Source organism: Helianthus annuus, chromosome 1 (assembly GCF_002127325.2).
Source record: "Helianthus annuus cultivar XRQ/B chromosome 1, HanXRQr2.0-SUNRISE, whole genome shotgun sequence".
Classification (NCBI taxonomy): domain Eukaryota; kingdom Viridiplantae; phylum Streptophyta; class Magnoliopsida; order Asterales; family Asteraceae; genus Helianthus; species Helianthus annuus.
In genome coordinates this window covers 70,198,941-70,251,413 of record NC_035433.2, presented here as the reverse complement: position 1 = coordinate 70,251,413, position 52,473 = coordinate 70,198,941, and the positions used below count along the sequence as shown (strand labels likewise).

Sequence of the window (52,473 nt, the reverse complement as noted above, 5' to 3'; positions counted from 1 at the left end):
TTTTCGAACCCGATACGGCCACTACGAATTTGTTGTCATGCCTTTTGGTTTGACCAACGCACCCGCGGTCTTTATGGATCTGATGAATCGCGTGTGTAAACCGTTCTTAGACCGTTTCGTCATCGTATTTATCGACGATGTCCTGATCTATTCCAGATCGAGGGCCGAACATGCGCAGCATTTGCGATTGGTTCTCGAGTTGCTTCAGGGAAACCAACTCTACGCCAAGTTCTCCAAGTGTGAGTTCTGGTTGGAGGAGGTTCAATTTCTGGGTCATATTGTGAATAGTCGGGGTATACACGTTGATCCTGCAAAGATTGAGGCAGTCAAGGGATGGGTTACGCCAAAGAATCCGTCAGAAGTTCGCTCTTTTCTCGGATTAGCCGGTTACTACCGGCGATTCATCGAAGGGTTCTCAAAGATTGCTGTACCGCTTACCTCCCTTACTCATAAAGACAAGCCTTTTGTGTGGGGAACCGCGCAGGAGACTGCTTTCCAAACCCTCAAACACATGCTGTGCCATGCACCAGTTCTTACACTGCCGGACGGAAGCGATGACTTCGTTGTCTATTGTGATGCTTCAAACCTTGGACTTGGCTGTGTTCTCATGCAACGAGACAAGGTTATAGCCTACGCATCTCGACAGCTCAAAATCCACGAGAAGAACTATACAACCCATGACCTTGAGCTAGGCGCAGTTGTCTTTGCCTTAAAGATTTGGCGACACTACCTGTATGGTACAAGGTGTACGATCTTCACCGATCACAAGAGCCTACAACATATCTTTAACCAGAGAGAACTCAATATGCGTCAACGCCGATGGGTAGAACTTCTCAACGATTACGACTGTGAGATCCGTTATCACCCAGGCAAGGCGAATGTAGTTGCAGACGCCCTCAGCAGAAAGAATTACGTGATAAGTGTTCAAAACATCCAGGCTCAGTATAACCTCGAAGCTCTCATCCGCGAAGCACAACACGCTTGCTTTAACGAGCGTACGTTGAAGAAAGAACGAATCTATCACGATGGAACTCAGCTCGTGAGCAAAGCCAACGGGATATTCTATTATCTGGACCGAATCTGGGTTCCGAGGAGGACAGATTTGCGAAAGATTATCATGAACGAAGCCCACAAATCCCGATATTCCATTCATCCCGGTGCGGACAAAATGTACCAGGACCTTCGCTACAAGTACTGGTGGCCTGGGATGAAAAGGGATATTGCTCTATATGTTGGTAGCTGTTTAACTTGTGCAAGAGTCAAGGCTGAACACCAAAGACCTTCAGGCTTACTCGAACAACCGCCGATACCCGTATGGAAGTGGGAAAGCATAGCTATGGATTTCATAACTAAGCTTCCGACCACGCCATCAGGTCACGACAGTATTTGGGTTATAGTCGACCGTCTGACCAAATCAGCCCACTTTCTGCCAATACGAGAAGACTATAAGGTGGCCAAGTTAGCCCAAATCTACACCGACGAGATCATTAAGAATCATGGTACGCCTCGAGACATCATTTCTGATCGCGATGCTCGGTTTACATCGAGATTGTGGGAAACTTTTCAAACAGCTCTTGGTACGACGCTGAATTTGAGTACCGCATTCCACCCGCAAACCGACGGGCAGACTGAAAGAACGATTCGTACTATTGAAGACATGCTCCGTGCGTGTGTTATCGATTTTGGTGGTAGTTGGAGCAAACACCTACCGTTGGTCGAATTTTCGTACAATAATAGCTATCACTCCAGCATCGAAATGGCACCTTTCGAAGCCTTGTATGGTAGGAGATGTCGCTCGCCTATTGTATGGCACGAGGTCGGTCATTCACAATTGACTGGGCCCGAGATTCTGCAAGAAACGACTGACAAGATCCACCAGATAAGGGAAAACTTGGTGAAGGCCCGGGACAGACAAAAGATGTACGCCGATAAACGACGCAAGCCCCGCGAATTTGCAGTTGGCGACTACGTACTCCTAAAGGTATCACCTTGGAAGGGAGTAGTCCGATTCGGCAAAAGAGGGAAACTTGCGCCTCGATTTGTTGGACCTTTTAAGATTCTGGAAAGGATCGGTAAAGTTGCCTACAAACTCGAATTACCGGAGGAACTCAGCAATGTCCACCCGACTTTCCATATTTCAAACCTTCGAAAATGCGTAGCCGACCACGACGCAATAATACCACTCGACGATCTTCAGGTCAATGAGACGCTACACTTCGTGGAAAAGCCTGTCGAAATCATGGACCGACAGACCAAGCAACTCAGACGCTCTCGCATTCCTATTGTAAAAGTGCGATGGGAAGGCAAACGAGGCGCGGAGTTCACTTGGGAACTCGAAAGTGACATGAAGGCCAAGTACCCGCAGTTATTCAGATAGATCTGAAGCATCAAATTGGTAAAATCACACGGCGATGTACGGTTCTCGGCCTAATTTCGGGACGAAATTCCCTAAAGGAGGGGAGACTGTAACACCCCGTGTTTTCCCAGAAGTCAAAGTCAAAGTCAAGAGTTGACTGTTATTGGAATTAAAGATCAATAAAGATTAATTTCATTTTAGTTTCATTTTGACTTTCATATTATTTGGAGTAAGTGTTGTATAATCAAACTAATCGGCCGATAATCGAACTGTGAATCAACGACCGACTGTGAATGATAGGAAGTAACAATGCAATAAAGCTAGTCAATCAATAATCAAGCTAATCAAATCAATCATCGAACTCAAGTGTGGATAATTTTAATGCTTTTATACGTGTGTGTGTGCCTTACGTGTTACTTGTGCATGCTTACTTTATGTTAAAGTGTGTGGTGAATCAATCAAAATCAATCAAGAATCGAAGGATAATCAAACTCAATCGAAACCGACTTTGAAAATAGGTTGTAAGGATGCTTGTATGTTAGATATAGTAGTTGGGACTGAAAGTAATTTGAATAGAAACTCTATCCTACTCTACTCCTCAATCTATCGAAATCGAAATATCAAAAATCGTCGCGAAACACTCAAAACCAGGCAAGCCGATCGGACAGGGCAACCTGATCGAACAGGCTAGCCGATCGAACAGGCTGTTCGATCGGGCAGCCGCTCGATCAGGGATGCTGTTCGATCAGCTAACCCTTTCCACTTTTGGAAGCCTATAAATAGGGCTGTCCTTGTCAAGCTTTCCACTTTTGGAAAAGCTCTGACCGACCAGCCTTCTATTCTCGCCATTTCTCAGATTTCTCTCAAACCGGTAAGTATTTCGCTCTAATCCTTGTACGTTTTTGTTCATTAATCGATTCTCCATCTTTCTATCTTTCAAAACTTGGATTTCAACCGCGAAATCACCAAGATCTAGGTGTTCTTGGATGATGTCATCATGGTGTTCTTCAAGAACACTAAGTTTTGACATCATTCCACCATGAATAGCTTAGATCTAACCGATTTCCACATAAATAACCTAAAATCTACCAAAGATCTTAACATTTCACGGTGGAAAAGGATTGGAAGAAGGGTTTTCATCTATCTTTCAACTCTTTTACACTCAAAACGGTGAAAACGAGACTTGAACCGATTTATAAATCAATCTAAACAAACACATGGTTCAAGATTCGGGTTCTACCGAGAGATATACCGATTTCGGGTTAAACGTTAAACTTAGGTTCCAAACCGTCTCTGACCGAGTTTGGGTGATTCCTGCTCGAGTCAGTGGGCTAAGTGGGGACTTCAGTTTTGTGGTTCAACTCGTAGTCAAACTATCTCCAAATCACACCAAGTAACGGGAATAACCAAGTGTTAAGAGATAGGCTAACCAGGTCAGAATGCTGGCCGAACGGTTAGGCTGTCCGATCGGACAGCCCAACCGATCGAGCAACACCAGCCGATCGACCGGGCTAACCGATCGACTAGCACTTAAGACCCACCAACTCACAAAAGTGTAGTATTGACGAGGTACTGTTCGATCGACTACGCCACTCGATTGAACATTACTGCTCGAATCATGAGATACTATACTTCAACACTTAACCTTTTCGAAACATTGGAATGTCACCCGATCGAGCATGCCACCCGATCGAGTGACACTTTGCCAAGCCTCAGCTGCTAACCGATCGGTTGGACCAACCGATCGAACAGACCGTTCGATCGGCCAACTTGAAAGGTAATGCTGCAAAAACTTCAAGAATACAAACCATCATACACAAACACATCCTTCACATCAAAGGAAGAAACAATCCACTTGAAAGAACCAGCCGATCGAGCCAGCCGGCCGATCGAACGGGACGTTCGAACGGACCTTAACCCAATCGAACAGCCCACTCGATCGAACAGCCGTCCGATCGAATGGTCTATCCGATCCAGTTTCCACTGTTTACTTTTCCGCATTACTCATTGTATTGTTATCGAACTATTCAGGCTAACCTATTCTCAGTTCTCCTTTCAATCCACAACCAACCACTGTGAGTATACTCGATCCCTTTTTGCTTTCAGCACTTTTGGGTGTTACATACGTAATCTATCAAATCCACAAACGACACAAACTATTTGAACGCTAACCTACTTGCATGTATTACTTGACTAAATGATTGCTGTTTATTATGTTTACACGTGGAGTGCTATCTGCCTGCTTTAGCAACGTAGTACTATAGTTTGGACTCAGCACCCGTTCACACGGGGGTTGCTAAGGACAATTACTTGCATGGATTACGGTGGTAATCATGTATTGCGAACTGTCTCGGACAGTCAACTCGAAGTCATTGGTATCGATGGTCCCATGTTGATAATTTACATGCATCGTTTGCCCTTGTGTACGTGCTTGGTTATGCGTAAAGTTTTCGAACTTTATATGCTATATCAAACTTGTGTACTCACCTTTACATTATATGTATTGACTTTTATTTTAACGTATGTGACAGGTGTTTAAGCTACTAGCGTGCTAGGGAAGCGAGGCAATAATAAGCTTCTAGGAGCCTGTGACCTTAGGACAGTGTCCACATACCTGCTCCAGGGCCATAATTCTCTGTAGATCTTGTACTGGCACCTGTAGTCAGTAAGATCTACAGTTAGCCGTCTAGAAGTCTTAAAACAACATTTAATTCGGTCTGTAATAATTAAGAATCTGAGTTGTCGGAACAGTTCCCATATTGTTTAGTTGATTTCTATGATAACTTGTTATTATTTGGGACACGGTATGGGACGTGTTATACAACTGAATTGTATGATAGTTGTTGTGGAAACTTCTGAACAATCTGTTTCGCTCAGTGCCGCGCCCCGATGATTCCGCCATCGGTTGGGGTGTGACAAAACTGGTCCATCTTTTCACCACAATCACCCTATAAAATGTCATTCAAAAGTTCAGCAGAATCCACAGTACCCAACAAACACCCTTAGAAAAGCCTAAAGTCTTTTTGAACATATGACATGAAAAGCAAATAAACATGTAAAAAATGGAACTGCTTCACCTTTGATCGATTCTCCTAGGCCTTAGTCTCTCATGAGAGTCATCCGCGACGCGTTCAACATCCGTTGTGGTGGGAATTTTGGCATCATCAATATTCACCTCTTGTGTAGATATATAAGAATTTATCTCCTATTCAGTAGACACTGCCTGCATTTATTACAAAAACATTAGAATTAAAAAAAAACAATCTCTATTACAATTGGACAGTGTAGGATTTTGTTGATTAGATCTTTTTTCAATTCAAGTAGAGAGTATTTTTGTTTGTAAATGACACCCCCTCCCTTTGGGGTCATGGGTTTGAGTTCCGCTATCGACTGTGAAGTAGATTTAAAAAAGAGAAAGATCCCTTTTCATTTTGTCGACCAGTTAAGAAGCGACCAGGGGGTGGATCAGGGCTTGGAATCAACAATCAGAAGAAGATACGAGGCATGTATCTATGAGAAGCAACGGTCCACATCTAATATTTTATAAAATATTAGTGGACCCTAGCAAAAAAAATTTCTAATGTGCATATGGGCCAACCTTAGACCCACGACCACCCCTTATTATTATTATAATAATAATAATAATAATAATAATAATAATAATAATAATAATAATAATAATAATGACAATAACAATAATAATAATAAGATAAGTAATTATGTTCGAACTTAATTACCACATAAATTAAGATAACTCTTAGCTATTATTTGTTTAATATTTCAAATTATAATGTGGAATTCCTATGAATGAAAAGAGAATCACTCGTGACTTTGAAGATGTTGGTTGTCATTCTTTTTATTTTTTTTTAACTACAGCAACAGTTTTGCCAATACCAAACGTGGCGGCTGCAAGTGATTGCTCACCGACCCACCCCTTGAAAACAGAACCAGGACTACCTTCTCCAAGAAATCTATGATTATGAAAGATACTCGGTTGCCGTTTGAAGAACATCATACCTAAACGCCATCATATTTCGTTTGGATGTACTTCTATGGCTCCCAGTGCTAGGTGGTATTGCAAATGTCCCTGTTAATGACATCAAAACAATATCATTTTTTATCTGCCCCAAACCATGTCTATGTTTAAACATGACGCTAACCCTTTTTACCTGAATCAACTGACGTATGAATTATATCAGCTTGGGAACATGTTCAGGGTATATTTGATCATCTTCACTGGTCGATTTATGAGTTAATACAGGAACTTTTTCAATGCACAAAACAACTTTAGCTTGAATATGTCGAATGTAGAAAACCAGAGTATGGGGTATACCAACCATATTTGACGTTCCACTCGAGCAGTTTCTCCCCACACAACAATCATTCATCTAGCCTGCAGTAGAAATAAAGAGTCAACTTAATGATTAAGGGTCAGTGCTATTCCTTTTAAGAGTTATATTGTGTCAAACCCGAGATTTGAAGAGTATAAAAGAAAAAATATAATTTACAAAAAAATATATATATATATGTTCTACCATTCATGTCAGTGTGTATATAGCTAGAGACACCTTTCCCAGCACTATACAGGTATCGAGCCTCTGGCGTTGGTATTGGTTTTGTAAAAACATTGCAATTCCTTGCATGATTGCCAACTTTGGAAACAATTATATGCCTTTTCTGCAAGAATGAATGCATAAAGAAGATTAAACAATCAAGCGTTCACCACTGTGCCATCTTCTTGAAGTCACAACAATCATATAATCTTATACATTGCAAACCATACAGGAAAATGAATTCCTGACTTAGAAAATGCAGTATAACATCACTAAAAGAAAAGGTCAAAGCAAAATGACATAAAATTACCATGGGCGTAGGTCCCTTCCATTAACTCTCACAATATTCTCTCTCAAAGCCAACCCTGTGTAGAGAAACAACCACCATACCGGGAAAGGAAAAGAAAACTAATAATAATCTTGTGATTGGTCCATTTACTTGCATGTACAATAAATCAAGATACATGAGTATCATGATATAAACATATATATTACCTGGTAAAGCTGGAGAAACAAAGAAACAGATATGTAGTTCTATCCTGCACATACAACCCAAACAGAAAGAAAATATAGTTCTTGTTATTATGGCACTTTTAGCAGACACAAAGGTTTTGGTTTTAAAAAGCACAAGGCATTTAAGTCCCAAGGCTGCAATGTTTCAAGTTACATTGTGGACATTACGAACCACTTATCGAAAAACTCCGCTAGAAAAAAATTGACCACAACATTATGGACTGAAAGATTTATTTAAATACCTGTGATGTATACTGACGGGGATTAGAAATCATTGAAACGAATTTGTCTTGAGTTTCATGAGTTGTACGTAAAGTTGATCTGTTTCGTCTAGCATCATTAATCAGAAAACGAATTCAGAAATCATAGAACATAATTAACTAACTCAGCTTTTATATTAACAATCATTTATGTATAAGATCTCGTTTCACCTACATGCTAAGGTCAAAATAAGTTGTTATGGAACACTTTATTTAGAGAGAAATTACATAGGATTTTTTGAGGAGACAAATGTAGTCCCAGCCAAGAACAATTTCCCAGACTCGATGGAGACATCTTTCTTCTTCGATCGGATATATGAGGAAGCAACGACCTGTCAATGTGACCTTACGGTTAGGGAATAAATCGCAATAAACGTTGATCTAAATTAGTAACAGAAATTAAAACTCAACCTGGTTAGCCATTGGAGAGGAAAATGACTTCCACCGTTTTGTAAAACCGTTCGTACTCGCCAGTCTTGTTAACGTACAACAGAATCTCTTCTCCGGCTCCGGCCATTGCTAGGCCCGTTTCCATTACACATCCAGAGTAGAGAAGAACATAATGGTTGTGATAGAAGAGGTTTGGGAGACGTCGTGGGGAGAAATCGATGGAAAGAAAAAACCGCTCATAACCTCCCCTTCTAAGTTTTCTTGAATTAATACGACCAGGATTTCATCTCAACTTGATCCTAGGGTTAATATTCAACAAAAAGCAGTTACAAGTTAACGAGAACATAAGAATATAGAATTATAAAGAAATTACTTTTTGGAGGTTAAATATACGTCAAATAGCATAAATTTACTAACATTTATAACAAAATACGTGAAAATGATATTCATTCTTTAATATGATGGGCATAGAAATTATGTTTTATTATTATTTAAGTCAAACTAGGCCCGCGTTGACATACTAGATCCAATTCTGGCCGAGGTTGACCGCGTTTGACCGACTTCGAGTAATTAGGCGGAATCGAAGAAAGTCGTCTCGGCAGCCTACCTTGTAGCGACTACTCGGAGAGTACTCGGCCTTGGAAACCTTGTTTTACAACCATGCTCTATAGTATTAATTTCTAACATACTGAACAACAGTATATTTTTGAGGTTTTAGGTTTTGGTCAATAAAGTTTTTCACCTTTTGTTTTAACCTGCAAATTGGAAACCCCCTATTCGACCAACGCTACCAGAAAACCATCGCCCGCCGACCACGGCCTGTGATTCCTATTCCAAGGCAACGATTCAAGAATCCCTTAATCCAAACCAAGGAACTATTCATACATTGTTGAATCGAAATAAGGAATCTCAATCTTTGATAATTTTGTCATCATCCAATTGTTCTCGAATAGGCCCATTCAACGATGTAAAATATCCCAATGTGATAAAAGAATCAATAAAAAAGGACCCCCTAATTCCAATTAGGAATTCGTTGGGCCCCTTAGAAACAGGCTTTCCAATTTATCATTTCGATTTATTTTCCCATTTAATAACCCATAATCAGATCTTGGTAACGAACTATTTGCAACTTAACAATTTAAAACAGATTTTTCAAATACTTAAATATTATTACGAAACAAAATGCATTTTATGCCTCTTAAATGCAACTGAAATGGGGGTCGAAGCACCGCGCTTTGGCCGAAGCGCAACGTTTAGGGTTAACGTGTGACACTTTCTGCAACCTCGTACAGAATATAACATCGTATCAATGTCTCATCACCCTTTGTCTGCAGAAAGAACCCTAAACGCCTCGCTTTGGCCAAAGCGGGACGCTTTGGGATACAGAACAAGACCTCGTACCACTGTCACATCATCTTTTGTCTGAAAAGCAAGCCTAAACGCTCCGCTTTAACCAAAGCGGGATGCTTTAAAAGGTGTGAAAATAAGAAGGGATATTCGTGAATATCATGTCATTCCTACGATCGGAGTCTGTTTGAAATTATTCCTACAAATTCCTATTAGAAAAAAGAAAAAAAAGTGTATTTAAACCGCTATTGTTTTAGCGTTGCCTATTAAGAAAAGAGAAAAAGTGTATTTCAACCTCAATTATTTTAGCGTTGCACAATCTATACTATATAATAAAAGAAACCATTTTTGGGACACTTGTCATCATATTAGGCCATGTTTTATAGATAAGTATTATTTTAGTTTAATCTTTTCTAATTAATTATATATAATCCTCCTACTAAATATTATTTAGTTTAATTTCTTATGGATAATTATTATTTAGTTTAATCTCCTTCTCATTTATAATATTATTTATTTAACTAATAGAGTAAATTACGATTTTGGCCACTGTGGTTATATCACTTTTACTCTTTTAGCCCAAAAAAATTTTTAACATCTGAACCCCCAATGTTTTTTTTCTAATCTTTTTGGCCTCTAACGTCTTTTTTCTAACTCTTTTGGCCCCTTTAACATTTAATGGGGGCTCAAATGTTAAAAAAATATTTTTTGGGCTAAAATGGTAAAAGTGATATAACCACAGTGGCCAAAATCGTAATTTACTCTAACTAATATTATTTATCATTTATACATTTACGGAGTTTTAAATAATGGGTTAAATTTATTGAGACTTCTTTAACAAATTTTGCTACAACAAAATAATCTATTTATATCAATCTAAATTTTTATCTATTCTATACTATATAATAAAACATTAATGTTGGACACATGTCGTTCATTGTAGGTATTTATTTTATGATTTTCTCACCTCACTTCCAAACTTATCTTATATTAATTAAATAAATAAATGAATGATGAGCTAATATTAAATTTTATCCTACTTTAAATTTCGAATACCATTCTTCTATTTTTCTAATAACCGAAATTGTAAATTGTTAATTTAAAACATTTTAAATAAAACAAATTATTTATCACGAGAACCAAACTTTGTATTAATATATTAAATACTTTTATTTTCACTATACAAAATTACATTTACTAACTTTTTTATTATTTGGTATATAAAATTACATTTATTTAACTCGTGTAATAAATGAGGTTTTTTAAAGATGTATTATTTTATTATTTGGTAACAATATTACATTTATTCAACCCGTGTAATACATATGGTTTTAAAGATATAAAATTACATTAAATCAACCCGTACAATATGGTTTTTTTATATATGTAACTTTTTATTATTTGATATATAAAATTATATTTATTTAACCCGTGCAATAAAGAAAGTTTTTAAAGATATAATGTTTTATTATTTAGTATATATAAATTTATTTACTTAACCCGTGTAATACACGGGGTTATAATCTAGTTAGTTTTAAAAAAAATCCAAGTTTTAGAACACTCCATTGAGGGATCGAGAAGCATCTGTCGATTTGAAACACAAGAACCGCCTTCACATTTCCATCCCGAAAGTTCTCGAAGATGCCCCAGTCAAGTATATAAATCCGAATACTCCCCCCTTTTCACAAATTGAACTCAGAAAAGAAATCAAGGTAATCGAATTCCTCTTAAGAGACATTCCAGTAATTCAAAATCAAAACTACAATATGTCGATCGTCCCAAGCTTATTCAGTGGCCGACGAAGCAGCATCTTCGACCCCTTTTCACTCGACCTTTGGGACCCATTCAGAGACTTCCCCATTTCATCTTCTTCTGATGTTTCAAGAGAAACTTCAACGTTGGTAAACGCCCGTGTGGATTGGAAGGAAACGCCGGAAGCTCATGTGTTCAAGGCCGATCTTCCTGGGATCAAGAAAGAAGAAGTGAAGGTGGAGGTAGAAGACGGAAACATCTTACAAATCACCGGTGAGAGGAATGTGGAGAAAGAAGATAAGAATGATAAATGGCATCGGGTTGAACGAAGCAGCGGCAAATTCACAAGGAGGTTCAGGTTGCCTGAGAATGCTAAGATGGATCATGTGAAGGCGGCCATGGAAAACGGGGTGCTTACAATTACGGTGCCCAAAGAAGAAGTGAAGAAGCCAGATGTCAAGTCTATTGAAATCTCTGGTTAGAGAATTGTATGAATTTAGGTTGTATATGTTGTGTATATGTGTTGTTTGAAGTGCCTGTGTAATATCCTTTGTGTTTGGTCAGCCCACAAGGTGTTCGACCAAATGCATAACAAAAATGTGTGTGTTTTTGCTTGCTTCTAGATTTTCTTGTTTGTGTTTTGGTACTTGCTTTGATAATGAAAATATAATATAATGCTTGTGAGTATTGAGCTTCCAATTTTCTTGTTTGTGTTTTGGAACTTAACAATATTCTTTTGGGTTTGGTCTGTCTACAAGGTGTTTGATGAAATGACTAGTATAGTTTTAACAGCTTTAAAGATTGATAAAAAGCCCCTTATCATCTGAATTATAATGTAGTCATTGAAATTTAAAATGACAAAATGAAAGCTACCAAGTCCTTCAACGAGTTATACGACGAACCACCAACGCTAGCTGCAACTTTAACCTTTTCTTGAATCTCGATAGCTCTCTGCCTCATTTCTTCCCCTTCTTTATCCACCAAAACTCTCTTGATTACACCCTCAATCTCTCTTCTCTCCACGACGACTTCAAAACCCATTTTCCACACATCAGTTAAGTACCTAGCATTCAACAACTGATCCACATCAAACGGTTGGCACAACATCGGAACCCCTTCAGAAACGCCTTCCATAGTCGAGTTCCAACCACAATGACTCCAAAACCCTCCAACCGCATTATGTGCCAAAACCGACTTCTGAGGTGCCCACTTCACAATCAAACCTCTCCCCTTCATTTCATCCGCCAAACCTTCTGGCAAAAACTCAATCCATTCAAACCCACGAACCGAACCTGGTCGAACCACCCATACGAACGGCTGGTCGCTGTTGACCAGACCACATGCCATTTCAATTGCTACCTTTTCATCTAACTTTGCTAAGCTTCCTAAGCTTACATAAATCACTGATTTGGGTGCTCGTTTATCCAACCAAGAGATACAACTTGTATCCTCTTCAAGAAAGCTAGTGGAGCGAGTTGTGACTATTTTGTGCAGTGGGCCGATTGTGAAAACCGGAGCTTGGTATTGTTGGCGGATCTGGGTGAGTATGGGTTGTTCGAGATATTCGATCGTGTTCCAAATGAAGGCAGAAGGGGGTGTCTTGGCGATGAGCATGGTGAGCAGTTCAAAAGTTTTATGTATTGGGCGCCTCGTAAACGGTAGATCTTTGTATCTGAATGGATTGAGTTCTGGAACCACTTCCTGCAATAAAGAGTCTTGGAAACAGATTCATAACTAATTGTTAGAAATATAAGTGATACGATTTCGTAAGAATTTAAAAGAACTAAAAAACTGTATTGGTAAATAATATCCGAGTAACTGAAAACCAAATTTATTTAAAAGAACTAAAAAACTGTATTGGTAAATAATATCCGAGTAACTGAAAACCAAATTTATTTAAAAGAACTAAAAAACTGTATTGGTAAATAATATCCGAGTAACTGAAAACCAAATTTATTTAAAAGAACTAAAAAACTGTATTGGTAAATAATATCCGAGTAACTTAAAACCAAATTTATTCAATAACTAGTGTTTAACCCCCGTGTTGCGGGGGCAGGGTTCGTAAACCGTGCTAAGTAGTTAGCAAACGACGACTAAAACCGGAAAAAAATCGTAAAACAAAAACATGAATATATACCGCCAATGTAAAACGTAGGCAAAGACAAAGCGAACTTATATCGCGAGCTGGTGTAAAACGTAGAGTAACTCGAATTTATGCTGAGTATCTTTAACTTAAAGAAAATAACCGCAAAACTTTAAGGGCCAGAAGTTTACTATACAAACTTGAGAGACTGAAAATGTAAACCACCTTAAAACACGAAAAGACAAAAAACAATCATACACTATACTATTTCATAAGATGCTACCCAAATTGTTATATCTAACAATAATTACTAACAAACAAAAATGATAAATCAAATAATAAAAATAATCAAATGATGCAATACCTTGTGGAGGAAATCGACCTTCTTGATGGAGTTGAGGTATGATGTTGACAGCCGGGAAGAAAACCGCACTACTGCCACGCAACACGATCGAAGGCAGACCCAGCTCGTCGGCAACTGAGCCCGCGAAAAACGTGAGGTTATCGTGAAAGATAACGATTGATTCCTTATTTAAACTCTCTTTTTGTTCATTTATAAGACCACTCGTAATGGTTAATGCCCGATAAAGCCTTTTCAAAAAGTTGTAATGGTTAATGCCCCCTTAATGTCATTTCATTCATTACTTTCCTTTTTTTCTCTCCTCATTGGGCATTATTCTAGAAATGCCCCAACCTTTTCATGCCCATATAATGCCCCATGAGAATGATATGAGGGCATTATCAAAGCCTTTCATGCCCCTATAATGCCCATTACCAATGGTCTAATCTGAAGTAGGTGGTTGTGGAGATGAGATTTGCAGTTATGGTTAAGTGCTTGGAAGAACTTTGTCATGCCATCCGAGGTGTCGATGTTGGATACGTTGGCGGGCAGAGGGAGGAAGGTTAAATCCGGATGGTTAGAAGAATCGGGCGGATTGAAGTCGGAGTGAGCGATGGTTATTGAGAAGTTTTAGGAGTGAAGGTAAGTAGCAAGTTGAAGCATTGGGGTCATGTGACCTTGCAGTGGACTTGCTACCATCACCAGCCGCGGTCGTCGTCCGCCGTGATCCGCCATCTTTGTCTGTGTATCAGTATCACTAGTTAGGTATCTTTGTTATTAAATAAACCTCACTACTTGTAATTTGACAATGATGGTTGGTTCCAAGAAACTACATATTTTTTTTATATATTTGTTCAAAAGCTAAATGGAATTTGACAACGTTGGTTGGCTCCAAGAAGTTACCCCTTCAAAAGCTAAATATAATAAATTCAGTATTTGTTAAGCGTTGTAAATTAAACAATTATGAATTTATTTCATAATCAAATAATTTGGATGATTGAGTTGAATTTTTTTTATATTGACCCATTCTAACGTGTACCTGTTTTGGTCATAATCCGCTTTGACATGAACCTATTTTGGTCTAAACCCGAACCCCTTTTGATCCTAACCAAAATGATCATTTTTCAAATTAAAACGACCGTAATGGTCATTTAAGACACATCGACTCTCACAATGGACTGTCATGGCCCTGCCAAAGCTTGGCTTTTCTCGCCAAGGGTCTCGAGCTCACCTTTAGTTCAGATACTCCCTGGCATATCTCAAGCGGTCGTAACAGATATCCTATTGGTATTAGTCCCTCAAATGCTTAGCAAAACAGGTGTACTTTTTGCAACTATAATCCATGAACAAAATGCCTGACCCCTACCCCTTTCTATTCCCCATTTACAACCCTCACCCCTACCCCTCTTTCTTCCTCTGTAACTTTACTTTGTTGTATGATTTTCGGCCAAGAAATTAGCTTGTGAGAATCCTCCATTTTGACCATCCAGAAGTAACCCTCGATGTACTAAACCAAATCCTCATTCGGCCAAGAAATTAGCTTGTGAGAATCCTCCAGTTGCAAGCTCCAGCTCAGCGTAAGTAAGCCACCTTGGTGGTTTCCCAAATATCGGTGCCTTATGTAAACAAATCAAGATCCCGACTCTCTTCTTCGGCTAATGATTTATCTTTGTTTAACGAACTATTCGTTACCGGGATAAAAAACGGTGAAGTCCCCGGGTCAGAACTTGAGACTGATGAAGTTCCGGTTCCGGCTTCAGTTGCGGTAATGACCTCAGGACTACTTGTTGGTGTAACGGCGGACCCGCGAACGGATTCAAGAGATTTGTTTCGGTTTTTCGTTTGGTTTTCAGACGGTTTGTTTGATGAAGGTAATGGGCAGTCAGCTTCGAGTTTCTTCTTAGGTGAACCGACTAGATTCAGACGAAGGACATAACGTGCAAGATTTTGAAAGGTTAAGGACACCGCCTGTAAACTTTCTAACCAGGTTTGGCCTAAAGGACATAACGTGCAAGATTTTGAAAGGTTAAGGACACCGCCTGTAAACTTTTGGCCGAAAGGACAGCGCCTGCAATTTGATGTAAACATAAAGGACAAAACTTGTAATTTACTCTAGTTTTTTTTTAACAACAACGAAATTTCATTCAAGGAAAACAAACCAGTGGGGCGCTTGCAAATGAACATACAAAGCCCTACCAACCGTGATCACATCATACAAGCAGATCAACTATATCAAAATACACCTAAAAACGACACCAATTTTCTAGATACAAACATAGATCAACCTAGAGGCTTATTCACCCAACTTTCCCAGCATAAGTCAAGAGTTGTTCCTCCATTTGTTATCCAAGAGACCACCTGGACCTTAATTTCTTCAACAACCTTCTTGGAACACCTTTTTTTAAGAAAAGACCCGTTCGCTTCAATTTTTCCATAGAATTGAGAATGTGGTATAAATAACCGAGAGATATATATTCCGGTCCTTTTGAGATACATTTTCCGGTCTTTACAATGACAAAATGAAAGCTACCAAATCCTTCAACGAGTTATGCGAAGAACCACCATCGCTGACTGCAACTTTAACCTTTTCTTGCATCTGCATAGCTCTCTGCCTCATTTCTTCCCCTTCTTCACCCACCAAAAGTCTCTTGATCGCACCCTCGATCTCTCCTCTCTCCACAACAACCTCAAAACCCATTTTCCACACATCAGTCAAGTACCTAGCATTCAACAACTGATCCACGTCAAACGGCTGGCACAACATCGGAACCCCTTCAGAAACACTTTCCAAAGTCGAATTCCAACCACAATGACTCCAAAACCCTCCAACCGTATTATGCGCCAAAACCGACTTCTGGGGCGCCCACTTCACAATCAAACCTCTCCCCTTCATTTCATCCGCCAAACCTTCCGGCAAAAACTCGATCCACTCAAACCCACGAACCGAACCCGGTCGAACCACCCATAGGAACGGCTGGTTACTATTGACCAGACCCCATGCCACTTCAATTGCTACCTTTTCATCCAAGTTTGCTAAGCTCCCTAAGCTCACATAAACCACCGACTTAGGTGCTTGTTTATCCAGCCATGATATACAACTTGTATCCTCTTCAAGAAAGCTAGTGGAGCAAGTTGTAACTATTTTGTGCAGTGGGCCGATTGTAAAAACTGGAACTTTGTACTCATTTCTGATCTGGGTCAATGCAGATTCTTCAAGAAACTCAATTGTGTTCCAAATAAAGGCAGAAAGGGTTGTCTTGGGGGTGAGCATGTTGACCATTTCAAGTGTTTGATCTATTGGGCGACCAAGAAAGGGCAAATCTTTATATCTAAATGGATAAAGTCCTGGAACTATTTCCTGCAATAAAGAATCTTGAAAACACATTCATACCAAATTGTTAGTAATCAGCTTAGTTGGAAAATCGGGATTAATCGGTAACTATTCGCTAAGCGGCCAGCCACTGATTATTTAGATAATCAGTGAATTATTCGTTAGTCGGCCCAAATCGGTCCTAGTCAACTGGAAATCGGCGATTCCGGCCAAAATTTGTAAATTCCGACCAGATAAATTCCGATGATTAATCGCTTATAAAGAAGGGTCTTGGAGGGTTAAAATCTATTATATAAAAAAAAAATTTACACATTAATGTGTGTGTATATATATAATGAAAATTACATTTAAAATCTCAATCCAGTATTCTAGTTAATCCTGATTAATCCCGATTAATCGCCGATCAATACCCCACCAACCGACTAGCGCTTAACGATTCTTACTTACAACTAACAGATCTCAAAATTAGTTTTTCTGATATGGGTTTTGAATAAAGACGCACCTGGTGGAGGAAAGTTACCATCTTGATGCAGTTTAGGAATAATATTAAAAGCAGGAAAGAAAGCTGCACTACTGCCACGTAACAGGATCGCCGGCAAACCCAGATCGCAGGCGACTGTTCCGGCGAAAAAGGTTAAATTTTCATGTATAACAACAACTGATTCTTTATCAGAACTGTTGTTTTGTGCGTTTATGATCTGGATAAGGTGATTGTGGAGGTGGGTTTTGCAGTTATTGTTGAGGGTTTTGAAGAAGTTAGTGAAGCCGGCGGAGATGTCGGTGCCGGAGGTGTTGCTAGGTAGAGGGAGGAAGGTTAGATGAGGGTGGTTGGAAGAATCCGGTGGGTTGAAGTCGGAGTGAGCGATGGTTATTGAGAAGTTTTGGGAGTGGAGGTATGTAGCGAGTTGAAGCATTGGGGTCATGTGACCTTGTAGTGGACTTGGTACCATCACCAGCCGTCGTCTCCGGCCTCCGTTCTCCGCCATTAAGCTCCTCTGTGTTTGGATATTTTTCTTATTTGAAAAAGTAACAAAACAAAGAATCCCCACTGCTTTGTAAATTGACAAATGACAAAATTGGTTGTCCCCAGGAAACTTCAAGTCTACAGTCAATGATGATATTGATAGGCGTGTATGAAGCTTTTATGTGGCGTAATATTAAAGGATAAATTCGGGTATTTAGCTGGATCACAACGGGTAGTCTAAGGTGTTATTGAACGTGGAAGAGGCGGCACTAGAGGTGTCACTTAGGCTATAGGGTGTGGTTATAACACTCATGATCATTTGATCTTTCACGCAAGCGTTATATCAATCGACTCTCGTCCACCATTCAAAGTCACTGCCCTATATGATGTGGTCATGACCCAAACCACCATCCTTTATTTTTTGGATTATTAGATTTTATCACTCTCAACTATTGGCTATTGGCTGCTGCTACTCCCAACTATCACTTTGACGTCCGTCACCCCCAACTTAACACTTAGTGTGTTTTGTCACCATGTCATTAACTGATCACTAACTTTTAATCATATTACTATACTTTTGGGAATGTCATAGGGATCTTAGGAAGGTTTTAGGGATCTTAGGACACCCCCAAAAGTATAGTGACAGGATCAAAAGTCAGTGACCAGTTAACGACATGGTGACAGAACACACTAAGTGTTAAGTTGGCGGTGGCGGGCGTCAAAGTGATAGTTGGGGGTGGCAGCGGCCAATAGCCAATATTTAGGGGGTGATAAAATCCAATATCCCTTATTTTTTTTTAATATATTTTAGAGTTAAATGTCTGATTGGTCCCTAAGGTTTGTCATTTTTGCAGACTTGGTCCCGAAGTTTTAATAATTACATAAGTGATCCCAGTAGTTGCGATTTTTGCACTCAGGTGATCCCTATCACTAACCTAAGTTAAATTTCTCAGTTAAGTATGTGTAAAATTACTATATTACCCCTGAAGAATTAATAAAAATACTAAAACTAATAGGCCCCACCTCTCATCTTTTTCCTTTACTGTACCACCACCCTTCTCTTATCTCTTTTCCTTCTCATTTTCATCCACACATACAACCTAGAAAACACACAAATTCTGCACATTTAGAGAGGGGGGGGGGGGGAGGGGAGGGGGGCTTGAGGGTGGAGGAAGAGCCGACCACCAAACCCAGCGGCAGCAACGGTGGGCGGCCCAACCAGCAGACCATAGCGGCGCAACAGCCACGCACCCATGGGGTGGTGGCGACTAGCAGGTATAACGAGGCTCGGACCAAGCTAATCAAACCATCACCGCCCTGATTCTAACTAATTTTCGTAATGTTCAAGGGCAGTAGGGTTAGCTCGAAGCCCGATGGTGGTGGTCCTCTTCAGATCTGACGGCAGAGGGTGGTCTCTGTTCTGATTTACGCTAGATCCAGTAGCTACGAGCTTCATGTACGTATTTTCGGTGAGTTGGACAAGAAGCGGTAGTGTGGTTTTGAGTCATTTGGGACGGTGTGGTGGACTGGTGGTGGGTGGTAGTACGGTGGTGGTGGTATAGTGGTGTTGGTGGTTCAGCTAGTAGGGGTGGTGGTGGTATAGCGGTGGTGGTGGTACAATGGTGGTGGTGGTGGTACAGTGGTGGAGGCATTTAACTCTTTTTTTTATTTGTTCAGGGATAATCTAGTCATTTTAAGTACACTTAACTGAGAAATCTAACCTAGGTTAGTGATAAGGATCACCCGAGTGTTAAAATTGCAAACTAGGATCACTTATGTAATTATTGAAGCATCGGGACCAAGTCTGCAAAAATGGCAAACTTCAGAGACCAACCAATCATTTAATCATTTAACTCTATATTTTATGTAAAATATATTTGAATTAAAACATTGAAAAAAAAAAGTTCAAACGTCAAAACATTGAAATAAAGAAAAGGAAGTGTGTATTTGCCATGGTTTAATCCACACGAACCACGGTAGTTCCCTTGGGCGATGTAGCGCATCATTCATATTCCTATGTGGCAATCAACAACCCAACCCAACCTAACCCAACCCATGCCCCAATACCCTTCAACCTTTGCCTGGTTCAGGGGCACGAACACTGCCACACCAGGCGTGGAAAGAGGTGCCGTGTAGCAGCGGGTTTTTTTTTTTTACCTTTTTGTCAATAAAAGCCTAAAATTACCTCATAACACATATTCTTAGATAAATTGTTACATATAAGAATAATAATATTATTATAATGAAAAATCGCAAACCTAGTGCATGATGCTATGCATGGGAGATTTGGGGTATTGGGCCAACTTGAGCATACATATTATGTATGTATCATTTAACCTGCATTTCTGTAAGACTTTTTGATGACTAGAATTCTGATTTCTATGACATAAGGCAACAACCCTACTAATAATTGCTCCAATGTTCACCCCTTAATCACATTTAAAAATAATTAGTAATAACAGTAATAAGCTCATTTTCGTAATTGACATGTAATTCATGCATCAAACCTGAACATGTGGACGCACCTTTGTAATGTAGATGAATCATTGTAAGAGTACACGGGGTGGTCCGTTATACCACCCCGATCACGCGTTGAACAATCACGCTACACCGCCGCCGACCACCTCATAACGCGTTATAAATAAAACGCGTTGAACAGATAACGCGTTGAAGTTTTGAAAATTTGGACCGTTTGTTGAATTTTTGACCGTTTTAAAACGGTAACATTTAAAAAAAAAAAAAAAAAACCTTAACCATTTTATCTATTTATATATCTCCATTTTAAACCATTTCACACACACCAATCTACATATTTTAAACCAATTTAAACCCATTTCACACAATTTTTATATCTTTCTCAAATGGAATTCCCTACGGATTCGACGTTTCCGATGTCTAGCGATAGCGATACCGAGTCGTCTTCCGACAACGAAACGCTAAAATATTTTGTGTCGGTGTATAACGAGCTTGATGCCGAGTCGTCCCGCCCAAAGAAGAAGATGGTCGACCGTGATCGTATGCGGCCAATGAAGTTTTGATGAACGATTATTTTGTGGAAAATCCGCTATACAAGGGGCAAACCAAGTTTCACGCCGATACAAAAGAATTATTTTTAAAGATTGTTGGAGACATCGAAGCAAGCGAGGAATGGTTTCAAGAAGGTTACGATGCGAGGGGCAAACCAAGTTTCACGCCGATACAAAAATGCACGTCCGCCATTCGCCAACTAGCGACAGGTAACTCTCCCGATCAATATGATGAATACCTAGCTATGTCGGAAAGAACTTCACGTGAATGTTTGCAATTTTTTTGCAACGCGGTCATTAAGTTGTATGCTAACGAGTTTTTACGTAAACCGACGAGCCACGACATCTCACATATTTAAGCCGCACACGAGGCTAGATGGCATTTTCCCGGGATGCTCGGTAGCATCGATTGTACACATATCGAGTGGAAAAATTGTCCAAGAGAGTTACGAGGGGCGTATGTTAGAGGAGACATCAAAAGACCAACCAACATACTAGAAGCGGTGGCGTCGAATGATTTATGGATTTGGCATTCGTATTTCAGTGTTCCAGGTTCAAACAACGACATCAATGTGTTGCACACGTCGCCGTTGTTCCAAAGCGTAACGGATGGTACCGCACCTTCCTCTCCTTTCTATGTTAACGGTCGACATTACAGACGAGGCTTTTTTCTTGTGGATGGTATCTACCCGTCTTGGTCTGTTTTTGTGAAAGCTCCCTCATTTCCTGTCGAGGCTAAAGAAAAGGCGTTCAAAAATTGCAAGAATCAGCAAGAAAAGATGTTGAGAGGGCATTTGGTGTTTTAAAGGGTAGATGGGGTATACTACACCGACCGGTTCGTGCGACGAGCAAGAAATCAATACATAGCATAGTGTATGCATGTATCATATTGCACAATATGCTGATCAAACAAGACGGACGTGCAATATCCCCGGATTGGGTGTTGGATCCTCCTACACAAGTTCAAGTTCCACAAGATATCCATCTACAATTGCGTAACGAAGAAACTCACTTTCGGTTGAGATACGATTTAATCGAACTAGTAGGTTCACTAGGTTTGGAGTTTCATGATTCGGACGAGGAGTAGGTTTTTTTTTTTTTTTTAAATTGTATGTTTCTAGTATGTTAAATTGAAATAGATGTTTTAAATTTAATGAAATTTTTAATTTTAGTGTTATATTGTTAATTTCTAATTTAAAATAAAAAATTAAAAAAAAATTAGTGAAATTTATAATTTAGTGTTTTAAAATAAAATTAAAAATTAAAAAAAAATTGGGAGTGATAGAATTTCATCACTAGTAATACCACCCCCTTACATTTCTATCACTAGTAATAGAATATTGGGTGATGACATGGCATGATTTGATTGGATAGTGGGAGTGATAGAAATCTATCACTAGTGACCACCCCTCCTCCCCTAATTGATTTAGACGCATATACAATTTAGAGGTTGTGTTCTTATATGGTTTATAGTGGTTTTTTTAAATGGTTTGCTTCCATTGTAATTAACATAACATAAATGCTTTTTTAAACTTTTTCAATAGAGAAATACTCATACTGAGGCCATCCGTAGTCATAAAGCCCTTTGTGGGGCGTTATGCGACATGTGGCATGCCACGTCACCCCGGGGCTTTATGGGGCGTTATGCAATTTGAGGCCGTAGTCATAAAGCCCCTGTGTAATCATTACTCATTTTTTAATTTTTATTTTTTTAATTCATTTGTAACTTTTTTAAAAATAAAATTCATTTCATTAAATAAAAAAAGTACAATAAAATAAAAAAAACATTAAACTAGAAAAAAAACCCATTAAACTAGCATAAAAAAAATTACACAATCAAAGGTTATATTTTTTTTCAATCCGCTCCTTTTGTGCCAACGCCATTTTCAAAGCTTTTCCCGTTAAGTGATCATGCGGTTTGGAGTAGAACTCAAAGTCGTGAGCCCATTGTCGATCCCGCATAATCTCCGTAACTTCGCGGTTCTCCTCCAAACGTTTATTACCGAGTTCGTGTATGTCTTGAAGTCGCTTGTTTATCTCCGAAAATGCGTTACTCATATCCGTTCCCATAGACATCGACGACGACTCGGGTTTTTTCGCCCGGCTTTTTCTTCCGGGCGGTCTTGGTAGCTCCTCCACCGGCTCGTCATCCGGAATATCCTCGTTCAAGTCGGTGTTTCGAGCGTCGGAGGTTGGCGTTTCGGGTTCACCCGACTCGTTTGTTTTGGACCTCTTTGATGGCCGTGTATTTCCCGAACGACCACTTGGAGTAGATACGATGGCCCATTTGGGGCTATGGCGAAGGATTTGCCAACACCTCATGTACGGGAAATGGCCATTAGCCTCCGTATACACGACCAATGCCTGTTGCGTAATGTCTTCATCGCTACTTCCACTTTTCCATCCGGAAAACAAGCGTTGGTACACGGTTTGAAAGTTGGTGCATTTCCTGTTTATATCGGTCCACTTCCCCGGTATAGAGTCCGGTAGGCAGTACTCCTCTCCTCTACCCATGAGATCGAAAAAGAGTTCTCGTATTCGGTTCCAAAATACGGTTTTACTTTGATTGTTTGCTACAAAAAAAAATAAAAATAAAAATGTTAGTGCAAAATCTAAAAAAATAAAAACTGAAAATAAAAAAAAACAGAAAACTAATAAAAAACAGAAAAAAAACAAAACAGAAAATAAATAAAAAACAGAAAATAAATTTACAACAGAAAATAAAAAAAACTGAAAAAAAAACAGAAAATTAATAAAAAACCGAAAAAAAAAACAAAATCAGAAAAAAAAAAACATACATATGACCGGGTCCTCCGAAACATCGATGAAAGCGCGGGTTAACGCATACTCCTCTTCGGGCTCCCACGTTATCACATTTTTTTTCGCTCGGGTGTTGGTTTCCACTTTCTTTTTATGTGCCCGTTTTGCTTTTCCTTTTCCTTTTTGCGTCTCCGGTTGCGTATCCGGTACCTCGGGTTGCGTCTCCGGAACAACATCGGGTTCGTGTAGTGGGGAGCCGAAAGCTTGAGCCGACCCAAACGCTTGAGACGACCCCATCCCATCCGTGTTTTGATTTGGGTTCCACCCGTAGAGATTAGGGTCCCATGATAGCGGTTGGTTCAAAAGATTCATGAACCCGGGACTTTGTTGATTGTAATCGAGAAAACCGGAGCCGAAAGGGTTGGGTCTAGTGGGAACCGGCGCCACGGGGCGAGTAGGATTACCACTTTGGTTTGGGTCCGCACTAGATCGGGGAGGAATGAAGCCACGGTTGAATGGATGCATTGTATAAAATATCAAGAATTTTAAAAAAATATGGAAGAGATGAGAATGTTTGAGTGTGTGTGGTAAAAAAATAGGAGAGGAGAATGATTTAAAGGAAAGTTTGAAAAATAAATTGATTTTTTTTTATTAAAGTGACCGTTTGTAACGGTCAAAAAATCAAAATCATCTCCTCAACACGCCGCGATAATTATCGCGCTTCAAAAAAATTTTGGGGCATAGCGCCCTTGGTGGTGGTGTAGACGGCGCTATGTAGGCGCCATGAAAGGGCAAAGCGCCCCACTACGCAAGTACGCATTACCTGAGAATAATAACATGGTTTGTTTCCTTTTTACCACTACTAATTTTTAACCGAGATAAATAATATTGAATGATACTTGATCCAACCTTTGTTTGGACAAAAGGGCTTCTTTTTCGTTACCAATATTACTCGAGATTTTCTGAACCTTAATTTGTTCTAAATACAATGGCTTCTTTACAGGATAACCAACCAATATGAACAATTATTATATCCAATGTACCGTGTGACAATAAGACGTGAAAATGCACACAACACAAACATGTCGGGTTTCAAAGTATTTCAATCTAACCATATTAGAATTGGATAGAGGGGAAAGGGGAAAAAGATATATAGATAATAATAGACGATTCCCGGGTTCCGTTCAACGTGTAGCCACCGCCAATGAATATGGACTCGATGGCGATGAACGATGATGGAACAATGGGGGGAATGCCGCCAACAACATCCCAAAAGGAATCAATGGGGAGAATGGATATGGATATGGATATGAATATGGGAAGGGGAATGGAATCAAATAAAACGATGACACACATGACTTTTTATTGGGGGAAAAACGCTTGGATTCTTTTCCATGGTTGGCCCGGAAGCAGCACAGGAATGTATATTTTGGCGTTGGTTTTGGTGTTCGTGCTCGCGTTAATTATGGAATGCCTAGCTAATAGTAACGCTGCCACAGCAAAATCCAACGGTATCCTGCGTACATTGATACACACTTTGCGTGTGTTGTTTTCGTATTTGGTGATGTTGTCTGTGATGTCTTTTAACATTGGTGTGTTTGTAGTGGCAATAGCAGGGCATGCTGTTGGGTTCTTTGTGTTTGGAGTGCTTAATAAATCACCAGAAAAAGATTCAGATATCTCTTCAATGGCTTGCTAATTCTATAGTCTAGTGGATTTTTCTAATGATTTAGTTATGTAACAAGTAGTATTCTATGAGTTCTAATAACAATATGCACATATTTTTTAAAATAGATGTTTTTGTTGGGTTGATGGATTGATAGGATGAAGTTAAGATGTAGTTGAATTGCAACTGATATGTTTATTTATAGATGGTAAAACTCAGAAAATTTAGTTGACTATTGAAATGTGATACACATGATGTGTTTTACGATTATTTTCAAGCTTTTATGTTTCATGTCCTACTACCTACCCCCTTCATAGTTTCTCATTGTCCAACTAGGGCTCTAGTGATTGTTCCGATAAAGCTAGGTAGTCTATAAATCTGGCCATTAACTATTGGTCTAATGGTTGGTCAGTTGATTTATTTTTTTAAGATCTCAAATTCAACTCGCACTAGCATCACTTTGAAGAACATTGGTGGTGGCAATGAAGTTTCGCCAATTCGAAACCAAGCCGAACCGGGTTTTACCGCAGTGGGCCTTCGGGTTCTCCCCGGAACTGGTGGCTTGGTGGCTCGGGTATGTATCCAACTCTGACCGTTATGAAGGAGGAGATGCATTTGCTTGATTGAGGGCATCTCAAGATGCTTATCTGATGATTTAGTTGACCGTTCAAAAAAAATTAACTTTTTAGTTGACCGTTCAAAAAAAAAATTAACTTTGGTCAAGGTTCATCATCTCGTTGCTCAATAGTTGCATATATATATATATATATATATATATATATATATATATATATATATATATATATATATATATATATATATATATATATATATATATATATATATATGGTGGGGTTCTAGAGTGAACAAGGGTTAAGTTGTGAACAAATCCTAGCCATTGATTTTATTAGATCTTGAGATTGGATTTTAATCCAATTTATTAATTATTTATTATAATAAAATAGGTGTAATTTAATGTTAGGGATAGTTATGTAAAATCACAATCTTTTAAATATGGAAACAATAAACAAATTGTGAGGATTTGATTGAGAGATATCTTTTCCCCCATAATCATAGCTAGCTATTCTAACTAAAATGCCTTGAAACTTGTTAATATTCATAATCAAAAAACCAGACCCCCAAAATCGAAGATATCTTTTTCCCCCCAAATCGGCGATTAGAAGGAAGACGATGGTTAACCAAGCAGGCGACGCAAGAGAAGCTAAGGTTGAAGATGGTAAGTTTATACTTCAGTGGACTGATTATTCATGTATATTAGTCTTATTTTCTGTTTTTATGAGAATAAAAAATTTAGGGTTTGTTCAATCGGTTGTTCTGTAATGAATAAGTTGTTGTGTTTTAGGTTTAGTAGAGCGACTGACGATTTGGATTGTATTTTTTTCCCATGTTTTCATTCGTTGTGATGAGCACCTTCTGCCATCGGAAGGTGGGTTCGGAATGGAATGATTGTCGGTGCACTATGTCGCCAGAAAATCTTTAGTGTAGCGTTGGGTTGGGTTGGGGGATGCATGTGTTCTACCTAAGTTGTAGTTAATATTGTTGGGTACACTTGTGTTTATCATAGATACAGAAAGTTTATCTATGTTGTTCAGAAAAGTAAGTTTAAGTAGAAGTACACCAGTGTATTTCATGAGTTTATTGTGTACAACAGATTGTTTTGTGTGTAAAAAATCTGATTTTTTTTCATATAAATATTTCATAAAAAAGGCTATAGTTGGAGTACACAAGTGTATCCTTTGGATGTGGGTACACTTGTGTTTATGGTGGATACAGAAAGTTTAGCTATGTTGTTCAGAAAATAAGTATAACGAGAAGTACACAAGTGAATTTAATGAGTTTATTGTGTACATCAGTTTGTTGTGTTTGTAAAAAAGTATGATGTTTTTCATATAAATATTAGATAAAAAAAGATATAGTTGGAGTACACAAGTGTATCTTTTGGTTGTGGGATGATTTTTATCTCCTAATGGTGATGTAATGGTGGTGATGTACACCTATGTACTGTATTTAAAAAGGATATAGATTGGTAGTTTTAAACTGAAGTACATACTGTTGGTCCAAATAATAACGAATTTGTCGTATGCACCTATGTTTAAACAGGTTTTAACACGGACAACGTTAAAAGGAATGAAGGAGCTAATGTGGGTGTTACTAATAGCACAGGTAGATTGGATGTTTAAACTGCCTAACGTTTGAAAGTGCTTATGGAACCGTTACTTTTTTTTGTGTGTGCTGATTCGTTGTGTATCTGAATGTAACAGTTTTAGGAAAATGATTTAAAAGCCAAGCATGTAGGGTTCCGAGTGGTAAAACATTTAAAGTTGTTCGTGTGCCCTTCATTAATATAGAAGACGGTATAACATACATGCATTCCTATTATGGACCCGAAATTCTAATTAGCGTCCTAATGGTTGTGGTTTTTTTACTTCAGGAGACGACGGGTTTCTGCTTGCACACACGCCAAAAAAGGTGTGTTTGACTCAGTTAAGGAAAAAGTATGCTGTGAAGATTGTGTGCTCCAATGCTAACACGCTCCGCGATCGAGTAATGGCTGAAGCGGTTGCATACAATGTGGTGAATAGGCTTAATGTTTAGAATGTTCAATGTAGACAATAATATGTTTATGACTATGGTTTTTGTTTTTTCTTAATGTTGGCACATGGTTAGTTTTTTTTTTCTTATGACGTAAACCGGATTTTTGGTTGGTTGGTTTAATTTAATTTTAGGTATGGTTTTTGATTTTTATTATGTGTACAATGTAAAAGTTATGTAGTTTTTTTGGTTACACCAATGTATAGACTTTAATACACAAGTGTATCTATGAGTATACACAAGTATACTTGTGTGTGTAAATAAATGTAGTTATGAATTTACACAGGTGTGTATATGATTATACACAAGTGTACATGTGCGATCGACTAATGGCTGGGCATTATTTTTTGGGTCGGCCATGGTTGAAAGACATGACGAACTATGCGATAGAAATTGAGTAGAAAACTACCAGATATGAATTTCTTAACTTACGTGATCTTGTTTGTTATATGTTTTAGATAATGATCTTTGTAAAATTTAAAAGATATAATCCTTGTTAATCCCAATGAACAATTACACGACGAGTATCTTTGGAAATACAACGAACAATTACACGGCGAGAATCGTCGGTTCAAGCGATGAAGAACCATTGGTTCAGACGATGATGGTGACTACCATTTTAGACGGCGATAGTTCGGTCAACTCTAGTGTTTGTAGGTGTTAAATTGGAACTTTGATGAAAACTATTAAGAGCAAAAAAGAATAAGATGATTGACGAACTGGATCTAAGATGTATGAATTCGTAATTATGGAGGATGTAGGATTTTATAATCTTGATTAGGAATAACTAAACTAAAATACTAAAATGTAGGATCAGTTTATGGTAACTGATATTTTGAATGCAAATTATAAGTAGTTTAAAAATTAAATTTAATTGTCCATTTACAATCCTACCCTTTTGATCTTAAAAACTAATCAAGGGTCAAGATTAGTTCATTTAGTTCACAAATAAGGATGTTGTTCACTCATGATCCCTATCCTATATATATATATATAGGGCTTGGTTTAAATGAAAACCACCACGAGTTGTGAGAACTCCTTCTTCTCGCGCGAGTTTGGCCAAAAAAAAATTTGTACAAACGTGTACGCGACGCCCACAGCCGTACGATCTTTCATCATTTAAACGCGGGCGAAACTAATTTGTATAATTAAATTAATCAAATTAATATATATATATATATAAATCATACCGCGAAGGTTAAAATCATCATTGCGAAATCATAATCCCTGTAAATCAGCGAAATACTTCAAAATCATACCGTAAATCAAAATCAAAAACCTTACATTCTTCTTCCCCAACCTCCGTTCGACTCTTCCGGTGCGATTTCGACTAACGTTAATGAGGACTACTGATTTGGGAGTTGTAAATGAGAAACGGAGCAAGACAAACAACGATCGACCACAATCGAAGAAGATGAATCCAAGTTATTGATTATACATGTGATTTGATAATGTGTTTTGATAAGGGTCATAACCAAATCGGGTAATTCTAAATCCTAATCTGATTTATTTTTCAAGCTTTACAAAAGCCCTCTATCCATTTCTATGATAAATGGCATACAAAAGATTTGATTCCAAGCTAGATTAGGGATCTTGAAATTTTTAATTTGGGGTTTTTGACCTTAGAGAGTTCATATGAAGAAATTGAAATTTGTTATTGCCTATGATTATGTTAGATTACATTGTAGAAATTTCGATGATTATTGGACATTATATAGATATTTTCATTGATTAATCATGTTTATATATTATAGCAAAAAATCTTGTTAGAATGCAACTTTTACAATCAATATCTATACTATATAATAAAAGAAACCTGTTTTGGGACACGTGTCGTATTTCTACGCATCATCAGAGTTTTTTTCCCACTGATTTATTTATTCTAATTTAGTTAATATCCTTAAATTACTCATGATCTTCTATCTCTAATAAATATGTAATTTTTTTCCCACAAAATGATCCCATAATTATAGGTAAGTTTTATTTTTTGTTTTACGGATTTTTTAGTTTAAATATTATTTATATGTTTTGTAATTGATAAGTGATAAATCATAATTATTGTTTTGGTCAAAAATCACACAAGGATAATGTAACCAAACTTTATGTAAACGGGGTATGATGCTTGGTTAATTATGAAAGTAAAGGATCACTTCTGTGATAAAGATGCAAAGACACAACGATTTATACGAGGAAAAAGCCCTTGATCAATATATGATCTCCGGCATAAAAAACCTCGGGTGATGGCAACTACCGATCACCAAACTTCAATATAAGAACAAAAAGATTACAACTTCGGATGATAATGAGCTGAGTACAAGGATCACTATTGTTTCGAGTGTCTAAGTGTGTGAGAGTTGCGTTGTATGTCGTGTGTCCTCTTCCAAATGATGGAGAGTGGTATATATACAAGTGTAGATGACCTATTTTAGGTAAAAGGACTAATTATCAGCTCATTACCCCTTTAGAAACGAGATACAATCTAGCCTAAATAGCCGCCCATAAATCAAGCCTAGTTTCCGTATCCTGTGCAACGTCTATCTTCAATTAAGCTCTTGCCATAATTGTGAAGACGCGTCCCTGGATCATGATGCCTAGAGCGTATCCTGCTAGATGTTCCTGCAAAGTAATACTGTATTAAGCGGAAGTGGCCGTTAGTATGAGGATCACCATAATGTCCCATGATCCTGATCCTGAAGTCCTGTTGAGGATCACTGTCTGCCAAAGAAACAAGGATCACTGGTTAGGATCACGTATAAGGATCACCTATAATAAAAATCCAGCCCTAACAATTGCCCCCAAAATATAAAGAGTTTATTGTAAATAAACGAATTATATTTTGCTCTGATCTTTATCTCCAACGGACTATTCGGATAACTAGCCGTTATAAGCGGACTAGCCGTTGTGATCATTACGTCACAGATGTGACAATCCCTGCAAATCATGATTATAAATAGGAGATAGGGTTAGGATCAGTTTGTATTTAAATTCAAGATACACTCCCTTTATATTCTGCACCGAAGATTGATCAGGTATTCTTCTCTTTCTCTCTTTCTTTGCTCTGTTTTCTGCTCCTACTCTGTTTCCATCCCGTCACAAACATGTTGCTCCGGAATTCTCCACACAAGGATCCCAAGAAGGATAGCCCCTTAAAAAGCCAGGGGATTATCAAGGATTCTCCTACGGAGAGGTGTTGCTTTACTGATGTTCACATAGACAGAATTCGTCATTGCTTTCCGGCGAATGCTGTTTTCAAGTCCTTCACACCTACCGCTCTGAGTGACTCTGTTTCGGATACCTGGGTGGCTTTTCCTGCTACTCCATTCACCATAGGGTATTCATATCCTTTTCCATCCTTCACCCAATCCTTCTTTTCTTTAACCGGCATCTCTTATATCCAAGCTATGCCGATGATCTGGAGGGTTCTGTATACCTTCGAGAGGATCATTGAGCAGAAAGGGATTGATCTGGGGATGACGGAGTTGGCCGAGCTTTACGATTTTACCACTTTTGGTTCTTACCGGTATCTGCTGAAACGGAAAGCCGGGGAGGATCACCCTGTCTTCAAGGTCACCAAGAATGATACAAACTGGAAGCGTCGTTTTTTCTTTGTTAGAAGGGATTCCATCCCGGATGGGAAGGATCTGCCCAAGGAATGGGCCACTCATGGTAGGGTAGAGGATCCTCGAAGGATCACTATCAGTCCTGTCTCATATGATGAGGATCACTAATGTCTTTTTTCTTTTTTTTTGTCTTTTATGCAGCTATTTCCGTTGCTCACTTAAAGTTGACCCCTGCTGCAAGAGAAAGAGTGTTAGCTTTTAAAAAGCTTGATCCTGAAGTTAGAAGCTTCCAAGTCACTATCCAAGATTCTCAAGAGATATCCTCTGCATCTGCCACAATGTCAAGTAAGTATCCTCATAGAAAGTAAGTTTTATGTAAGAGTATTTAATTTAATAAGGGAACTTATCTTGTTTTTGAATTGTGTAGGTGCTGGAAAATCTGCCAGGTCTGTTAAATCTGCCTCCAAATTTGGGATAAGTGATCTTGCCAATGTCACGTCTTCGAAGAAGAAGGCTCCTGCTGCCAGTCCTTCAGCATCAGCTCCTAAAGCGCCTATCCGAGGCAAAAGGAAGAAGAGGAAGGCTTCAGATGATCTCCAGGGATTTCCCCTCCTCCGTCAGCAATTCCTTGACTACGTGAATGAGGTACGGATCATTGCCCCTGTTGGTTATCCGTCACGAATATCCTGCTTGTGTATCCTGCTCTTTTGAGGATCACCTGATCCTAAGCTTGTCTTTTTTCTCTTGTTACAGAAACTTGCCGAGATTGAGACCTATCTTGGCCATGTTGAGGACCAGGAGAGCCAAATTGCCGACCTCCAGCAAATGGGTGTGTTAAAGGATCTCAAGATAGCAGATCTTGAGAAAGAACTCCGGGCTACCAAGGATGAGGCTGCTCAAAGGCTGATTGATATGGATAACGAGAAGCAGGAGATCACCCAAGACGCCAAGGTCTCCGCGGCAATTGCTATGTACAAGATACAACTTCAGATGGCTGAGGAGGCTCAGGATCCTACCTTTGACAAAAGCTCGTGGGACGTTGAAGGTTGGAAGGCAAGGCTGGCGGACCTGGAGGACGAGGATGAGGCTGAGGAGATCCCAATGCTGGAGGGAGGTGATGCTGACAAGGATCAAGGTGGAGCAGCCGGTGGTGATGGAGCAGCAAAGGAGTAGGCTGCATGATTGGGCGATGATGGATATTGTTGACTAGGCCGGAGCCCAATTTTTTAGGTTTGGTAGTGGTTTTTGTGGTTGTTGATGGTTTGAGACAATTATGGTTTGTAATCTTCGAACAATAGTTTTTAGGGTTAAGGATTCTGGATCCTTAGAACAATAGGTAGGATTGCAAAAGGTGGAGGGATCCTTTGTTTGGGGGATGAAGCCTTTGTGATCCTGCCGCTTTTACTTTCCTGCACAATGCTAAGACCGCATAGACAATGGACACCCTTTGCCAACCCATGTGGACGGGCCACGTTTTGCTGGTAGAAATGTGGGTTGGCAATTTTGACAACTTTTTGAAAGGGTTAATGATCCTTTTGTTTAATAATATAACTTTAACTTTTCTGGCTTATCTCGTGTTGTTATCCTTATCTTCTTGTTTCTTAGTTGTTTTTGTACTATATTTGTTTTAAAATGGCAAGAGTTGAAAATATGTTATCCCAATTTAGGATATGATCCCAGATCAAATATCCTGATATTGAAAATTTTCGAAGTACTTTAGTTCAAGGATCATAGGTTTGGTTGTCAAAGTATAAGGGTCGGTTAGGATAATGAGTATAATCAAAATAGTCAAGGATCATACCTGAGGATCCAAGTTAGGATCCTAACCTTCAATCGGGATAACCATAAGTAAAACTTTTAATGGATATTAAGGATTAAGGATCCTTATTTGTTTAACTTCGAAAACCTGAAAAAACGGAACATAACTTGGGACTAAGCCAATGTAAGAGATAAATTAGCAACTGGGGATGTGCCCAAAGGATAACCGAGAATGATCCCGGAGGATCACTGGGGACAAGCCCAAAGGATAACTGGGGATGATCCCGGAGGATCACTGGGGACAAGCCCAAAGGATCGTATGTAAACTGGAGTATGGCCCTTACTGGCGACTATCCAAACTTAGTGACATGAAAATGTCAAAACCTTAGCTAACGTGAAAACGTTAGAAACCTTAGGAACGGATGTATGGTACGTCTACCATTATACGGAGGATCCTGGGTATAGCCAGTACGATGAGGTTGTCAGCCTCGGAAGTGGGTACTGGTCCCAAAGACGTGAACTATATCAGGATCATCGTGCGCTGCTGGCGGAAACTGGGGATAATCCCAAGGATAACTGGGGTTGGACCCAAGGATCTGCGGTGCTTTTGAAGATCTTTGACGATATGCTGAAGATACCTGAACTATCATAACTCAAATGTTTCGTGAGTAGAGGATGAAGGATACAGGATCCTTATCCTTTGGTAAAAAGTAAGGAAATGTAAATGTTTTAAGATAAGGATATTACCAGAGTAAGGATCACTGACATCATCGGGATCCTTCGAGGATACTTCAGTGTGAGGATCACATGCTTGAGGGATCATGTTCACATAAAGTATCTCTTTAAGTGAACAGCGTTCCAGGCTCTTGGTAACAAGTTTCCTTCCATAGTTAGCAATCTGTATGCCCCCTTTCCTGCTTCAGCTTCAATTAAGTAAGGGCGTTCCCATTTTGGTGCTAACTTCCCGTCAGCAGGATTGATAGTATTTTGAAATGTTTTTCTCAACACCATATCTCCGACTTGGAACTTCCTTATCCTAACATTTTTGTTGTAGGCACCAGCCATTCTTTGTTGGTAGCTAGCCATCCTTATCCTAGCTAGATCCCTGATTTCCTCAATAGTATCCAAATCCTGAGCCACGATTGCAGCATTTTCTTCAGGATCACGAGCACTTGTTCTAGCGGTTGGGATCACCATCTCTGTTGGGATCACTGCTTCTGCCCCAAATACTAAAGAAAAAGGTGTTTGACCAGTGGCGTTCTTGGGAGTTGTTCTATCAGCCCATAGCACATAAGGTAACTCCTCTGCCCATTTTCCCTTCTTAGATCCTAGCTTCTTCTTCAGATTGTTGATGATGATCTTGTTGGATGATTCTGCTTGACCATTGGCTTGTGGATGAACTGGTGTTGATGTTATCATCTTGATTCCCCAACTATCACAAAAGTTAGTGGTTCTGCTTCCAATGAATTGGGAGCCATTATCACATACAATTTCAGAGGGAATGCCAAATCTAGTTATAATATTTCTTTTGATGAAGGATATGACTTCCTTTTCTCTGACTTGGGCGAAGGCTTCAGCTTCTATCCATTTAGAAAAATAGTCAGTCATGGCAAGCATAAATACTTTTCCACCAGGTGCTTTAGGAAGCTTGCCCACTATATCCATTCCCCATCTCATGAATGGCCAAGAGGATGGTATAGGGTGTAGCAGTTCAGCTGGCTGATGAAGGATATTGCTGTGTCTTTGACAAGGATCACATTTCCTGGCATATTCTACAGCATCCCTTTTCATGGTTGGCCAGTAGTATCCTGTTCTAAGGATCCTTGAGAATAATGCCCTGCCCCCAGTGTGGTTTCCACAATCTCCTTCATGGAAGTCTCTCAACACTTCTCCAATTTCAGGATCCTCAATGCATCTTAAGTATGGTCCTGCAAGGGATCGTTTATATAGCACATTATTTAAGATTGTAAATTGAGATACCTTGATCCGGAAAGCTCTAGGATTTTCTCCCATTGGAATCTCTCCGTTTTGCAAGTATTTCATGATTGGTGAGACCCATGATCCTGAATAAGATTGAGCTTCTTCACTAGGGATTATTGCAGTATCCTCTTCTATTTCCATGGCCACTTGATTTTCAATAGCAGGAGCCAGGATATGGATGATAGGGATACTTATGTCTTCTGGAATTTTCAAGGATGATCCTAAGTTGGCCAATGCATCAGCTTCCGTGTTATCCTCCCTTGGTACCTGTGTTAAGCTGAAAGAAACAAAAGAGAGTGCCAATTTTTTGACTATCTCTAAATATTTGGTTAGTTTTTCACCTTTAACAGCATAGGATCCGTTAAAGTGATTGGTGATCAATAATGAGTCTACATATACTTTAAGATATTTTACCCCCATATCCTTAGCAATTTGCAAGCCAGCAATCAAGGCTTCATACTCAGCCTCATTGTTAGTTGCTTGGAACTCACAGGCTATGGAGTGGGGTATTATGTCCCCCTGTGGCGATTTTAGTAGGATCCCGAGCCCTGTGCCCTTGACATTTGAGGATCCGTCAGTGTGTAATATCCAAGGATCCTTGGTTTCATCCAGCTGCTGGCCCTCCAATTCTGCTTCTTTTTGTAGATCACTACTGAAATCAGCCACAAAGTCGGCTAAGGCTTGTGATTTAATGGCTGTTCTTGGTTCATATCTTATATCATGGGCACTAAGCTTCACTGCCCACTTAGCCATTCTCCCTGACATCTCCGGTTTCCTGAGGACATTCTTAATTGGAAAATTAGTTTTAACGACAATAGTATGGGTTTCAAAATAATGCCTTAACTTAGTGGATGCCATGATTAATGCAAGAATAAGTTTTTCGAGGTGTGAGTACCTGGATTCGGCATCAAGTAGACTTTTACTTACATAGTAGATAGGATATTGTGTACCTTCATGATCCTTGACAAGGACAGCACTTACAGCGGTTAAGGATACCGCCAGGTATAAGGATAACACATCTCCTTTTTCCGGTTTTGCTAATGCTGGTGCTGTGGACATATATTCTTTAAGGGCTTGTAAAGCCTTCTCATGCTTCTCAGTCCATTCAAACTTCTTATTCTTCCTTAGGATATCGTAGAATTCTTTGCATTTTTCTGAGGATTTCGATATGAACCTGTTCAAAGCTGCTATCCTGCCTGTCAGTCTTTGAACATCCTTGTCATTGGCAGGAGATTTGATATTTATTAATGCTTTGATTTGTTCCGGACTTGCTTCAATGCCCCTCTGGGTTACCATGTATCCTAAGAACTTTCCTGCCTTAACACCAAAATGGCATTTCGAAGGATTAAGTTTCATGTTGTAACTATCAAGGATATCGAATGCTTCTTCCAAATCCCTTAGGTGATCCTCAGCTTTCTTTGACTTGACCACCATGTCATCTATGTACACCTCCATAGTTTTTCCAATTTGATCTTTGAACATCATATTCACCAGCCTTTGATATGTTGCACCTGCATTTCTTAGTCCAAAAGGCATGGCAATATAACAATACAAACCTGTTGGGGTCATAAAGGCTGTATCCTCTTGGTCAGATGGTTCCATCTGAATTTGTTGGAATCCAGATGATGCATCCATAAAGGTCAACAGTTCATGCCCCGCTGTTGCATCCACCATGGAGTCAATGTGGGGTAATGGGAAAGGATCCTTGGGACATGCCTTATTCAGATCAGTGAAATCGACACATACCCTCCACTTTCCATTTTTCTTTTGGACAACAACCACATTGGCTAACCATTTTGGATACTTTACCTCTCTGATCATACCTGCTCGAAGTAGTCTCTCTACTTCTTCTTGGATAATGGCATTCCTTTCTGGTGCAAACTTCCTTCTTTTTTGATGGATTGGTTTGATAGACCTGTCAATGCCAAGTTTGTGAGTAATAATATCCTTAGATATACCTGTCATATCTTCATGTTTCCAAGCAAAGGTAGATTTTCTTCTTTTGAGGAAGGATATCATGTCTTCTTTCATCTTGCCAAGGATCCCTGATACGATATAGATTTTTGATTCAGGATCACTAGGATCCAAGAGGATTTCATCCACATCTTGTTCCCTTGCCTCCAAGACATTCCTCGGAGGATACTGTAATTGCTATTGCTCCCTTGGCTTCGAGGTTGGTTTCATAGATGAGGTATAACAATCCTTAGCCTCCTGCTGATCACTGTCAATCTTGATTATCCCCCATGGGCTAGGGAGCTTCACACATTGATGGTAGGTGGATGGGACTGCTTTCATATCATGTATCCAAGGCCTGCCAAGGATAACGTTGCAACAGGATAAACAGTCAATAACACAAAATTTCTGATAATTATGTAATCCTTCCACGTAGATTGGGAGTTTGATGTCCCCCAAAGTTTTCTTCGTTTCCCCACTGAATCCTACAAGCACGAAGGATCTTGGTGTGATGTCTGATTCTGGGATTCCCATCTTCTTCAGGACATCCAGCTGGATAATGTTCACTGAGCTCCCGCCATCAATAAGGATCCTGCGGACAAAATGGTTAGAGATGAAGAGAGTGATAACTAAACTATCATGGTGAGGATCCTGAATGTTAATGCGATCATCCTCATCAAATGTTATCATCTTCCCTTCTGAGACACTTGATGTTCTAATAGACCTTTCACCATTGTCCATTTTTGATTCTTTTGCATGTCTTTTGGCCGCCGAGAAGGATGTACCACAGATGTCTGATCCTCCGGATATAAAGTTGATCACTTGTGCATTTGCCGGAGGTGCTGGAGCTTTTTCGGGGATCCTTTCAGGATCCTGGGTCCTTTGCTTTTTTCTCCCCAACAATTCTTTTAGATGCCCCTTGCTTAGCAGGTATCCAATTTCTTTTCTTAAGGCTATGCAATCTTCAGTTAAATGCCCGAAATCCTCATGGTATGCACACCATTTCGACTTGTCTTTAGTCCCGGATGGTTTATCGTTCTTCCTGGGCCATCTAGCCTTTTCACCTAGATTCTGCATTGCAAGGATCAGTTCATGATTATCGACGGAAAAACAGTATTCTGAGATTGGAGGATAATCTTCATCATCCTCTTCTTGGTCAACAGCATGCACATTCTTGTTCTCATTTCTATGGTAGGATTTGAATTTGTTGTTCTTGAAAGAGGATCCTTGCTTCTCCTGTTTTGAGGATCCTACTTGTCTCTCCTGGATCCTCTTGTCATCCTCTAGCCGGATGAACCTGAGTGCTCGAGTTCTTACTTCATCTAGATTCCTGCATGGTGTCATAACAAGATCATCATAGAATAATGAATCCTTAAGCAGTCCCATTTTGAAGGCTTCAACAGCCGTAGCCATATCCAAGTTGGGAATGTCCAAGGATTCTTTACTAAATTTAGTTATATAATCCCTTAATGATTCATTATGATTTTGAGTTATCCTGTACAAATCACTAGTTAATTTTTCAAATTTTCTACTACAAGAGAATTGGTTATTGAATAAATTAACTAAATTAGCAAATGAAGTAATAGAGTAAGGGGGAAGACTTAGAAGCCACTTAAGAGCTGATCCAGTAAGAGTGGATCCAAATCCTTTACATAGGCATGCTTCCTTCAACTTTTCTGGGATAGGATTGATCTCCATCCTCTCTCTGTATTGTGCTATATGCTCCTCTGGATCCGTTGTGCCATCATACAGCTTCATGGTAGGGATATGGAACCTTTTGGGTACCTCTGCATCACAAATTGGTGGTGCAAAGCGAGATACCTTGTGGCTTCCATCTGCAATCTCTGGGATAGGCTTGACTACCCCTGGAACACTTGAGATCATATCTTTTAGCTTCTGCAACTCCCTGGCCATAGCATGATTGGTACCTGTATCCTGCATGAATCCATGGTTAGTGGTAGGATAATTATTTAAAGTGTTACCTCCCATTGGGTTCAAGTTAGGGAACCCATATTGCTGGGATTCTGGAACAACGGAGGGACCAGTGGAAGCAATGGTCTGCATTGGAATGAAGTCCCCTTGATGGACATCTAGACTTCCTGTTTGCAAACTTTTTAGGGATCCTGGTATCTGGGAGGATCCTGGTGTCTGGGAGGATCCGGGAACGAAGGAGGATCCTTGAACCTGGGATGATCCTGGAACAAAGGAGGATCCTTGGCCCTGGAATGGTCCTGGAACAAAGGAGGATCCTTGGCCCTAGAATGATCCTGGAACAAAGTAGGATCCTTGAAACTGCTGTGCCCCCGGATAGGCTTCTGAATTCATGAAGGATCCCATGTACTGGGGATAGGATCCTACTGGCTGAAAATGTGAGCCTGATGTCTGAGTCATTGCTGCCGAATTGAGATGCGATCCTCTTAACTCCCCTATGATTTGCACGTCCGGGATCCCTGATGGCTGGGAAGTGATCATTGGAGTGTCGAAGCTCAAGGATTTGGGCATCAGTGGGGAATGATCCTCTGCCGCTTTTTTTTGTCTTTTGAGGTCTCCAATTTCCCTGAGGATCCTGTCATTAGTCTCATCCTGCCGCTGCATACGATCCTTCATCTGCAAAATTAAAGCAAATATATCACTAGTACTGGGAATAGAAGAATTCATAGCAGAAGAAGATAGAGGTTTAGAGAAAGTAGGAGTTGATCTCTTCTCAGTATTTTTCTGAGATCCTGCCGGTGGAGGAGGCAAAGTGGTCTGTGATGAGGTGACTGCAGACATCGCCGTGGACGTGTTCTTCAATGATGAAGCCATATAACTCTTTGAAATGATTTCGAACAAAAGATTTTCTTATGAATGAAGCACCAATTGCCCCACGGTGGGCGCCAAACTGTTTTGGTCAAAAATCACACAAGGATAATGTAACCAAACTTTATGTAAACGGGGTATGATGCTTGGTTAATTATGAAAGTAAAGGATCACTTCTGTGATAAAGATGCAAAGACACAACGATTTATACGAGGAAAAAGCCCTTGATCAATATATGATCTCCGGCATAAAAAACCTCGGGTGATGGCAACTACCGATCACCAAACTTCAATATAAGAACAAAAAGATTACAACTTCGGATGATAATGAGCTGAGTACAAGGATCACTATTGTTTCGAGTGTCTAAGTGTGTGAGAGTTGCGTTGTATGTCGTGTGTCCTCTTCCAAATGATGGAGAGTGGTATATATACAAGTGTAGATGACCTATTTTAGGTAAAAGGACTAATTATCAGCTCATTACCCCTTTAGAAACGAGATACAATCTAGCCTAAATAGCCGCCCATAAATCAAGCCTAGTTTCCGTATCCTGTGCAACGTCTATCTTCAATTAAGCTCTTGCCATAATTGTGAAGACGCGTCCCTGGATCATGATGCCTAGAGCGTATCCTGCTAGATGTTCCTGCAAAACAATACTGTATTAAGCGGAAGTGGCCGTTAGTATGAGGATCACCATAATGTCCCATGATCCTGATCCTGAAGTCCTGTTGAGGATCACTGTCTGCCAAAGAAACAAGGATCACTGGTTAGGATCACGTATAAGGATCACCTATAATAAAAATCCAGCCCTAACAATTATAGATAAGTTTTTTTTTATTTTATGCATTCTTTACATATAAATTTGGCTTTAAGAAAGATAATGATATAAAATCATGACATTGAATTTGTAATCTTCTGACTGAGAGGATGCGTTGCATAGGTGAGATATCTTATGCAATGAATTTAACATAATTTAAAAATGTGTTTACAGATATATTACACAAAAATTAAAGGATGGCTATGATTTTGTATAATACCTATACTTATCCCGTGTAACACAAAAATATTTTGTTTTGTTTATATATATTTCACACAAATTCCATATATTATTTAGGTGACACACCCTCAAATATTAAAAAGAAATAAATAAACTAAATGATGTGTTGACATGTGGCATTAACTTATTAGAATTTATATTAGATATTTCCTAACTGAATTTATTTGATTAATTTATAAATTTCATAATAATTTTATGAAAATTCTTAAGGTGACGGTTTTCTTTTATATTCCAGAGGTAATTTTTTTATTTTATTTTATTTTTTAAAACCTATTTCTGAAACTACATTAATGTCTATCATGAGACTGTAACCCACAACCACTCTAAAGGAATATGTTTATTACACGTTATGATAGCGCTAAGCTATAAAAGGTAAACTTTTGTGTAGTTTCATTTGTGTAACATCCTGTATTTTATATCCAAGAAGAATAAAAAAAATAAAAATCGGAAAAAAGGACTATTGTAGATACGCAATATATCATGTACTATATATGCTCATTGTGGATAGCAAGCATTTTTGAATAAACGTATTTTATATGTATATATTGTTTTGGTCAAAAATTACCGAAGTAATTAAGTGATCAAATTAGTTAAGTGAGGTAGTGTGCTAGAAATATGTGTGAAAAATATTCAAGTTAAGTTATTTGCTAAAACAGTTTCAGGATACGGCTCAGGATATTGAGCTGTATCTACGATCAAACAATGAGCAAAAAAGTAAAGTAAATGACACGAGATGTACGAGGAAAGCCCTTGATCAATCTAGATCGCCGGCATAAAACCACGGGAGCTGACAATCGCAGCTGCCTTGTTCTTCTTATTGCTTGAATAACCAGGATACAGTGCAGGATAAAGCTCAGATCTCTACTAAGTGTTACAATGATTGCAAGTGATGAGTGTTAGTGTGTGATTACAAGTGAATTGTGTATGAATTCGAGAGTTAGAAGTGGAGTGAGTTGAAGTGAAGTGTCCTACGAGATCTGGCCATCCATATTTATAGTAAAAGAAACCAACAAACTATCCTATTATTCCGGGATACTTTGGAATATTCCATTCTGAACGTTAGGGGCTGCTTCTACTCGTTTTCCACGTGCTTATTGACTACAAAACCGGGTCTTTAGCTCATATAACCGTTACAATGTCAATAACATTGACCAACATCCGATATTCTCGCGGAATATGCCTTTCTGACCGTTACAAGACCCATTCTTCCACCATTAACGTCCATTTTTCAACCACCTTGAGCGAATCTTCAGGTAGATCAAGTCTTTTAACGTTGGTACCTTGCAACCAACGTTTTACAAGCCAATCGTTAGTAATAGTCAGGATACTGCCTCAGGATATTACCAATATCCTGGCCCGGTATCCTGATCCGGTATCCTGATCATATACAACTAATAAAAAATCAAGATACAAAGTCAGGATATGGGCTCAGAATTTCACCCATAACAATTGTCCCCAAAAATATAACTGTTGGATATCCTGATTCCAACGGTATATTTTTTAGTCATTCCAACATGTCTGGTAAGGATATCTGTTTTAAATATTCCTGCATAGGTTTGGTTACTTCAGAATACTATCATGTAATGAAATTAGAATTACTCCCTTTTACGCAGATTCCATCAAGGACCCTGCTACTTTTGATCCAGAGGAGCTTGACAGCTTTTCTAAGCCTGCCTCGGTGAAAAAGGAGCCATATGTTGCCATCAGCTCTAAGCCCTCTGCTGCTGCTGCCGAAGGTTTCTCTAATGGTGACCTTGGCTTCATGGAATCCATCGAGCCGATGATCTCCTTCCCTAATAAGGTAAGTATCCAGATCCTGTATCCCGTACACATATACTGAACATGTATCCTGGTTAGTTTGTCTTTAGTGATACTTATATTTTGTAGGGTCTAAATTATCTGGTCGTCCTGCACTTAGAACAATTTTAATTTCCTGCAAGTAGAATAGTTTGACAGTTGAAGGTGGAGGGATCCTGTGTTTTCAGGACGAAGCCTTCAACTTTTATGTAAATATGTTTTAAAAACTTAATTGTGTTCTTGGTGAATGGGTCGCTTTTTGAGACGAAACCAAGAATACAATTTTTTGGACCAATAACAATAAACTAACCTTTTCGACCTTATCTCCGTGTTATATATTATTTTGAAAAATTTGTTCTGAATATCCTGATCAGGATACTGGTATGACACTTAATTGCTTTGTCACCTTTGTTCAAAATGTTTGACAAAAACTTAGTTAAATACAAATTTTCATAAAAACTTAACTTACTCAGATAAGGCCTTCAAACTTAGGAACAGTAAGAATCCATACCAGAAACACCTAGGCAATAATCTTCATTCTTAAACCTTTGAATCATTCGCAATGTCCCCAGTGGGATATAATGTTGGCATAGGTTTCCTTCTCACTCCAGCATAAATGTCCCCAGTAGGATATAGTATCAGCATACGTCATGTTCCATCACGGATGTCCCCTGTCTGTGCAAGACTAGTATGTTGTACCGGGATATGATCCTTTAGCAATTCTTCAACCAGTTATTTAAACTTAGTAATCTTTTTTCAAAAATTTATGTAGACTCGTAAATGATTATGTTTTTTTTTTTTGAAAATATACTTTGGGATTATCCAAAAACTTTGTATTTTATTGGGACTAAACCCATTTTCCACGCATTTAAGCCGGAGTATAAGAACCTCAAGACATGAAAAGGTGAAAACCTTTAAGTCTTTGAGTTTTACTGGGGATTTTACCCACGTTTCGTGCGCTACAGGCGAGGGTGTGGAAACCCCAAAACTTAGAAAGGTGAAAACCTTTAAACCTTGGAAGAGTGTGAAAACACTCTTGTTTTCGTGCGCTACAGGCGGGAGTGTATAAACTCCAAGACTTAGAAAGGTGAAAACCTTTAAACCTTAGAGAGTATGAAAATACCCTTTCGTGAGAGAGGGTGATCAATCCTCATATACCTTGAGGATCCAGGGTATAGCCAACAGTAACGAAATTGTCAGCCACTTTTACATGAACTGGTCCCGCCACCTTGAACTATCCCTGGATAACTTGCGCTCCAGGCGGGGTGTTTAAACCCAATTCGTGAGAAAGGTGAATACCTTTAAACCTTTGAAGGGATCAGGATCCCTTAAACGTGAGAGAGGGGGCCAATCCTCTAATCTTCCGAAGTATCCTGAGTGTGTATCCTGGAGCTATATCCCGAGGCATATACTGCAAAACAACTTTAAACTAAAGTGGGTGTTAGCCTGGCTAGCACCTCTCCGATGCTTAAGTCAGTGTTGGGTTCAAATACAATAGAATTATATCTTAAAAGAGATAGAATTCATACCATCCCGAGTTAGAAATTAAATTCTAAACTCACTTTAAATAGGCTTTGAGATGTATAACATTCCAGGATCTTTGTAGTATATCCCCCTCCATATTCTTAAGCTGGTATGCTCCTTTTCCGGATTCTGATTCAATCTCATAGGGTCCTTCCCACTTTGGAGCCAACTTTCCATCAGCAGGATTCGTAGTATTCTGAAAAGCTTTCCTTAACACCCAATCTCCGACTTGGAACCTTCTAGTCCTTAGATTCTTGTTATATGCCCTGGATATCCACTGTTGATATGCTGCCATCCTTAGCTTTGCTGCATCCCTTGTTTCATCCACAGTATCTAATTCTTCACACATTGCTTCAGGATTCTGCCCAGGATCCTGAAGATTGGATCTTGCTGTAGGTATCACCATTTCTGTTGGGATCACCGCTTCTGCTCCAAATACTAAGGAGAAAGGGGTTTGGCCAGTTGCACTCTTTATTGTTGTTCTATCGGCCCACAAAACAAAGGGTAATTCTTCTGCCCATCTTCCTTTTTTGGCTCCAAGTCTCTTCTTTAAGTTATTGACAATTATCTTGTTTGAGGATTCTGCTTGTCCATTTGCTTGAGGATGTACCGGAGTAGACTTGATCATATCGATTCCCCAACTCTTGCAAAAGTCAGTAGTCCTCTTGCTTATAAACTGAGATCCATTGTCACAAATAATTTCAGCTGGTACTCCAAACCTGGTCAGGATATTTCTCTTTATGAAGGATACTACTTGTTGGTCTCTAACTTGAACAAATGCTTCAGCTTCAACCCACTTAGAGAAATAATCCGTCATTGCCAACAGAAAGACTTTTCCTCCCGGAGCTTTTGGTAACTTCCCTACTATATCCATCCCCCATTTCATGAACGGCCAAGGGGACGCTACAGGATATAGTGGTTCAGCTGGTTGATTTAGTATGTTACTATGTCTCTGACATGCGTCACATCTTCGAGCATATTTTGCGGCGTCTTTTCTCATTGTTGGCCAATAATATCATGTCCTTAATACTTTTGAGAATAACGACCTGCCCCCAGTATGGTTACCACAATCCCCTTCATGTATATCCTGAAGTACTTCTTTGGCTTCAGGATCCTCCAAGCACCTCAAATACGGTCCTGCAAGAGATTTCTTGTATAAAATATTATTTATAATAGTGAATCGTGATACCTTCATCCTAAATGCCTTAGGATTTTCATCTCCAGGGATGTGTCCTTCTTTGAGATATCTCATGATTGGAGCCGTCCAGGATATAGGATCTTCTTTAGGATGCTCTGCTCCAGGATCCTGAATATCCACTACTTCTTTATCCTGAGGATTCGTTGCAGGATATAAGACATGTAATATTGGTATTTGGGTCCCTTCAGGTATCCTGATCGATGATCCCAAATTTGCTAAGGCATCCACTTCAGCATTATCCTCCCTTGGTACCTGTTCAAGTATAAAAACATCGAAATATCCTGCTAATTTTTTGAGAATATCGAGATATTCGATTAATTTCTCACCCTTAACTGCATAGGATCCATTAAAATGGTTAGTAATTAACAAAGAGTCAACATATACTTGCAAATTTTTGATACTCATACTCTTAGCCAATTCTAATCCTGCAATTAAAGCTTCATATTCTGCCTCATTGTTAGTAGCAGGAAATTCACACCTAATAGCCTGGGGTAATATGTCCCCCTGTGGCGATTTTAGTAGTATTCCTAATCCTACTCCTCTTACATTAGATGCACCATCAGTATATAATGTCCAGGATCCTGAGGATTCTCCTAACTGTTGAACTTCTAGGTCTACCTCGTCCTGAATGTCACTACTAAAATCAGCCACAAAGTCAGCTAAAGCCTGAGACTTTATGGCATTTCTAGGTTCATATACTAAATCATAAGCACTCAACTTTACTGACCACTTGGCCATCCTGCCCGACATTTCTGGTTTCCTAAGCACATTTTTGACAGGATAATTTGTCTTAAGATGTATCCTATGTGTCTCGAAATAATGTCTAAGCTTCGTTGATGCCATGACCAATGCTAGTATTAATTTTTCTAAGTGAGAGTACCTAGTTTCAGCATCTAATAAACTTTTACTAAAATAATAAACAGGATATTGCTGACCTTCATGGTATTTTATAAGAACGGCACTTACAGCATTCCCTGATACAGCAAGGTATAGGGATAGTGGTTCACCATTTTCAGGCTTCATCAATAGAGGTGCGGTTGAGAGATATCGTTTCAAATCCTGCAGGGCTGCTTCATGCTTCTCCCCCCATTCGAATCTTTTGTTCTTCTTCAGGATATCATAAAAGTCTTTGCACTTCTCTGAGGATCTTGAGATAAACCTGTTTAAAGCTACTACTCGGCCTGTCAATCTTTGTACGTCCTTCATATTTGAGGGTGATTTTATATCCAGGATAGCTTTGATCTGCTCTGGGCTTGCTTCTATCCCCTTTTTGTCACCATATATCCAAGAAACTTTCCTGCCCCCACTCCGAAATGGCATTTAGCAGGATTTAGCTTCATGTTGTATTGATCCAGGATATCAAATGCTCCCTTGATATCCTGGAGGTGATCCTCAGCCTTTTTAGATTTCACCACCATATCATCGATATATACCTCCATGGTATCCCCCAGTTTGTCTTTGAACATCATGTTTACCAATCTTTGGTATGTTGCACCTGCATTTTTCAAACCAAAAGGCATAGCTGTATAACAATAAATACCTGTTGGTGTCATGAAGGCAGTATCCTCCTGGTCAGAAGGCTCCATTTGGATCTGTTGAAATCCTGAAGATGCGTCCATGAAAGTCAGCATTTCATGCCCGGCAGTGGCATCTACCATTGCATCAATGTGGGGAAGAGGAAACGGGTCTTTAGGACAGGCTTTGTTCAAGTCTGTGTAGTCTACACAAACTCTCCATTTCCCATTTTTCTTTTGTACTACAACCACGTTTGCTAGCCATCTTGGGAACTTAACCTCTCTGATCATTCTGGACTTTAATAGTCTTTCAACTTCCTCCTGGATAATAGTGTTCCGCTCAGGAGCAAACTTCCTTCTTTTTTGTTGCACAGGCTTGAATGATTTATCAATTCCAAGCTTGTGAGTGATAATATCTTTGGATATGCCTGTCATATCCTCATGCTTCCATGCAAACGTTGACATCCTGCATTTCAAAAAGTTAATTAATTGTTCTTCAATATCCTGAGGGATATTGGTTCCCACGAGCACCGAAATATCGGGATTATCCTGGTCTAGGATAATTTTCTTCACATCCTGCTCCGGATCCTCCACGATATCCTGGGCCCGCGTCTTTAATTGCTATGCTGCACTAGGTTTGGTTGAGGATTCCATCGAGGATGAGTAGCATTCTTTCGCCTCTTGCTGATCACTATCAACTTTGACAACTCCCCAAGGGTAGGTATCTTGATGCATTGGTGATATGTTGATGGCACGGCCTTCATATCGTGAATCCGCGGTCTTCCTAGTATGATGTTATAACAGGATAGAGAATCCATCACACAGAAACGTTGTATCGAGTTGACTCCTTCAACGTATACTGGCAACTTTATCTCTCCCACTGTGTTTCTAGCCTCTCCACTGAACCCAACAAGCACGGTAGACTTTGAAGTGATATCCATTGGAGATACATTCATTCTCTTCAGAGTTTCTAGTTGGATTATGTTGACGGAGCTGCCATTATCAACCAGTATCCTGCGTACAAAATGGTTAGCCACATATAACGTTATTACCAGAGCATCATGGTGAGGATCCTGGACAGTATCCCTGTCATCTGCATCAAAAGTGATCACTTTGTCAGTTGTGAGGGTAGTCATCCTGACAGGTTTGTCTCCCCTTTCGGCCTTAGCTTCCTTTGCATGTCTCTTTGCTGCCGAATACGAAGTCCCACAAATGTCGGATCCTCCCGAAATGAAGTTGATTATCTTGGCATCCGCAGGAGGTGACGCTGCTCGTTCAGGATCCTTCTCAGTATCCTGACCCTTATTCTTCTTTCTTCCCGGGAGATCCTTCAGATATCCCTTGCTCAAGAGATAGCTTATTTCTTTCCTTAAAGCAATGCGATCCTCAGTAACATGTCCGAAATCCTCGTGGAAGGCACACCACTTGGACTTATCCTTCCAATCAGCCTTTTGTTGATTCTTCCGAGGCCACCTGGCTTTGTCTCCTAAACCCTGCATAGCATACATTAGTTCAGAAAAACCATATTCAGATAACTCAGGATACTCCTCAGGATCCTCGTCTTCAACAGCATTCACTTTCTTGTTATCATTTCTACCATACGGCTTAGAGCGGTATGGTTTGTACGAGGATTCTGACTTCCTGTTAGTTAATTCATATGTTGAGGATGCATTCATCCTCTCTTGCATTTTCTTATCATCTTTCAGCCTGATATATCTCAAGGCCCTGTTTCGAGCTTCGTCCAAGTTCCTGCAAGGATTCATTACAAGATCCTGATAAAATTGACGATCCTTCTGTAACCCCATTTTGAACGCTTGTACTGCCGTAGCAATATCAAGATTCGGGATATCCAAGGATTCTCTACTAAATTTTTTAACATAATCCCTTAGGGATTTTTGTGATCCTTGTGTTATCCTGTAAAGATCACTTGTTAGTTTCTCAAAGCTCCTGCTATAAGAAAATTAACCGATAAACAAATTAACTAAATGAGAAAATGATGTAATTGAATAAGGTGGAACGTTTAAAAGCCATTTTAAGGCCGGTCCTGTGTGAACCGAAGCCTTTGCATAAGCATGCTTCCTTAGGTTCTGGTAGGATTGGATTTGTATCCATCCTTTCCCTATACTGGGCAATATGCTCCTCAGGATATGTCGTCCCATCATACAACTTTATGTTGGGAGTCTGGAATCTTTTTGGAATTTCAGCATCACAAATTGGATGAGCAAATCGGGATATCCTGTGACTATCCTGGGATACTTTCGGTATAGGCTGCACTGCTCCAGGAACACTTGATATCATATCCTTCAATTTTTGAAGTTCCCTGGTCAATACTGGTGTTACACCTATATCCTGCAAAGAATCAGAATTATTAGTAGCAGGGATACTGATATTGGCAAACATGTTACCAGCCTGTCGGCTTTCGCCATATCCTGGACCATATCCTGGGCCATATCCTGGATCCCTCACGGTCGATATCCTGGCGGATGATGGTATCTCCAGTATGTTGCTCCGGGACTGACTCGGTATCATGTTGCCTTGATTATCCTCGGTAAATGTTGATGAACTAAAGATTAGCATCCTGGGCTATAGAGGAGTAGTTGTATACTCCATAGGTTTCCTGGAGTTTGACTTCAGGAGTTGTATATCCTTCATGATTGTCTGGTTAGTTTCTTGCTGCCTCTTCATTTGTTCCTGTATACTACCAAACAAAGACAGAATTTCGTTATTAGAAGCAAGGATATGGGTTCTCCCTGAATTTCCGGATCTAGAAACATTCTGAGCAGCAGAAATTTCTCTCGGTGTGTGGCTTTCATTTCTCCTTTGAAAAGTCTGAACTTGTGAAGGTGAGGGAGGCACCGAACCAACTGTTGCAGAAGTTGTAGCAGACACAGTAGAAGAGCTCATGTTTGATCTTGAGGCCATTGTAAACAATGTGGCAAAAAGTTTTGAAAACAGAAAACCGATTAACGATTTCACAAAGATTTTTAGTAAAGAGAGCACCACTTGCCCCACGGTGGGCGCCAAATTGTTATGGTCAAAAATTACCGAAGTAATAAAGTGATCAAATTAGTTAAGTGAGGTAGTGTGCTAGAAATATGTGTGAAAAATATTCAAGTTAAGTTATTTGCTAAAACAGTTTCAGGATACGGCTCAGGATATTGAGCTGTATCTACGATCAAACAATGAGCAAAAAAGTAAAGTAAATGACACGAGATGTACGAGGAAAGCCCTTGATCAATCTAGATCGCCGGCATAAAACCTCGGGAGCTGACAATCACAGCTGCCTTGTTCTTCTTATTGCTTGAATAACCAGGATACAGTGCAGGATAAAGCTCAGATCTCTACTAAGTGTTACAATGATTGCAAGTGATGAGTGTTAGTGTGCGATTACAAGTGAATTGTGTATGAATTCGAGAGTTAGAAGTGGAGTGAGTTGAAGTGAAGTGTCCTACAAGATCTGGCCATCCATATTTATAGTAAAAGAAACCAACAAACTATCCTATTATTCCGGGATACTTTGGAATATTCCATTCTGAACGTTGGGGGCTGCTTCTACTCGTTTTCCACGTGCTTATTGACTACAAAACCGGGTCTTTAGCTCATATAACCGTTACAATGTCAATAACATTGACCAACATCCGATATTCTCGCGGAATATGCCTTTCTGACCGTTACAAGACCCATTCTTCCACCATTAACGTCCATTTTTCAACCACCTTGAGCGAATCTTCAGGTAGATCAAGTCTTTTAACGTTGGTACCTTACAACCAACGTTTTACAAGCCAATCGTTAGTAATAGTCAGGATACTGCCTCAGGATATTACCAATATCCTGGCCCGGTATCCTGATACGGTATCCTGATCCGGTATCCTGATCCGGTATCCTGATCATATACAACTAATAAAAAATCAAGATACAAAGTCAGGATATGGGCTCAGAATTTCACCCATAACATATATATAATACAATTTCGGATGGAGTATTTTAAGCTTTATCATTAATAATGAGTCTTTTTATTGATCCTTTCTCTCTATGTATATATATGCATATATATATATAGGGAGAAGATCATGCGAGAACCACCTCTTATTGTGAGAACCGCGAGAACCAATGTGAACACACCAAAAATGCCTAAAAATAGCTAAAAATCACATAAAAAATTTTTTTTTGATTTTTTTAATATTTTTTAGGTTAAAATCGCTACTTTTCGAATCAAAAAAAAAAAAAAAAATTTTTTTTTAATTTTTTTTTTAAAAAAAAAAAAAAAAATTTTTTTTGCTTCGAAAAGTAGCGATTTTAACCTAAAAATATTAAAAAAATCAAAAAAATTTTTTAGATTTTTTTTTTGATTTTTTTAGATTTTTTTAGATTTTTTTTAGATTTTTTTAGGTTTTTTGGGGGTTTAGTTTTTAGCATTTTAGCTTGGGTGGGGGGGGGGGGGGTTAGGTTTTTGGGGGGTGGGGGAGGGGGGTTTAGGTTTTTGGGGGGGGGGGGTGGGGGTTAGGTTTTTTTTAGTTTTTTTTAGGTTTTTTTAGGTTTTTTTAGCTTGGGGGGGGGGGTTTAGGTTTTTTTTTGGGGGGGGGGGGTTAGGTTTTTTTTGGGGGGGGGGGGTGGGGTTTAGGTTTTTTGGGGGGGGGTTAGGTTTTTTTTAGGTTTTTTTAGGTTTTTTTTAGGTTTTTTTAGCTTAGGGGGGGGGGGTTAGGTTTTGGGGGGGGGGGTTAGGTTTTTTTTGGGTGGGGGGGGGTGGGGGGTTTAGGTTTTTTTGGGGGGGGGGGTTGGGGGTTAGGTTTTTTTAGGTTTTTTTTAGGTTTTTTAGCTATTTTAGGTTGTGTTCACATTGGTTCTCAAGGTTCTCACAATAAGGGTGGTTCTCGCATGAGCTCCTCCCTATATATATATGCATATATATACATAGAGAGAAAGGATCAATAAAAAGACTCAATATATATATATATATATATATATATATCGTACAAATGGTTTATTGGTGACCAAAATGTGACACATGTATTTTAGGTGATGTTTTGGTCAAAAATCACACAAGGATAATGTAACCAAACTTTATGTAAACGGGGTATGATGCTTGGTTAATTATGAAAGTAAAGGATCACTTCTGTGATAAAGATGCAAAGACACAACGATTTATACGAGGAAAAAGCCCTTGATCAATATATGATCTCCGGCATAAAAAACCTCGGGTGATGGCAACTACCGATCACCAAACTTCCATATAAGAACAAAATGATTACAACTTTGGATGATAATGAGCTGAGTACAAGGATCACTATTGCTTTTGGTGTCTAAGTGTGTGAGAGTTGCGTTGTATGTTGTGTGTCTTCTTCCAAATGATGGAGAGTGGTATATATACAAGTGTAGGTGACC

The 52,473-nt window shown here is 39.2% G+C and overlaps 5 protein-coding genes and 1 long non-coding RNA gene across 7 annotated transcripts; 2 read left to right on the top strand and 4 right to left on the bottom strand.

Moving 5' to 3' along the window:
- Positions 1-5,158: 5,158 nt before the first annotated feature.
- Positions 5,159-8,337, bottom strand: LOC110922277. Of its 2 annotated transcripts, XR_004866077.1 has the most exons (11): positions 8,094-8,337; positions 7,911-8,014; positions 7,665-7,752; positions 7,405-7,448; positions 7,220-7,274; positions 6,892-7,033; positions 6,694-6,749; positions 6,526-6,592; positions 6,374-6,443; positions 5,434-5,579; positions 5,159-5,304 (listed from the first exon to the last, which is right to left on the bottom strand). It is a non-coding gene; the product is annotated as an uncharacterized LOC110922277 (long non-coding RNA). The 2 variants fall into 2 exon arrangements; XR_002583020.2 differs by having other exon boundaries at positions 7,220-7,448.
- A 2,656-nt stretch (positions 8,338-10,993) lies between these two features.
- Positions 10,994-11,870, top strand: LOC110926546 (17.3 kDa class I heat shock protein-like). The gene has a single exon (XM_022170330.2). The coding sequence runs from the start codon at positions 11,186-11,188 to the stop codon at positions 11,651-11,653; it is 468 nt and encodes a 155-aa protein (XP_022026022.1). The 5' UTR covers positions 10,994-11,185; the 3' UTR covers positions 11,654-11,870.
- A 79-nt stretch (positions 11,871-11,949) lies between these two features.
- Positions 11,950-14,458, bottom strand: LOC110926545 (UDP-glycosyltransferase 76H1-like). The gene is made up of 3 exons (XM_022170329.2): positions 14,041-14,458; positions 13,619-13,813; positions 11,950-12,886 (listed from the first exon to the last, which is right to left on the bottom strand). Exons 1-3 carry the CDS (start codon positions 14,105-14,107, stop codon positions 12,021-12,023), a joined length of 1,128 nt encoding a protein of 375 aa, XP_022026021.1. The 5' UTR covers positions 14,108-14,458; the 3' UTR covers positions 11,950-12,020.
- Positions 14,459-15,689: 1,231 nt separating this feature from the next.
- On the bottom strand, positions 15,690-18,033 carry LOC110926238 (UDP-glycosyltransferase 76H1-like). Its single transcript, XM_022169997.2, has 2 exons — positions 17,428-18,033; positions 15,690-16,966 (listed from the first exon to the last, which is right to left on the bottom strand). The coding sequence occupies exons 1-2, from the start codon at positions 17,909-17,911 to the stop codon at positions 16,101-16,103; spliced, it is 1,350 nt and encodes a 449-aa protein (XP_022025689.1). The 5' UTR covers positions 17,912-18,033; the 3' UTR covers positions 15,690-16,100.
- Positions 18,034-22,751: 4,718 nt separating this feature from the next.
- Positions 22,752-24,265, bottom strand: LOC110925372. Its single transcript, XM_022169331.2, has 2 exons — positions 23,714-24,265; positions 22,752-23,488 (listed from the first exon to the last, which is right to left on the bottom strand). The coding sequence occupies exons 1-2, from the start codon at positions 24,198-24,200 to the stop codon at positions 22,752-22,754; spliced, it is 1,224 nt and encodes a 407-aa protein (XP_022025023.1). The 5' UTR covers positions 24,201-24,265.
- A 333-nt stretch (positions 24,266-24,598) lies between these two features.
- Positions 24,599-25,445, top strand: LOC110922646 (copper transporter 6). The gene has a single exon (XM_035977019.1). The coding sequence runs from the start codon at positions 24,880-24,882 to the stop codon at positions 25,372-25,374; it is 495 nt and encodes a 164-aa protein (XP_035832912.1). The 5' UTR covers positions 24,599-24,879; the 3' UTR covers positions 25,375-25,445.
- Positions 25,446-52,473: the final 27,028 nt, after the last annotated feature.

What these genes read in the sequence shown, in the direction of transcription:
- LOC110926546 (XM_022170330.2), top strand. Translation starts at nt 11,186, where the DNA reads ATGTCGATCGTCCCAAGCTTATTCAGTGGCCGACGAAGCAGCATCTTC.
- LOC110926545 (XM_022170329.2), bottom strand. Translation starts at nt 14,107, where the DNA reads ATGACAAAGTTCTTCCAAGCACTTAACCATAACTGCAAATCTCATCTC. An exon ending in CCACAACCACCTACTTCAGA is followed by an intron (nt 13,814 to 14,040) that starts TTAGACCATTGG and finishes TTACGAGTGGTC; the next exon opens with TTATAAATGAACAAAAAGAG. An exon ending in AGGTCGATTTCCTCCACAAG is followed by an intron (nt 12,887 to 13,618) that starts GTATTGCATCAT and finishes TCTGTTTCCAAG; the next exon opens with ACTCTTTATTGCAGGAAGTG.
- LOC110926238 (XM_022169997.2), bottom strand. Translation starts at nt 17,911, where the DNA reads ATGGCGGAGAACGGAGGCCGGAGACGACGGCTGGTGATGGTACCAAGT. An exon ending in TGGTAACTTTCCTCCACCAG is followed by an intron (nt 16,967 to 17,427) that starts GTGCGTCTTTAT and finishes TGTGTTTTCAAG; the next exon opens with ATTCTTTATTGCAGGAAATA.
- LOC110925372 (XM_022169331.2), bottom strand. Translation starts at nt 24,200, where the DNA reads ATGCATCCATTCAACCGTGGCTTCATTCCTCCCCGATCTAGTGCGGAC. An exon ending in TTCGGAGGACCCGGTCATAT is followed by an intron (nt 23,489 to 23,713) that starts GTATGTTTTTTT and finishes TTTTTTTTGTAG; the next exon opens with CAAACAATCAAAGTAAAACC.
- LOC110922646 (XM_035977019.1), top strand. Translation starts at nt 24,880, where the DNA reads ATGAATATGGACTCGATGGCGATGAACGATGATGGAACAATGGGGGGA.